The 72,089-nt window shown below is 46.5% G+C and overlaps 2 protein-coding genes across 2 annotated transcripts; one reads left to right on the forward strand and one right to left on the reverse strand.

Moving 5' to 3' along the window:
* The first annotated feature begins 23,260 nt into the window (after positions 1-23,260).
* LOC138664599 (PGC-1 and ERR-induced regulator in muscle protein 1-like) lies at positions 23,261-26,885 on the forward strand. The gene is made up of 3 exons (XM_069751430.1): positions 23,261-24,215; positions 26,670-26,746; positions 26,818-26,885. Exons 1-2 carry the CDS (start codon positions 23,640-23,642, stop codon positions 26,676-26,678), a joined length of 585 nt encoding a protein of 194 aa, XP_069607531.1. The 5' UTR covers positions 23,261-23,639; the 3' UTR covers positions 26,679-26,746; positions 26,818-26,885.
* A 2,878-nt stretch (positions 26,886-29,763) lies between these two features.
* On the reverse strand, positions 29,764-31,677 carry LOC138664604 (uncharacterized). The gene is made up of 2 exons (XM_069751444.1): positions 30,993-31,677; positions 29,764-30,672 (listed from the first exon to the last, which is right to left on the reverse strand). Exons 1-2 carry the CDS (start codon positions 31,346-31,348, stop codon positions 29,790-29,792), a joined length of 1,239 nt encoding a protein of 412 aa, XP_069607545.1. The 5' UTR covers positions 31,349-31,677; the 3' UTR covers positions 29,764-29,789.
* Between the last annotated feature and the right edge of the window lie 40,412 nt (positions 31,678-72,089).

Below are 72,089 nucleotides of genomic sequence, written 5' to 3' on the forward strand. Positions count from 1 at the left end.
CCCTAACCCTAGCCCTAACCCTAACCCTACCCCTAACCCTAACCCTAGCCCTAACCCTAACCCTAACCCTAACCCTACCCCTAACCCTAACCCTATTCTAACATTAGTGGAAAAAAAAAATTTTCTTTATTTTTTTATTGTCCCTACCTATGGGGGTGACAAAGGGGGGGGTCATGTATTATTTTTTTTATTTTGATCACTGAGATATAATCTATCTCAGTGATCAAAATGCACTTTGGAACGAATCTGCCGGCCGGCAGATTCGGCGGGCGCACTGCGCATGCGCCCGCCATTTTGGAAGATGGCGGCGCCCAGGGAGAAGACGGACGGGACCCCGGCTGAATCGGTAAGTATGATGGGGTGGGGGGGACCACAGGGGGGGATCGGAGCACGGGGGGGGGATCGGAGCACGGGGGGGGGAATCGGAGCGCGGCAGGCGTGGAACGGAGCACGGGGGGCGTGGAACGGAGCACGGGGGGCTGGAACGGAGCATGGGGGTGGAACGGAGCACGGGGGGGTGGATCTGAATGCACGGGGGGGTGATTGGAGCACGGGGGGGTGATTGGAGCACGGGGGGAGCGGACAAGAGCACGGGGGGGAGCGGAGCACTGGATGGAGGGGAGCCGGAGCAGTGTACCGGCCAGATCGGGGGGCTGGGGGGGCGATCGGTGGGGTGGGGTGGGGGCACACTAGTATTTCCAGCCATGGCCGATGATATTGCAGCATCGGCTATGGCTGGATTGTAATATTTCACCCGTTATAATGGGTGAAATATTACAAATCGCTCTGATTGGCAGTTTCACTTTCAACAGCCAATCAGAGCGATCGTAGCCACGAGGGGGTGAAGCCACCCCCCCTGGGCTAAACTACCACTCCCCCTGTCCCTGCAGATCGGGTGAAATGGGAGTTAACCCTTTCACCCGATCTGCAGGGACGCGATCTTTCTGTGACACAGCATATGCGTCACAGGTCGGATTGGCACCGACTTTCATGACGCATACGCTGTGTCACAGGTCGGGAAGGGGTTAAACGTGCTCTGGATTGAGGATCCTGAAGTCTTCAGTAAAGAAGTAAAGAGACTGCAACCCTGTGTCCTCGGTATTGACTGCACCTCACACCATCACCATCCACCTTACTGGGAAGCCCTGGGGACATACTTCACCTGTGGGAAGGTATACCATCCAGCTGCCATTCCATCACCCCAGCGGACCCCACAGCAGCGTCGGTCACCCTGACCGAACACCACAGGTGGCGTCACGAACCCCTGACAGACTGCACCACCTTTATTGGACGCCCCTTAGCAGGGTCACGGACCGGGTCTAGCCACCGTGACAGCCTCAGAACCGAACCAGAGAGGCCCGTGTTGTGAATTCTGCTTTTGGGCTCCCTCCGGTGCAGATGTCCCTGGCCTGCAGTCCTGGACAGCTGTATCTGCTGATTGCAATTCTGACTGGGGTATTTAGGTTTGCAGGACTCATTAGTTTTTGCCAGTTGTCAATGTTTCTTGGGAAGTGTTGGTTCTCTGTCTGGCTTCTCCTGCTTAGCTGCCAATTCAGCAAAAATAAGTGTCTGTTTCTTTTTCTATGGCACACAAGCTGTGTGCTTGTTTTTTGATTGTATTCCTGCTCTGAGTGTAGGAGTCTCTGGAGTTGCAGATATACGTTCCACGTCTTTAGTTAGAAGGAGGAATTTTTTGTATGATCTGCTGTGGATATTTTTGGAAGGGTTTTAATACTGACCGCACAGTACACTGTTCTATCCTTTCCTATTTTAGCTAGAGTGGCCTCTTGTGCTAAATCCTGTTTTCTGCCTGTGTTTGTCTTTCCTCTCCTACTCACAGCCAGTATTTGTGGGGGGCTGCCTATCCTTTGGGGTTCTGCTCTGAGGCAAGGTAGTATTCCTATTTCCATCTATAGGGGTATCTAGTCCTCCGGCTGTGACAAGGTGTCTAGGGTTTGTTAGGTACACCCCACGGCTACTTCTAGTTGCGGTGTTAAGATCAGGATTTGCGGTCAGTATAGTTACCACCTACTCCAGTGAAAGTTTTCATGCTGCTCCAAGGTCACCGGATCATAACAGTACAACTGGCCCATAATGAGTTAAATGCATCTCAGAAGAAGGGAAGAAAGGTGTTGAGCCATTTTTTTTTCTTCAGTCTGCTTTATCTTCTCTTCCCTCTTTATCTCTGGGTGGCTGAGGAGCCTAGTGCTAGCATGAATGTTCAGGAATTAGCTTCTCGTGTAGACCAGCTTGCTGCTAGGGTACAGGGTATTTCTGATTATATTGTTCAGACTCCTGATTTAGAACCGAAGATTCCTACTCCTGATTTGTTTTTTGGTGACAGGTCCAAATTTTTGAGTTTTAAAAACAACTGTAAACTGTTTTTTGCTTTGAGACCTCGATCCTCCGGTGATTCCATTCAGCAGGTTAAAATGGTCATCTCCCTGCTGCATGGCGACCCGCAGGATTGGGCGTTTTCCCTGGAATCTAAGAATCCGGCTTTGCTTAATTTTTCAGGCTTTAGGATTATTATATGATGAACCTAATTCTGTGGATCAAGCTGAGAAGACCTTGTTGGCCCTGTCTCAGGGTCAAGAGGCGGCAGAATTGTATGAGTGATTCTATGTCTCTTGCCATTCAGATTGACCGACGCTTGCGGGAGCGCAGAACTGTGCGCGCTGTGGCGTTGTCCTCAGAGCAGATTCCTGAGCCAATGCAGTGTGATAGGATTCTGTCTAGAATGGAACGACAAGGATTCAGACGTCAGAATAAGTTGTGTTATTATTGTGGCGACGCTTCTCATGTCATTTCAGTCTGCCCTAAGTGGACAAAGAGGATCGCTAGTTCATTTACCATCAGTACTGTAGAACCTAAATTTCTGTTATGTGTTTCCTTGATCTGCTCATTGTCATCATTTTCTGTCATGGCGTTTGTGGATTCAGGTGCCGCCTTGAACTTAATGGATTTTGAGTTTGCCAGGCGTTGTGGTTTTCCCTTGCAGCCTTTGCAGAACCCTATTCTATTAAGGGGCATTGATGCTACACCCTTGGCTAAAAATAAGCCCCAGTTTTGGACACAGGTGACCATGCGCATGGCGCCAGCCCATCAGGAAGATTGTCGATTTCTGGTGTTGCATAATTTGCATGATGCTATCGTGCTGGGTTTTTCGTGGTTGCAGGTACATAATCCTGTGTTGGATTGGAAGTCCATGTCTGTAACTAGTTGGGGTTGTCAGGGGGTTCACAATGATGTTCCTTTGATGTCAATCTCCTCTTCTTCCTCTTCTGAAATTCCAGAGTTTTAGTCTGATTTTCAGGATGTATTCGATGAGCCCAAGTCCAGTTTCCTTCCACCGCACAGGGACTGCAATTATGCTATTGACTTGATTCCAGGCTGTAAGTGTTAGGAGTCGAGTTTCCTCTGCTGCATAGGGGGAATCTCGATCCGTCTCCGCTGCGGTCTCCCATTCTCCTCCAGCCGCAGTGGAGTCTGCTCAGCAGGGACGTCGATCCCAGCGTCTCGCTCAGTCTGACTCTGTCTGAAGAGTTACTGCTGCTTTTCCTGCTTCTGCCATTGAAGCCAGTGCTGGACAGCGGCGAATGGACGTTTCTGGATCTAAGTCCTTATTTGCACACACTGAGCATGCCCAGGGCAAGATCTCCTGTTGGAGATCGAAGGTCACATGCTCAGGTACTGCAGCACATCCCATTGGTCCTTTTGGCAGGTCCTGAAAGGGCAAAACTTCTGTAGCTGTTTCCTGTGCTGCAGCTATATAAACTGCGCATGACCGCACGGCCATGCGCTAGTATTGTCTTGTAAATATGTGTGTGTGTTGTGAGTGAAAGTCGCTCTTTAAATAATCCTCCCTATTGAATGTCTGTTCGCGGAAGGTGTATATTTGCTATCTAGCGCCCGACTTATCCAACAGCACGTAACACACATTACAGCTACCAGTTGCTGTGTCCGCCTGTACGGCGCCGTGCGCTTGCTCTGCGCTTTCCTGACCCAAGCCTGGGTGGTTAGTGGCGTCCGTCTGTGCGGCAACGCACGCACTCTTGTGCCTCTATATTCTTATTTAGTTTCCTTACACACCCAGTTGCGGTGTTGTGCCAGCAAGTGTCTAATCGGACTTCAATCCTAGTTGGGGTTGAGTTCGCTGACTACTTGCTCGCGCTCTATGTGTGGTACCGCGGTCCTGTGATGCAACAGGATCGCTTCCTTCACGCAGGGTGTAGTTAACCCGTGCGTGTATACTTGTAGTACCGCCATATAGTCCGTCTTACTAGCAGCAGGGTTTTTACCTGCACGGTGGACCTCGGACTGTGAACGCACCTTGTTCCATTTCATATTGTACTTGGTGCGTTCCGCCAGTCCTAACATAATACTAGCGCCAAGGTCTGGCTAGTAAATAGCGGACGATCAGCATTTACAGCGGTACATCCAGCAGCTGGAGGGAAGGTTGGCGGCTCTAGAGCGTTCAACCTCAGCTGTGGATGTCACTGCTGTCGCTGTTCAGGCTGCTAGCGTGGCTGCAGCTACCTTGTCCACTGCCACCCCTGTTCCGACTCTATCTCGCCTCCCGCTACCAGAGAAATATTCTGGTGACAGTAAGTCTTGTAGGGGTTTCGTGAGTCAGTGCTCTATACATCTCTAGCTTCTGGCCTCTCGTTTCCCTACAGAGCGGGCAAAGGTGGGGTTTATCGTGTCCCTCCTGTCGGACAGGGCGTTGCAGTGGGCTACGCTGCTGTGGGAGCGTGGCGATCATGTGGTGCAGAGTGATCCGTTATTCCTGAGCACTCTGAAACAGGTCTTTTTAGGACCTCGTGTCACCCATGATACGGCGCTCCAACTGTTGGCATTGACTCAGGGCTCGTCCTTGGTCAGCCATTTTGCCGTACACTTCCGCACCCTAGCATCTGAGCTGGAGTGGTCGGATAAAGCCCTCATTCCTATATTTTGGAGGGGGCTGGCTGACCACGTTAAGGACGCCCTGGCCACTAGGGAGATTCCCGCCACACTGGAGGAATTAATAACAGTATCCACTCGTATAGACCTCCGTTTTCACGAGCGGAGGTTAGAGCGAGCCCAGTGTAGGCAGAGGTTTCGGCTGGCTCCCACCTTCGCCAAACCTTTGGAATCTCCAGTCCAGGCCCCTGAGTCCCATGAGCCTATGGTAGTGTCACGAGCGGGATCTAAGTCCCGGACCACTCGTGGACTCCAGGTTTGTCATGTGTGCCAGCCGTCAGGACATCTTGCCACCAGATGTCCCCAGCGGTCGAGGAAACGTCAGCGTCTAGTGGTAGTAGGTGGAGGTACACTAGACACGGCGACGTTTGCCTCCAAATTGTCCTTTAAGGGGACAATAACATTAGGCTCATCCTCCCACTCGGTAGAGCTCTGCATGAATTCTGGGACGGAGGGCAATTTTATGTCTTCTGCCTTCGCCCAACGTCACGCAATACCCCTGGTTATGCTACCTCAACCAGTAACGGTACGAGTGGTGAATGGGTCGACACTGCCCTCACAGATAACACATCAGACCATCCCTTTTACCCTGTCCGTGTCGCCATCCCATCAGGAGATTATATCTCTGCTCATCATTCCTGAGGGAATTGATGAGGTCCTGTTGGGGATACCTTGGCTACGGTACCACTCTCCTCACATCGAGTGGTCCTCAGGCAGAATTCTGGGATGGGGTGAATCTTGTGGGGGTAGGTGTCACCGAGAGTGCGTTCAGGTTGCTACTACAGAGGTACCCGCAGATCTATCCTCTCTCCCCAAGCAATATTGGTCTTATGCAGACGTGTTCTCCAAAAAGGCGGCGGAGACCCTTCCGCCCCATCGCCCCTATGACTGTCCTATTGATCTCTTGCCTGGTGCTGAGCCTCCCCGGGGTCGAGTCTATCCACTATCTCTCCCGGAGACGGAGGCAATGTCTCAGTACATTCAAGAGAATCTGGCAAGAGGGTTCATCAGGAAGTCGGTGTCACCTGCTAGGGCAGGGTTCTTTTTCGTGCAGAAGAAGAATGGGGAACTACGTCCATGCATAGACTACAGGGGTGTTAACGCTATCACCGTTAAGAACAAGTATCCTTTGCCCTTGATATCTGAGCTTTTCGATAGGCTTCGGGGAGCAAGGGTGTTTACTAAACACCCTTGCACGGTGGCGCAGTGGTTAGCACTACAGCCTTGCAGCGCTGGGGTCCTGGGTTCTAATCCCACCCAGGACAACATCTGCAAAGAGTTTGTATGTTCTCTCCGTGTTTGCGTGGGTTTCCTCCGGGCACTCCGGTTTCCTCCCAAATTCCAAAGACATACTGATAGGAATTCTAGATTGTGAGCCCAATCGGGGACAGTGATGATAATGTGTGCAAAACTGTAAAGCGCTGCAGAATATGTTAGCGCTATATAAAAATAAAGACTATTATTATTATTATTATTATTAGATCTGCGGGGTGCTTACAACCTGATTTGCATCCGTGAGGGGGACGAATGGAAAACGGCGTTTAACACCAGAGATGGGCACTATGAGTATCTGGTAATGCCCTTCGGGCTCTGTAATGCCCCAGCCGTTTTCCAAGACTTTGTCAACGACATCTTCCGGGATATGCTTTCCACCTCAGTTGTAGTCTATCTGGATGATATTCTCATCTTTTCTCCAGATATTGACTCCCACCGGAGAGATGTTGGCAGAGTCTTCGACCTCCTACGGGCAAACTCTCTTTATGCAAAGTTGGAGAAGTGTATGTTTGAGCAGGAGTCTTTACCTTTCCTGGGCTATATCATCTCCGTCCAGGGATTGGCTATGGATCCTGCCAAACTGCAGGCTGTGATGGACTGGCAAGAGCCCCATTCTCTTAAAGCGGTGCAGCGCTTTATGGGGTTTATAAACTATTACCGCCAGTTCATTCCCCACTTCTCAACTCTGGTAGCTCCCTTGGTAGCCCTCACCAAGAAGGGAGCGAATCCCAAATTGTGGTCGGAAGAGGTCTCCAAGGCCTTCACTTCTATTAAGTCCCACTTTGCTAGCGCTCCCATCTTACATCGTCCCGATGTGGATAAGCCATTCCTAATGGAGGTGGATGCCTCGTCCGTTGGTGCTGGAGCAGTCCTCTATCAAAAGGATGCTCAAGGTCGGAAGCATCCATGCTTCTTCTTCTCTAAGACCTTCATCCAGCGGAGAGAAACTACTCCATCGGGGACAGGGAGTTGCTAGCAATGAAGTTGGCCTTTTCAGAGTGGAGACACCTTCTGGAAGGTGCGCGGTTTCCCTTCCAAGTTTACACGGACCACAAAAATTTGGTCTATTTGCAGACAGCCCAGCGGCTAAATTCTCGCCAGGCCAGATGGTCCCTGTTCTTCTCCCGGTTCCACTTTTCCCTTCATTATCTCGCCGGGGAGAAGAATATCCGTGCTGACGCTCTCTCTCGCTCCCTTATGTCAGCTGAGGAGGAGGAAGAGGAGCCTCGGCTTATTGTCCCTTCCGAGAGCCTGAGAACCGTAGCGCCGGTTTCGCTAGAGTCTGTGCCTCCGGGCAAGACTTTTGTGCCCATTAATTTGCGACTGGAGGTTCTCTCTTGGGCTCATTCGTCCAGGGTGGGTGGACACTTTGGGACAAAGAGGACATCTGAGCTACTGGCGAGGACGTACTGGTGGCCGCATATGGTCCGAGATGTCAGAGATTATGTTCTGGCGTGTGTCTCATGCGCCAAAAATACGTCTCCTCGACAACGGCCATCTGGGTTACTCTATCCCTTGCCGGTGGCAGACAGGCCCTGGGAGATGGTCGGGATGGACTTTGTAGTGGGTTTGCCCAAGTCTCGCGGCTGTACCGTCATTTGGGTTATTACCGATCATTTCTCAAAAATGGTGCATTTGGTGCCGCTCCCACGGTTACCTTCTGCACAGGCCTTGGCAGCGTTGTTCATAAGACACATCTTCCGCCTACACGGCATGCCAGACAAAATTGTCAGTGACCAGGGTCCCCAGTTTGCGTCTCGGTTCTGGAGAGAGCTTTGTTGTCTTCTCAGCATTGAGTTAAATCTCTCTTCCGCATATCATCCCGAGACGAATGGGTTGGTAGAGAGGGCCAACCAGACCTTGGTCACATACCTGCGACATTTTGTTTCAGCCAGGCAGGATGACTGGGCATCCTTGCTATCATGGGCAGAGTTTGCACTGAACAACGCCGTAGCCGACTCCACTGGACAAACCCCATTCCTCCTCAACTATGGTCAGCATCCACGGATACCTGTGCCTATGCCCGTGTCTTCCGCCGACTCCAGGGTGGCAGACTGGGCTGTGGAGGCACGGGATATTTGGGACCGCACTCAGGATGACATTCGGGCCTCTAAGGAGAGAATGAGGTCCTCCGCCGATGCTCATCGGCGCCCTGCTCCGACCTTTGCTCCTGGCGATTTGGTGTGGCTCTCCGCCCGTAACATCAGGCTGCGAGTTGAGTCCACTAAATTTGCTCCTCGCTACTTGGGCCCATTCAAGGTCCTCGAGCAGGTTAATCCTGTGGTCTATCGTTTGGCCCTTCCGCTACGCCTGGGTATCACCGACACCTTTCATGTTTCCCTCTTGAAACCCGTGTATATGTCCCGGTTCTCCGAGTCATCTGCTGGGACATCGGGTTCGTCTACGGACGATTATGAGGTGAACGCTATTTTGGGGTGCAAGGCAGTACGTGGCAAAAAATTTTATTTGGTAGACTGGAAGGGTTATGGCCCTGAGGACAGGTCCTGGGAGCCTGTTGAGCACATTCGGGCTCCGCAGCTCATTGCTGCCTTCGAACGTAGCAGGGCACAAGGAGGGGGGGCATGTTAGGAGTCGAGTTTCCTCTGCTGCACGGGGGGAATCTCGATCCGTCTCCGCTGCGGTCTCCCATTCTCCTCCAGCCGCAGTGGAGTCTGCTCAGCAGGGACGTCGATCCCAGCATCTCGCTCAGTCTGACTCTGTGCGAAGAGTTACTGCTGCTTTTCCTGCTTCTGCCATTGAAGCCAGTGCTGGACAGCGGCGAGTGGACGTTTCTGGATCTAAGTCCTTATTTGCACACACTGAGCATGCCCAGGGCAAGATCTCCTGTTGGAGATCGAGGGTCACATGCTCAGGTACTGCAGCACATCCCATTGGTCCTTTTGGCAGGTCCTGAAAGGGCAAAACTTCTGTAGCTGTTTCCTGTGCTGCAGCTATATAAACTGCGCATGACCGCACGGCCATGCGCTAGTATTGTCTTGTAAATATGTGTGTGTGTTGTGAGTGAAAGTCGCTCTTTAAATAACCCTCCCTATTGAATGTCTGTTCGCGGAAGGTGTATGTTTGCTATCTAGCGCCCGACTTATCCAACAGCACGTAACACACATTACAGCTACCAGTTGCTGTGTCCACCTGTACGGCGCCATGCGCTTGCTCTGCGCTTTCCTGACCCAAGCCTGGGTGGTTAGTGGCGTCCGTCTGTTCGGCACCGCATGCACTCTTGTGCCTCTATATTCTTATTTAGTTTCCTTACACACCCAGTTGCGGTGTTGTGCCAGCAAGTGTCTAATCGGACTTCAATCCTAGTTGGGGTTGAGTTCGCTGACTACTTGCTCGCGCTCTATGTGTGGTACCGCGGTCCTGTGACGCAACAGGATCGCTTCCTTCACGCAGGGTGTAGTAGTTAACCCGTGTGTGTATACTTGTAGTACCGCCATATAGTCCGTCTTACTAGCAGCAGGGTTTTTACCTGCACGGTGGACCTCGGACTGCGAACGCACCTTGTTTCATTTCATATTGTACTTGGTGCGTTCCGCCAGTCCTAACAGTAAGTTTCCTAAGGGTCGACTTTTCAACCTGTCTGTGCCTGAACATATCGCCATGCGGAGCTATATTAAGGAGTCTTTGGAGAAAGGGCATATTCGGCCATCTTCTTCACCGTTGGGAGCGGGGTTCTTTTTTGTTGCTAAAAAAGATGGTTCCTTGAGACCCTGTATTGATTATCGCCTCTTGAATAAAATCACGGTCATGTTTCAATACCCTTTACCTTTGCTTACCGATTTGTTTTCTAGGATTAAGGGAGCTAGTTGGTTTACGAAGATTGACCTTCGGGGGGCATATAATCTTGTTCATATTAAACAGGGTGATGAATGGAAAACTGCATTTAACACGCCCGAAGGCCATTTTGAATACCTTATGATGCCATTCGGGCTCACTAATGCTCCATCTGTTTTTCAGTCCTTCATGCATCATATTTTCCGGATTCATATTGATAAGTTCTTGATTGTATATTTGGACAATATTTTGATTTTTTCCGATGATTGGGAGTCTCATGTGGAACAGGTCAGGATAGTATTTCAGATCCTTTGTGACAATGCCCTGTTTGTGAAAGGGTCTAAGTGTCTCTTTGGGGTGCAGAAGGTTTCTTTTTTGGGCTTTATTTTTTCTCCCTCGTCTATAGAGATGGATCCGGTTAAGGTTCAGGCCATTCATGATTGGATTCAGCCCACATCCGTGAAGAGCTTTCCGAAATTTTGGGGTTTTGCAAATTTTTATCGCCGTTTCATTGCTAATTTTTCCAGCGTGGTTAAACCCTTGACCGATTTGACGGAGAAAGGCGCTGATGTGGCGAATTAGTCCTCTGCGGCTGTCTCTGTCTTTCAGGAGCTTAAACGTCGATTTACTTCTGCTCCGATGTTGCGCCAACCGGATGTTTCTCTTCCATTTCAGGTTGAGGTTGACGCTTCTGAGATTGGGGCAGGGGCCGTTTTCTCTCAGAGGGATCCTGTTGGTTCCTTAATGAAACCGTGTGCCTTCTTTTCCCATAAGTTTTCGCCTGCTGAACACAATTATGATGTCGGCAATCAGGAGTTGTTGGCTATGAAGTGGGCGTTTGAGGAGTGGCGACATTGGCTTGAGGGAGCTAAGCACTGTATTGTGGTCTTGACCGATCATAAGAATTTGATTTACCTCGAGTCTGCCAAACGGCTGAATCCTAGACAGGCTCGATGGTCCTTGTTTTTTTCCCATTTTGATTTCGTGGTCTCGTACCTTCTGGGTTCTAAGAACATTAAGGCTGATGCCCTTTCTAGGAGTTTTTTGCCTGATTCTCCTGAGGTATTAGAACTGGTCGGTATTCTGAAAGAAGGGGTGGTCCTTTCTGCCATTTCCCCTGATTTACGATGGGTTCTTCAGGAATTTCAGGCTGACAAACCTGACCGCTGTCCTGTGGGGAAACTGTTTGTTCCTGACAGATTGTCTAGTAGAGTGATTTCTGAGGTTCACTGTTCCGTGTTGGCTGGTCATCCTGGCATTTTTGGTACCAGAGACTTGGTTGGTAGGTCCTTTTGGTGGCCTTCTTTGCCGCGTGATGTGTGTTCTTTTGTGCAGTCCTGTGGGACTTGTGCGCGGGCCAAGCCTTGTTGTTCCCGTGCTAGTGGGTTGCTTTTGCCATTGCCGGTACTTGAGAGGCCCTGGACGCATATTTCTATGGATTTTATTTCCGATCTTCCAGTTTCCCAGAGGATGTCGGTTATCTGGGTTGTTTGTGACCGGTTCTCTAAGATGGTTCATTTGGTGCCTTTGCCTAAATTGCCTTCCTCTTCGGATTTGGTTCCATTGTTTTTTCAGCATGTGGTCCGTTTGCATGGTATTCTGGAGAACATTGTGTCCGACAGAGGTTCCCAGTTTGTTTCTAGGTTTTGGCGGGCCTTTTGTGCTAGGCTGGGCATTGATTTGTCTTTTTCTTCTGCGTTTCAACCTCAGACAAATGGTCAGACCGAGCGAACTAATCAGACTTTGGAGACTTATTTGAGATGCTTTGTGTCTGCTGATCAGGATGATTGGGTGGCTTTCTTGTCATTGGCCGAGTTTGCCCTTAATAATCGGGCTAGTTCGGCTACTTTGGTTTCGCCTTTCTTTTGTAATTTTTGGTTTTCATCCTCGTTTTTCTTCTGGGCAGGTTGAGCCTTCTGACTGTCCTGGTGTGGATTCTGTGGTTGACAGGTTGCAGCAGATTTGGGCTCATGTTGTGGACAATTTGGTGTTGTCTCAGGAGGAGGCTGAACGTTTTGCTAACCGTCGTCGGTGTGTTGGTTCCCGGCTTCGGGTTGGGGATCTGGTCTGGTTGTCTTCCCGTCATGTTCCTATGAAGGTTTCTTCTCCTAAGTTGAAGCCTTGGTTTATTGGTCCTTATAGGATTTCTGAGATTATTAATCCGGTGTCTTTTCGACTGGCGCTTCCGGCCTCTTTTGCGATCCATAATGTCTTCCATAGATCTTTATTGCGGAAATACAGTTAGGGCCAGAAATATTTGGACAGTGACACAAGTTTTGTTATTTTAGCTGTTTACAAAAACATGTTCAGAAATACAATTATATATATAATATGGGCTGAAAGTGCACACTCCCAGCTGCAATATGATAGTTTCCACATCCAAATCGGAGAAAGGGTTTAGGAATCATAGCTCTGTAATGCATAGCGTCCTCTTTTTCAAGGAACCAAAAGTAATTGGACAATGGACTCTAAGGGCTGCAATTAACTCTGAAGGCGTCTCCCTCGTTAACCTGTAATCAATGAAGTAGTTAAAAGGTCAGGGGTGGATTCCAGGTGTGTAGTTTTGCAACTCTCAATTGAGGTGAAGCAGAACATCCTGAGGCTGAAAAAAAATAAAAAATCCATCAGAGAGATAGCAGACATGCTTGGAGTAGCAAAATCAACAGTTGGGTACATTCTGAGAAAAAAGGAATTGACTGGTGAGCTTGGGAACTCAAAAAGGCCTGGGCATCCACGGATGACAACAGTGGTGGATGATCGCCGCATACTTAATTTGGTGAAGAAGAACCCGTTCACAACATCAACTGAAGTCCAGAACACTCTCAGTGAAGTAGGTGTATCTGTCTCTAAGTCAACAGTAAAGAGAAGACTCCATGACAGTAAATACAAAGGGTTCACATCTAGATGCAAACCATTCATCAATACCAAAAATAGACAGGGCAGAGTTAAATTTGCAGAAAAACACCTCAAGAAGCCAGCTCAGTTCTGGAAAAGTATTCTATGGACAGATGAGACAAAGATCAACCTGTACCAGAATGATGGGAAGAAAAAAGTTTGGAGAAGAAAGGGAACGGCACATGATCCAAGGCACACCACATCCTCTCTAAAACATGGTGGAGGCAACGTGATGGCATGGGCATGCATGGCTTTGAATGGCACTGGGTCACTTGTGTTTATTGATGACATAAGAGCAGACAAGAGTAGCCGGATGAATTCTGAAGTGTACCGGGATATACTTTCAGCCCAGATTCAGCCAAATGCTGCAAAGTTAATTGGACGGCGCTTCATAGTACAGATGGACAATGACCCCAAGCATACATCCAAAGCTACCCAGGAGTTCATGACTGCCAAAAAGTGGAACATTCTGCAATGGCCAAGTCAATCTCCAGATCTAAACCCAATTGAGCATGCATTTCACTTGCTCAAATCCAGACTTAAGACGGAAAGACCCACAAACAAGCAAGACCTGAAGGCTGCGGCTGTAAAGGCCTGGCAAACCATTAAGAAGGAGGAAACCCAGCGTTTGGTGATGTCCATGGGTTCCAGACTTAAGGCAGTGATTGCCTCCAAAGGATTTGCAACAAAATATTGAAAATAAAAATATTTTGTTTGGGTTATGTTTATTTGTCCAATTACTTTTGACCTCCTAAAATGTGGAGTGTTTGTAAATAAATGTGTACAATTCCTACATTTTCTATCAGATATTTTTGTTCAACCCTTCAAATTAAACGTTACAATCTGCACTTGAATTCTGTTGTAGAGGTTTCATTTCAAATCCAATGTGGTGGCATGCAGAGCCCAACTCGCGAAAATTGTGTCACTGTCCAAATATTTCTGGCCCTAACTGTATGTGGTGCCCGTTGTTCCCTCTGATGATCCTCCGGCCCCTGTGTTGGTTGATGGGTAGTTGGAATTTGTTGTTGAGAAGATTTTGGATTCCCGTTTTTCGAGGCGGAAGCTTCAGTACCTTGTCAAATGGAAGGGTTATGGCCAGGAGGATAATTCTTGGGTTTTTGCCTCTGATGTCCATACCGCTGATTTGGTTCGTGCCTTTCATCTGGCTCATCCTGATCGGCCTGGGGGCTCTGGTGAGCGTTCGGTGACCCCTCTTCAAGGGGGGGGGGTACTGTTGTGAATTCTGCTTTTGGGCTCCCTCCGGTGGTTGTAGGTGGTAATGCAGTTGTCCCTGGCCTGCAGTCCTGGACAGGTGTATCTGCTGATTGCAATTCTGACTGGGATATTTAGGTTTGCAGGACTCATTAGTCCTTGCCAGTTGTCAATGTTTCTTGGGAAGTGTTGGTTCTCTGTCTGGCTTCTCTTGCTTAGCTGCCAATTCAGCAAAGATAAGTGTCTGTTTCTTTTTCTATGGCACACAAGCTGTGTGCTTGTTTTTTGATTGTATTCCTGCTCTGAGTGTAGGAGTCTCTGAAGTTGCAGATATACGTTCCACGTCTTTAGTTAGATGGAGGAATTTTTTGGATGATCTGCTGTGGATATTTTTGGAAGGGTTTTAATACTGACCGCATAGTAGACTGTTCTATGCTTTCCTATTTTAGCTAGAGTGGCCTCTTGTGCTAAATCCTGTTTTCTGCCTGTGTTTGTCTTTCCTCTCCTACTCACAGCCAATATTTGTGGGGGGCTGCCTATCCTTTGGGGTTCTGCTCTGAGGCAAGGTAGTATTCCTATTTCCATCTATAGGGGTATCTAGTCCTCTGGCTGTGACAAGGTGTCTAGGGTTTGTTAGGTACACCCCACGGCTACTTCTAGTTGCGGTGTTAAGATCAGGATTTGCGGTCAGTATAGTTACCACCTACTCCAGCGAAAGTTTTCATGTTGCTCCAAGGTCACCGGATCATAACAGGCCCGGTTCCGAGAACTCGTGGCCCTGTGTCTGGGGGCGATCCAGTCTCCCATCCCCCACCTGCCTTACATACCCACTTACTCACTACTCTGGGCCATGCTGTGAGTTCTGTCTTCTGCCGGCTCCATGCTGGGTGCCTCTTGTCTCCTGCTTGCTCTCTGAATACTTTTTAGTTGTGAGCATAAGAGGGTGGCGCTGGCACTCCCTTGCTCTTTTAACGACTGTGTGCACCTTCCCAATGTGTCCCCTGCCAATTGCCAAGAGGCATTAGGTACTTAATGCATTCCCACCCCTAGGGGGATGCCTGAGCAACTTACCTCATCAGTTAGTGCCTTGCTGCTGAGGTGCCAGGTCCTGTTTTGCTATTTTTCTTGTGTCAGTCACCTAGAGGGGCTTCGTACCCTGGCCTGTGCCTCTTGTTTCCGCCACCCAGTGGGGCTTTGTACCCTGGTCTTGTTTGTTTGTGAGTCCTTGTTTCTGTGCCTTTTCTTGTTCCTGAGCCTGTCATAACCTAGTTCTATACCTGTGTCCGTTTGTATCCCTGTCTGTAGCTTTTTCTATTCCGCTGTGTGTTTCTTTATGTTCACTCGTTCGGCTCTTAGCTCCGCCTCCTACGTTTCTGCTCTTTGCTCCATCTCCTGTGGTTCTGCTCTTTGCTTCGCCTCCTATGCTTCTCTTTGCTTTGCCTCCTACGCTTCTGCTCTTTGCACCGCCTCCTGTGGTTCTGCCCTTTGCTCCACCTCCTGTGGATCTGCTCTTAGCTCTGCCTCTTATGCTTCTGCTCTTTGCTCCACCTCTTGTGGTTCTACCCTTTGCTCTGCCTCCTGTGGCTTTGCTCAGCCTCTTGCGGCTCTGCTCTTGGCTCTGCCTCCATCGGTTGTGCTCTTGGCTCTGCCTCTAGCGGTTGTGCTCTTGGCTCTGCCTCCAGTGGTTGTGCTCTTGTCTCTGCCTCCTGCGGTTCTGGTTTTTGCTCCACCTCCTGCAGTTCTGGTCTTTGATCCACCTTTTGCAGTTCTACTTTTCATCTGCTCCTTGCGGTTCATCTAACTGCATTGCAACCAGCATCTCTGCTCTGCTCTCAGCTCCACAACCTTGCAGTCCTGCCCTATTTCTGTTCTGCAACTTGTGGGTCAGGTCCCTACCAGTTCCCATATACCCTCCAGTCTGAACAGGTCCCTCTGTTCCCATATACCCACCAGTCTTAACAGGTCCCTAACTGTTCCAAATACCTATCCGTATTCCTGTCCCTACCAAGTCAATACCTGTCCTGCCAGTATCTCCGCCATGCCCTCCTGCTAGTGTGTCAGCCTTGCCAGCCTGCCTGTGTCTCAGCCGTGCCCACCTGCTTGTGTCTCAGCCGTGCCCGCCTGCCTGTGTCTTAGCTGTGCCTGCCCGTCTCAGCCTTGCCCAGCTGCCTGTGTCTCAGCCGTACCCATCTGCCAGTCGAGCCCATTGCCTGCTCCTGTCCTAGTGCTCCATCCCTCAGTGGCATCAGCAGCCACAGCCAGACACCACCCTGGAATGGAACCTGGTAGCTACCTGCCACACAAGCTTGACTTCACCATCAGAAGCTCCAGTGAACACCAAGGTAGCTGCTTAGTCATGCCCCTTACAGGGTAATCTGGTTTGTGGTACAGTGGGGCCACAATCCCCTCACTCATGCCACTCAGTCAGGGCATGAGTGTGACAGTTTTCTCAGGCCATGGTCCCCGCTGAGTCCCATGTCCTTTCGCTCTCAGAGCAAGATGACCTTTTTTTGGCCAGCATGAGCAACTTGATAATTTCCTTACCAGGTCTGAAATCTAGTCTTTCATTGCACCACCCACACTCATAATCTCTAATGAGCTATTTAATCATCTTGAGGCTTATGCTCCTAAAGCTGAACCCGCTCCAGCAGATCCGCCATATTACGATGGGGAGCCAAAGCAGTGTCATGTGTTCTTGGAGCAGTACTCGCACTATTTCAAATAGCATGCTCCCAATTTTGCCACAGATCAGATAAAAGTAAGATAATTAATGACCTACCTAGCATGAGATGCTTTGAAGTGGTTCAACCTCCTCTGGGAAGCAGAGGATCCCATCACCTTGAATCTGATGGCCTTCCTAGTGGCCTTCTGTAAGATCTTTGATAAGCCTAGTACATAATGTTCTGAAAAGTCTTCCCCCAAGCTCACAGAGACGGACCAGACAAAAGAAACCTGTGGGTAAACCATCACTTCCGTCCATGACCATCCAAGACTCAACTGTTCCAGAACCTGACAAATCAGCCACCCGAGCAAGATCCAAGAGGTCTGATAAGAATGGGCTAGCAAACCTGCAGCCTGAATCTAGTCCCGAAAATGAAATACGGTATCGCTGCGGTTGTAAAGAACATCCTGACGGTCTCTGCCCTGTGAAGCCTATACTCCAAAACCGTGGGCCAGTAGGAGAGGCTGCCCTTGGCGAGAGTAGCTCCTCTGCATTAAAGTCAATAACTGTGTCTCTGCCTTCAGGAAACTTTGGTGTGTTTAAGCTGCCAGCCATTTGGACTACAGTTCCAGAATCCGGTGAGGGCATTGTCTGGTTATGGCCGAGCCCTACTTAAGTGCAGCTAGTCTTTCAGGGACAATTTCAGCTCCAAGTTGGAGAATTGTACACGAAGAAGTTCATCTTTCATATGCTATCTGGTATGTCCATGGGTCATTCTGAGCCAAGAACTTTCACCCGTTCAGGTCTGGAGACCCAGCAGGCTGCTCCTATTGAAACAACCAAGTTGCAAGAGGTGTCTTGTTCCCATGCATCAGAGTCAGTCAGCAGTGTCGTCTTCTTCTTCTGGTCTGCTAGTCGTCAAGTCAAGAGGTAAGGACGTCCGCAATCAAGGGGAAGCAGTGGCATTCCCTCCACACAGTCCCAGTGACTATGCCAGTGATCTGTCCCCAGGAACATCCCTGCCTCTTGGATGTTTTCTTCTGGATAATGGGCAGAAGATGGGTATGTGGGTACCTTCAGCTTCCTTATGGCCGGTTGGTTAAGATACCAAAATGGAAGTTTACTCATCTCAGCTTTCCTCTGACCCGGAGGAAGAGATCCAGTTTTCTCAGGATAACGGGCTGAGGATGGATCCTGTGTGGGTATCCTCGGCTTCCAGGTGGCCAGTTGATGAAGATGTCAAGACGGAAGCTTCTAACTCTCTGCTTCCCATTAATCTGAAGGAAGAGGTCCAGGTCTTTGTATCTTCTGTGGAGGTAGCTGACCTCATCGGGCACGGAGAGTCGTGGAATTCTGAGATTCCTGAGGACACACCTACTTCATGTTACCTGTGGGATGTCATGATGACTTGGACTGTGTGTGGACCTCTTCTTCTTCTGCAGGTCATACTAGCAGGCTTGAAGAAGAGGGAGTGTAAAGGGGGGTACTGTAACAACACTGCCAGCATCACTGCATGGTTTCCTATCCCCCACCTGCCTTACACACCAATTTACTCACTACTCTGGGTCATGCTGTGAGTTCAGTCTTCTGCCGGCTCCATGCTGGGTGCCTGTTGTCTCCTGCCTGCTCTCTGCATACTTCCCGGCTGTGTGCATAGGAGGGCAGCGCCAGCACTCCCTGGCTCTTATAGAGACTGTGTGCACCTTCCCAAGGTGTCCCCTGCCAATTGCCAAGATGCATCAGGTACTTTAAGCATTCTCACCCCTAGGGGATGCCTGAGCAACTTACTTCATCAGTTAGTGCCTTGCTGCTGAGGTGCCAGGTCCTGTTTTGCTATTTTTCTTGCGCCAGCCACCAAGAGGCACTTCGTACCCTGGACTGTACCCGTGTCTCTTGTTTCAGCCACCCAGTGGGGCTTTGTACCCTTGTCTAAGTCCTTGTTTCTGTGCCTTGTCTTGTTCCTGACCCGGTCTCATCCTAGTTCTATACTTGTGTCTGTTTGTATCCCTGTCTGTAGCTTTTCCTATTCCTCCTTGGGTTTCTTTGTGTTCAGTCAATCTGTTCTTAGCTCTGCCTCCTATGTTTCTGCTCTTTGCTCCATCTCCTGTGGTTCTGCTCTTTGCTCCACCTCCTGTGGTTCGGCTCTTAGCTCCACCTCCTATGCTGCTGCTCTTTGCTCCACCTGCTGTGGTTCTGCCTTTTGCTCCGCCTCCAGTGGCTCTGCTCTTAGCTCCGCCTCCTACACTTCTCTTTGCTCCACCTCCTGTGGTTCTGCCCTTTGCTCCACCTCCTGTGGCTCTGCTCTTTGCTCTGCTCCTGCACTCTGCTCTTTGCTCTGCCTCTTGCAGCTCTGCTCTTGGCTCCACCTTCAGCAGTTCTGCTCTTGGCTCCGCCTCCAGCAATTCGGCTCTTGGCTACACCTCCAGCGGTTCTGCTCTTGGCTCCACCTCAAGCACTTCTGCTCTTGACTCCTCCTTCAGCGGTTCTGCACTTGGCTCCACCTCCAGTGGTTCTACTCTTTGCTCCACTTCCTGTGGTTCTGGTCTTTGCTCTGCCTCCTGCGGTTCTGGTCTTTGCTCTGCCTCCTGCGGTTCTGGTCTTTGCTCCACCTCTTGCGGTTCTACCTTGCATCTCTCCTTGCGGTTCAGATCGCTGCACTGCAACCAGTACCTCTGCTCTTGGCTCTGCAACCTTGCTGTCCTGCTCTACTTCTGTTCTGCAACCTGTGGGTCAGGTCCCTATTTGTTCCCATATAACCACCAGTCTGAACAGCTCCCTACCTGTTTATACATACCTGTTCATATTCCTGTCTCAGCCGTGTCTGCCTGTCCTGGCAGAATGCTAGCTGTGCCCACCTGCCAGTGTCTCAGCCGTGCCCACCTGCAAGTGTCTCAGCTGTGCCCATCTGCCAGTTGAGCCTGTTGCCTGCTCCTGTCCTAGTGCTCCATCTCTCAGTTGGATCAGCAGCCACAGAAAGACACCACCCTGGAGTGGTACCTGGCAGCTACCTATTGTGCAAGCCTGACCTCACCATCCGAGGCTCCAGTGAACACCAAGGTAGCTGCTTAGTCGTGCCCCTTCCAGGGTATTCTGGTTTGTGGTACAGTGGGGCGACAATCCCTCGCTCATACCACCCAGTCAGGGCGTGAGCATGACACCCCTCAGCTTATGCCCCCCAATCTGCAGAGTCTGTTAGTTTATTTCCCCATATGCAGAGCCCCTCTGTTTATTCCCCCTTCTGCATAGCCAGTTAGTTTATTATCCCCATCTACACAGCTCCTCAATTTATTCTCCCATCAGTGCAGCCCCTCATCTTATTGTATTACCCTCCATCAGCACATCTCCTCAGCTCATTTTATTCCCCTCCATTAGCACAGCCCCTCCACTCATTTTATTCCCCCATCAGCAGAGACCCTTCACTCATTTTATACCCTCATCTGCACATCCCCTCCCCTAATTTTAAGCCCTCCCTGCACAGTAATATAAGAAATAAAAAAAAGTCATACTCACTTAATCCCAACTCCCGTTCCACCATCTCATCTGTGCAGCAGTGAACTCTACATGTCACAATGACGTGACTACCCCGAGCAATCCAACATCCCTTGCGTTCGCCTTCTCCAACAAGGCGCAGGTTGAAAGTTGTCTGCGTCTTAATAGAGATTCCAGAAGAGCAGGGGAAATCACAGCTCCACTGCTCTTGTGCCAGTAGCACACACAGCAATTGCATTTGCATTTCATAAATGCAAATGCAATTAAGTGCAGGGAGGGAGCAGCAGCCTAAGCACAGGACAGAGAGTGGGGTGAGCGCTGTCAAAGTCATCATGGCATCTAGACAACATGGAGATAAAAAAGAGACAACTCCATAAGATGTAATCTGTAAGGTACCTGGATGTAAATGTTTGGGATACTGAATAATTCTCATCACATTAATCAAAATAACAAAATAGTAAAACAAACCCCTTTTATCACCCCCTTAGTTAGGCAAAATTAATAAAATAAAAAATGTATTTACTTCCATTTTTCCATTAGGGCTAGGATTGGGCTAGGGTTAGGGTTGGAGCTAGGGTTACGTTTGGGCTAGGAATAGGGATGGGGCTAGGGTTCGGTTTGGGCTAGTGTTAGGGTTGGGCTAGGGTTGGGGCTAGGGTTAAGGTTGGGGTTATGGTTGGGGCTAGAGCTAGGGTTAGGTTTGGGCTAGGGTTAGGTTCGGGGCTAGGGTTTGGGTTGGGCTAGTGTTAGGTTTGGGCTAGGGTTAGGGTTGGGGCTTGGGTTAGGGTTAAGGTTGGGGTTAGGGTTGGGGCTAGAGCTAGGATTGGGTTTGGGCTAGGAATAGGGTTGGAGCTAGCATTTGGGTTGGGCTAGTGTTAGGGTTGGGGCTAGGGTTAGGGTTGGGGTTAGGGCTGGGCTTGGGGATATGGTTGGGGTCAGGTTTGTATTGTGGTTAGGGTTGTGGTTAGTGTTATGGTTGTGGTTATGGTCGGGTTTACGGTTAGTGGTGTGTTAAGGTTAGGGTTGTGGTTAGTGTTATGGTTAGGGTTGGGATTAGAATTGGGGGTTCCACTGTTTAGGTACATCAGGGGTCTCCAAACACAACATGGCTCCCACCATTGATTCCAGCCAATTTTGCATCAAAAAGTCAAATGGAGCTCACTCCCTTCTGAGTCCTGCCATGCGCCCAAACAGTGGCTTTCCCCCACATATGGGTATTGACGTACTCAGGAGAAATTGTACAACACATTTTGTGGTCCATTTTCCCCTGATACCCTTGTGAAAATAAAAAACAATTGGTTCTAAAGTAAATTTTTGTAAAAAAAGTAAAATGTTCATTTTTTCCTTCCACATTGCTTTAGTTTTCGGAAAGCACCTGAAAGGTTAATAAACTTCTTGAATGTGTTTTTGTGCACCTTGAGGGGTGCAGTTTTTAGAATAGTGTCGCTTTTGGGTATTTTCTGTTATATTAACCCCCTAAACTCACTTCAAATGTGAGTTGTTCCCTAAAAAAATAGTTTTGCAAATTTTGTTGGAAAAATGAGAAATCGTTAGTCAAATTTTAACCTTTACAATTTTACAATGTCCTAACAAAAAAAATTATGTTTCCAAAATTGTGCTAATGCAAAGTTGACTTGTGGAAAATATTTTTATTATCTCTTTAGTGTGACACCACTCTCTGATTTAAGGGTACAAAAATTAAAAGTTTGAAAATTGAAAATTTTCAAGAGTTTTGCCAAATTTCCATGTTTTACATACTGTAAATAAACACAAGTTATATCAAAGATATGTAAATTCCAATAACATGAAGTACAATATGTCATCAAAAAACAAGCTCAGAATCAGTGGGATACGTTGAAGCATTCCAGAGCTATAACCTCATAAAGTGACAGTGGTCAGAATTGTGAAAATTGACTTGGTCATTAAGTACCAAATTGGTTCTGTCATTAAGGGGTTAAGATAAAATCACAGGAGCTTACACGCAGACTAACGCTACTTTCACACTAGCGTTGTGCACTGCACGCCACTATGCGTTGTTTTGTAGAAAAAATGCATCCTGCAAAAGTGCTTGCAGGATGCGTTTTTCCACCATTGACTTGCATTAGCGTCGCATTGCGACGCTTTGCCACACGTCGCAACCGTCATGCGACGGTTGCGCCATGTTGTGGCGGACCGTCGGCAGCAAATAATGTTACATGTAACGTTTTTTACAGCGTTGTGTCCGCCATTTTCGACCGCGCATGCGCGGCCGGAACTCCGCCTCCACCTCCCCGCAACTCACAATGGGCAGCGGATGCGCTGGAAAAATGCATCCGCTGCCCCCGTTGTGCGGCTCATTCACTGCTAGCATCGGTACGTCGGCGCGACGCACTGCGTCGGGCCGAGTATGACGCTAGTGTGAAAGTAGCCTAACTGCAAACAAAACCCAGCAGAGCTGAAGCCAGTCAATGAAATTGCTGGGTAAGTGGGGTTTTGGCTGCTGAACACCATCACTTTGCCACTATTTAGAGATATTCTGAGACTGAAAGTGGCTCTCATTCACAGAACGTAGCTGGCTCTTTGTACCAGATTGTTCATGAATAACTTATCACTAATCTATGCAGCTTTAGTCATGTGCAGGTCCTAGAAGCTTTCTCCCCTGTCCTACACTAATTAGACTGATCAGTGTCGGGCTGAAAAAGAGATAGCCATGCCATTGAATAGTTGTCTTAGTTATCGTAAAGAACACTGTATCAGCATTCTACTGATCATAGGAAGCTGCCTCCAAAATATAAGACACATTTTTTCAATCAAATATTTTCTTGTAAAAAAAAAGAAGGTATTTATTTGTCGGTGGAGCCAACGTTTTCATGGAGACTTCCCCTTCTTCCAAGTGACATAAGTTTTATATTTTTTGACCAACATAGCCATGTGAGGGCACGTTGCTTGCAAAACAAGTTGTAATTTTGACTGATACGATTATAAGGCTACTTTCACACTAGCGTTAACTGCAATACGTTAAAATGCGTCGTTTTGCAGAAAAAACGTATGCAGCAAAATATTTTGCTGCATACGTTTTTTCCCCATAGACTTGTATTGGCGACGTATTGCGACGGATTTGCATTCGTCGGTATACGTCTTTCGACGGATGCGTCGAAAAGAGGCGACACGTCGTCTGGAAAAAAGAAGATTGTAACGTTTTTTGTCTCCGCCAATAAAACGTGTCTCGGCGCATTCGTCGGCATGCGTCTTTTGCTAGAATGAAAGTCTATGAGCGACGGATGCGTCGAGACACGTCGTACGACGCAATGCAGCGCTGCAATACGTTTTTTTCTACTGAGCATGCTCAGAAACAGGTGTTTTTATCTAAATGGCCAGACATCCCCAAATCTATATAAACCTGGTCTGGGCCTTCAACCCCCACATATGCCAGCAAGACTCAGAGAGAAGAAGAAGCCTCCAGCCAGCCGGACACCAAGAGCCCAGCCTGGACACCAAGAGCCCAGCCGGACCCCAAGAGCCCAGCCTGGACCCCAAGAGCCCTGCCGGACACCAAGAGCCCAGCCGGACCCCAAGAGCCCAGCCTGGACCCCAAGAGCCCTGCCGGACACCAAGAGCCCAGCCTGGACACCAAGAGCCCAGCCGGACCCCAAGAGCCCAGCCTGGACCCCAAGAGCCCTGCCGGACACCAAGAGCCCAGCCGGACCCCAAGAGCCCAGCCTGGACCCCAAGAGCCCTGCCGGACACCAAGAGCCCAGCCTGGACACCAAGAGCCCAGCCGGACCCCAAGAGCCCAGCCTGGACCCCAAGAGCCCTGCCGGACACCAAGAGCCCAGCCGGACCCCAAGAGCCCAGCCTGGACCCCAAGAGCCCTGCCGGACACCAAGAGCCCAGCCGGACACCAAGAGCCCAGCCTGGCAGCAAGGACCAGACACACTACAACAGTGTGAGTATATTGCCATTTGTGTGTGTGTGTGTGTGCGCATTTGTGTATGACGTACTGACTATAGCAAGAGCTTATAAAACCTGAATCCAACCTGAGGCCTGCCGTCATCCTGCAACAGCCATTGCCATGCTACAGTCCAGATCCACCGTGAGGCCTGCCACTGTGAAGATATCAAGCTCCAGCCGGAGGACTGATGGCCGTGTGTGTGTGTGTGTGGGTGTGTGTGTTTATTTTTGTACTGCTGTGTGCTTTTGTATGTATGTGTTCACGTGCCTGCACCTTATTATGCCTTCGTCAATATTGCGACTGTTCATGTGTTATGCTTGCGTTATGACTCGGCTTGCAGGTATGTTTGTGTGCGTCTTGTTGGTTGCATGTGCATTTGTCAATGCCATATTGGTTAATATTGATTTTTGATGTATTTACTAATTAAGGTACCGTCACACTGAGTGACGCTGCAGCAATACCGACAATAATCCGGATCACTGCAGCGTCGCTGTTTGGTCGCTGGAGAGCTGTTACACAGACAGCTCTCCAGCAACCAACGATGCCAGTAACCAGGGTAAACATGGGGTTACTAAGTGCATAGCCGCGCTTAGTAACCCGATGTTTACCATGGTTACCAGTGTAAAAGTAAAAAAAAAAAAAGGTAAAAAAAAAAATATCCGCTGTCTGTCCCCGTGCTGTGCTTCTCTGCATTGTGAGCGCCAGCCAGCCGTAAAGCAGAGCAGAGCGGTGACGTCACCACTCTGCTTTCCGGCCGCTGTGCTTATACAGGGCAGAGAAGCAGAACGCCGAGGGACAGACAGCGGAACATAAGTATGAAGTGTTTGTGTTTTTTCTTACTTTTACACTGTTAACCAGGGTAAACATCGGGTTAATAAGTGCAGAGCCGCGCTTAGTAACCTGATGTTTACCCTAGTTACCAGTGAACAAATCGCTTAATTGGCGTCACACACGGCGATTCAGCGATGTCTACATAAAGTCCAGCAACGAAATAAAGTTCTGGACTTTCTGCAGCGACCAATGACATCACAGCAGGATTCTGATCGCCGCTGTGTGTCAAACTGAACGATATCGCTAACCAGGACGCTGCAACGTCACGGTTTGCTAGCGATATCGTTCAGTGTGACGGTACCTTTAAGGTACCGTCACACTTAGCGACGCTGCAGCGATACCGACAACGATCCGGATCGCTGCAGCGTCGCTGTTTGGTCGCTGGAGAGCTGTCACAAAGACCGCTCTCCAGCGACCAACGATCCAGAGGTCCCCGGTAAACCAGGGTAAACATCGGGTAACTAAGCGCAGGGCCGCGCTTAGTAACCCGATGTTTACCCTGGTTACCAGCGTAAAAAAACAAACAGTACATACTTACATTCAGCTGTCTGTCCCCTGCCGTCTGGTTACTGCACTGAATGCTGGCCGTAAAGTGAAAGCAGAGCACAGCCACAGCGGTGAGTCATCGCTGTGTGACTCACCGCTGTGCTGTGCTTTCACTTTCACTTTCCGGCCAGCAGTCAGTGCAGTAACCAGACGGCAGGGGACAGACAGCTGAATGTAAGTATGTACTGTTTGTTTTTTTACGCTGGTAACCAGGGTAAACATCGGGTTACTAAGCGCGGCCCTGCGCTTAGTTACCCGATGTTTACCCTGGTTACCAGCAAAGACATCGCTGAATCGGTGTCACACACGCCGATTCAGCGATGTCTGCGGGGAGTCCAGCGACCAAATAAAGTTCTGGACTTTATTCCCCGACCAGCGACATCACAGCAGGGGCCTGATCGCTGCTGCGTGTCACACTGGACGATATCGCTAGTGAGGACGCTGCAACGTCACAGATCGCTAGCGATATCGTCTAGTGTGACAGTACCTTTAGTATAGTGTTTTGTGCACCTTTTTTTTTTTTTTGTTTATTAAAATGGATGTATTATTGCAAAGTCTAATGGTCTGCAGCTTGAGGTTATATTTTTTTTTTTTAAATTTACTTAACCATTCCCATTCGATGTACTTGTATTTTAAAATAAAGAGCATTTCTGCTCCATTGTGATTTAAAAAAAAAAAAAAAGAAATAAATTATATATTAATAAAATGTTTCTTAAAAAATTGTCCGTAGTATAATTTCTTAAAGGTAAATTTAAATCAGGTGTATGTACCAATGGTTACACATGCAATACAGAGTTGTTTGAGTGGTCATTTTTTAATAAAGGTTATCCTTTGAAACTTTATTTCGGGGAGGTAATTGTTTTTTTTTTAAAACATAAAAATATTTTTAAAGGTGTCTCACAGTTTACCTTTTTTTGTTTTTGGGACATGGAAAAGAATGGTATAACGTGCACCAGTTTTTGGGTTTGGGTGTTCACATATTTTTCTCATTTTAACATGGTGTTTAGTGGTAAACATTACCTATTTCTGCTTTGGTCTAACTTTCAATCCATTATACTTATTATATTGCAGATAGAGTAGGGACCACACTGACCGGCATAAGCCACCTGGACCACAGCCACCTGGCCCACATCCAGAAAATCTGAAAAGTAAGTTTTGAAGACCCCAAATCTGCTACTTCAATGTGTAGAGCAGATTGCAAGTGTCTTTTAACTTACAGACCTACCAGGACCACAGCCACCTGGACCACAGCCACCTGGACCACAGCCACCTGGCCCACATCCAGAAAATCTGAAAAGTAAGTTTTGAAGACCCCAAATCTGCTACTTCAATGTGTAGAGCAGATTGCAAGTGTCTTTTAACTTACAGACCTACCAGGACCACAGCCACCTGGACCACAGCCACCTGGACCACAGCCACCTGGACCACAGCCACCTGGCCCACATCCAGAAAATCTGAAAAGTAAGTTTTGAAGACTCCAAATCTGCTACTTCAATGTGTAGAGCAGATTGCAAGTGTCTTTTAACTTACAGACCTACCAGGACCACAGCCACCTGGACCACAGCCACCTGGACCACAGCCACCTGGACCACAGCCACCTTGACCACAGCCACCTGGACCACAGCCACCTGGACTATATTGCAGATAGAGTAGGGACCACACTGACCGGCATAAGCCACCTGGACCACAGCCACCTGGCCCACATCCAGAAAATCTGAAAAGTAAGTTTTGAAGACTCCAAATCTGCTACTTCAATGTGTAGAGCAGATTGCAAGTGTCTTTTAACTTACAGACCTACCAGGACCACAGCCACCTGGACCACAGCCACACAATGTCCTCTTCCGGCAGCCCTCCTCCACAGCAACAGCAGGTATCGGTAAGTAAAAAAAATTTTTTTTTTTTTTTTTTAAATTTACATCATTTTGAGTCACTACATGCATTTATTATGTTTAAACAGGAATCAGAATCCGATGAGGAGCTGTCGGAAGGGACCGAGACGGGTGGAGACATCGAAGTGGAGGAGGAACCAAGTGTAAGTAGTGGTGAAACACTTGCTTCACACATCACACTGCACCGTACACAAAACAGAATTTCATATATAACGTAACACAGAAAACATATACATACATTAAAGCTAATTTTTTTATCCTTTATTTCAGTCTCCTGCTGCTGCTGCTGCTGCTGCTGCTGCTGGTGCTGCTGAACGTCCAGCACAGCATGAAGGTTCTCCCAGGCGCTCCCAGAGTCGGCGGACTCGACGCCGCGGTCGGCCTACAGTGAGTCGGTTTTTTGTGGGGCTTCAATTGTTAATTTTTTGCTTTCAGTCTACTAATTTTTAATTCTTTTTTTTTTTTTTGTTCTAACAGGCTTCACAGTGTGCTCCCGAATACGATTCAGATATCGATATTGAAGCCCTCATCGAGGAGGTTCGTGAACGGGAGCCACTGTGGAACATGGCTGACCGCAGGCATGCTGATACCAGTGTCACCCGTCGGCTCTGGTTGGAAGTATGCCGGAACATCTTTGCGAGGTGGGAGGACCTTCTTCCACAGCAGCAGAGCAAACTATGTAAGTATTCACTTTTCAGTGATGTTTTGAGCTGAATGTAATGTCTTGCATTTACGAATATTTTTTTTTTTTTCTTCATTCCTGTCTTCACAGGTACCAAGGTTAGGAAGCGGTGGCGGTCATTGAGGGATCGCTTTAAGAGGGAGTTTAACGAGGAGATGCAGGCCCCGAGTGGCTCAGCAGCAAGGAAGAAGAGGAGGTACAGATATGGCCCGAACCTCTCCTTCCTGAGGGAAACCATGCTGAGTAGAGTGTAAGTATTCAACATCACAGTAAGAACCTGTCTAATCACAAAACTTTTGTTTCAGTCCGGCCTTTTTCATATCAATATATTAACTTATTTTTTTTTCTTTCACAGCACCTACTCCAGCCACCGTGCGCCTGCATCTACCTCTGCACCCTCTGAAGCGATCCCTCCTGAGTCCGCCACCGGGGACCACGTCGGTAGGCCCCACACCTCTCACCCCTCTGTCCCCTCCACTTCATCCGCCTCTACCAGTGGAGTGCAGCCTTCCTTACTCGCATCTGATGGTCAACAGATAGCGTTCCCTTTACCCCACCCCTCTGACCCTGCCACCTCTACACCACCGGTAGGTTCATGGCGGCAGCGTCAGAGGGGTCAGGAAAGGAGCTATGCTCCTGAGTTCTTGCATCTAAATGCAGGCTTCCAAAATTCATTTAAAATTTTGGGAGAACAAGTGACTGCTGGTTTCAGCATGATGCAATCACGCATGAGTGAAAACCACCATGAAATCAGCAGTCGCTTGGATAGACTGCATTTAGATGTAAGTCAAGCTCCAGCCAATCTTTTTTTTCATTCCATGCTCAGGAGCATGGAAAAGCTTTCTTTTGATCAGCAGATGCGGGTAATGAATAGCTGCCATAACGCTCTGCTGAAGGTAATTAACGAACCCCAATCTACCCCCACACCTCCCCACACATCCCAGTCCCAATTTCAACACCATGCCCCACAATATCACCGCCAGTCCCAATATCCACATCACTCTCAATATCAACATCACTACCAATACCCAACCCGGCCCACAACCCAAATGTATTCACCCGTGTTTTCTTCATCTTTGCCCAACTTTACTTCCCCAGTAAGTTTTCCACCTACCCCAACACAACACCCCTCTGGTCAGCCTCCTGTTTTCCCCCCCCCTTCCACTACAGACGCAACAGGTAGGGTTTCCCCAATCCCACCTACCGACGTGGTCCAACCTTCCAGCCCCTCCTCCCATAGTTACTCCACCCAACAATACCAGGACCTGTGAACCTGGAATGTACTTGTACATAGTTTTTTTTTGCCAAAAAAAAAAAGGTTCTTTAAATTACCAAAAAAAAAAATAGTGTGGGAAAATTACCCACAAAAAATATATTTTTTGAAATAAACATAATTCTGGTTTACAATCTACTGTGTGTGTGTGTTCATTAATTAAGGTAAATATGAAAGGTTAAGTGAAAAGAAACACCAGACGTTTTCAAGGTTTAACAAAATGGTTTTATATTATATTAGCAAGCAAACCACACACACTCTTTTTTTTTTTTTTTTTTTTTTTTTTTTTTGTGGCAGTTGCTACCAAAAAATTTTGGAAAAAAAAAAGAAAAAAAATTTAAAAAAAGTCACACAATTATGTCTTGCCATGGAATCCGCCCAACAGGTGACAAAAAATATTCAGCAAACTGTTCCCTCATCCTAGTAACAGAACCGGTGGAGCGAACAGAGGCACTTCGGTAATCCCACAAGGATGTCTCCAATTGTTCGTCATCCAAGGTAACGGGCTCCTTTGAAATAACAAAATTATGGAGCACCACACATGCCTTGACAACATCGTCTACAGTTTTTGTATCCAGTTTTATTGCCGTCAGCAGAACTCTCCACTTTGCTGTCAAAATACCGAAAGAGCACTCTACCACTCTTCTTGCTCTGGTAAGACGGTAATTAAATACCCGCTTGGTGCGGTGTAATTCACGGCTGCTGTATGGTTTCAGTAGGTGCGGCGACAGTTGAAAGGCTTCATCACCTACACACACATAGGGCAAGGCTGGTTCACTGGTTCCTGGGAGCGGTCTTGCTGGCGGGAAATTGTATGTATCTCCATACAGGCAGCGACCCATCGGAGAGTTTTTAAACACTTGGGAGTCGTTGGACCGGCCATACGCTCCTATATCCACAGCAAGGAATCGGCAGTTGGCGTCAGCAATAGCCATGAGTACAATGGAGAAGTATTTTTTATAGTTATAGTACTCTGATCCTGTTCCTGCCGGTTTTGCAATCCTAATGTGTTTGCCGTCCACAGCACCAACACAATTTGGAAAATTACGCATTCGCTCAAATTGTTCGGAACTTCTCATCCAGATTTCCATTGTTGGTTGTGGGATATACTCCAGCTGTAAAGTGTCCCAAATCGCACGACATGTGTCCTTCACAATTCCGCCAATAGTGGAAATCCCCAGCCGGAATTGGAAATGGAGTGAAGTCAAAGACTCACCCGTAGCTAGGAAGCTGCAGGGAAAAATAAAAAAAAATGTAAAAAAAAATTGCACAGACCATCAACCAAGAAAAACAAGTGGAATGGCCTCAAATAAACCAACAAATTACATGCTACAGTAAATGCGGCGCAATGTGTCAGCGCAGTATTCTCTGCAGCATGTAATAACATTCAATATGACCAATGACACAAGAAAAAAAAACAAGTGGAATGGCCTCACATAAACCAACAAATGACATGCTACAGTAAATGCGGCGCAATGTGTCAGCGCAGTATTCTCTGCAGCATGTACTCACATTCAATATGAGCAATGACATAAAGAAAAAATGCTTACCGCAGTGTCACCATGAGCCGCTCCGCCGGTGTGATGGCAAGCCTCATCCTTGTGTCCTGCCTTTGGATGACATCCTCTATTTTTCCAACCAAATAATCGAAATGTTCCATCCTCATCCGTACATAACTAAAGAATTTTTGGGGGTTGCACCGCAACTCCAGATAGAGAGTGGACTGGACACCCCTGGTCATCCGCAGCTCATTGATTGGATGTATCCAGAATCGTCGCCTTCTCCGTTGCATCATCCGTCTTTCTGCTGCCGCCTCCTTCTCCCGCACTATGATATCCAGGCGATTCGTCTCAAATATAACTTCAGTAACCAAACTCGAAATCCTCCCAATTACACCATCCATCATTGCCACTAAACTAAAACCCTCAAAGATGTGCTGTAAATACAGTCAGTATATAGATTTCCCTAGTTTCCAGTAGCCAATCAAATTTTGGTGCCTCCCATTTTAAAAACGGATCCGTCGTAAAAACGTATGCAACGGATGGAAAAAACGTATGCAACGTATGCAACGCATCCAGCATTTCAACGGAACCGTTTATCGGATTTGCGACGGTTTTGCGACGGATCCGTCGAAATGCTGTATTCGTTGCATACGTTTTGCAGTTTTTTGACGCATCCGTTTTTTCGGGAAAAAGACGTTTTTGGGACGGATTGCAGTTAACGCTAGTGTGAAAGTAGCCTAAGCAGCATACAATGTACTAAAAAACTGAAAACAAACTTGTTATTTTTTAAGTTTTCAATTTATGTTTTTTATTGTGCAGTAAAATAGCCTGGCAATATGATTATTCAGATAAGTTTACATACAGAGCTTCCAAACTTTATTTTATATCTTTGTGGTTAAAGAAGTTCAGTACTTCTGCTGGTTGTCCTCATATGACCTCGAGGCTGGGAAAATATTCTGAGAAGTTCCCACGCTCAAGTTCATATGAGGACAACCAGCAGAGGGCGCATCACTGCGAATGAAGCTAACTACAGGTCATTGACCTACATTCCATTCATTCGCTGGGGTTTTACAGGCAGGAGCACAGCTGCATTATAGCAGAGCTCCTGCCTGTAAAATAATTTAACCCCTTCAGATGGATTTACATCGTGGGACGTGACAGATCATCGAAAGGTATGAGATATTGTTGTTTTTTATTTTTCCTTTGTTACAGAGCGAGGGTCTTCAGGTGGATTACCAGGATAATAAAATATTCCAACTACCTGTGTTTTTATTTCATTACAAGACTTTGTAATAATGTGTGTGTGTTTTTTGTTTAACCATTTCATACAATTGGATTAATAATGGATAGGTGTCATAATTGATGCCTCTCCATTATTAATCTGGCTTAATGTCACCTTACAATAGCAAGGTGACATTAACCCTTCATTACCCCATATCCCACCGCTAGGGTTGAGCGAAACCCGATCCGACCCCTGTGCGGGGTCGGCCATGCGGTACGCGACTTTCGCGCCAAAGTCGCGTTTCAATGACGCGAAAAGCACCATTTCTCAGCCAATGAAGGTAAACGCAGAGTGTGGGCAGCGTGATGACATAGGTCCTGGTCCCCACCATCTTAGAGAAGGGAATTGCAGTGATTGGCTTGCTGTCTGCGGCGTCACAGGGGCTATAAAGGGGAGTTCCCGCCGACCGCCATGTTACTGCTGCTGATCTGAGCTTAGGGAGAGGTTGCTGCCGCTTCGTCAGAAGCAGGGATAGCGTTAGGCAGGGTCCATTAACCACCAAACCGCTTGTGCTGTAGCGATTTCCACTGCCCAACACCACCTTCGGTGTGCAGGGACAGTGGAAGCTACATTTTTTTTTTTTTCCCCCTCAGCGCTGTAGCTCATTGGGCTGCCCTAGAAGGCTCCCTGATAGCTGCATTGCTGTGTGTACGCCGCTGTGCAAACCAACTGCTTTTTTCAAAGCACAAATCCTCTTGTTCCTTCCTTTCTGCACAGCTATCTTTTTGGTTTGTACACACTTTTTATTTAATTTGTGCATCAGTCCACTCCTTATTGCTGCCTGCCATACCTGGCTGAGATTACTGCAGGGAGATAGTAATTGAAGGACACTCCCTGTTTTTTTTTTTTTTTTTGTGGGAGATTAAGATTGACATTTCTGCTAGAGTGCCATCCCTGTCTGTGTCATCTCTCACTCAGTGGGCCATAGAAAGCCTATTTATTTTTTTGCTTGATTTGGGTTATAAAATCTACCTGAAAAAATCACTACATCAATCAGTGGGAGAAAAATATTGGCCTCAGGGCTTGTGTGCCACTCTTGACTCCTGTGTGCATCATCACTCACTCAGTGGGCCATAGAAAGCCTATTTATTTTTTTGCTTGATTTTGGTTCTAAAATCTACCTGAAAAAATCACTACATCAATCAGTGGGAGAAAAATATTGGCCTCAGGGCTTGTGTGCCACTCCTGACTCCTGTGTGCATCATCACTCACTCAGTGGGCCATAGAAAGCCTATTTATTTTTTTGCTTTATTTGGGTTCTAAATTCTACCTGAAAAAATCAATAAATCAATCAGTGGGAGATTAATATTGGCCTCTGGGCTTGTGTGCCAGTCCTGAGCGTGCCATCTCTCTCACAAATAGTGGGCCATAGAAAGCCTATTTATTTATTTTTTTTTGGTTTTATAAATTCTCCCTTAAAAAAAAGGGAGATTAATATTGGCCTTTGGGCTTGTGTGCCAGTCCTAAGCGAGCCATCTCTCTCTGTCTCTCAGATAGTGGGCCATAGAAAGCCTATTTATTATTTTTTTTATTGGGTTTATAAATTTTCCCTGGAACAAAAAAAAAAAAGTGGGAGATAAATATTGGCCTCTGGGCTTGTGTGCCACTCCTGACTCCTGTGTGCGTCATCTCTCACTCAGTGGGCCATAGAAAGCCTTTTTTTGTTTTATTTGTTTTCTAAATTCTCCCTGAAAAAATCATTTTATTTTATTTGGTTTCTAAATTCTTCCTGAAAAAATCATTTTATTCTATTTTTTTTTTCCTAAAGTCTCCCTGAAAAAACAAAACAAAAACAAATCAGTGGGAGATTAATATTGCCCTTTCTGCTTGTGTGCCAGTCTTGACTCCTGGGTGTGCCATCTCTCTCTCTCTCTCCAATTGTGGGCCATAGAAAGCCTATTATTTTTTTAGCTTGATTTGGGTTCCAAAATCTACCTGAAAAAATCACTACATCAATCAGTGGGAGATAAATATTGGCCTCTGGGCTTGTGTGCCACTCCTGACTCCTGTGTGCGTCATCTCTCACTCAGTGGGCCATAGAAAGCCTTTTTTTGTTTTATTTGTTTTCTAAATTCTCCCTGAAAAAATCATTTTATTTTATTTGGTTTCTAAATTCTTCCTGAAAAAATCATTTTATTCTATTTTTTTTTTCCTAAAGTCTCCCTGAAAAAAACAAAAACAAAAACAAATCAGTGGGAGATTAATATTGCCCTTTCTGCTTGTGTGCCAGTCTTGACTCCTGGGTGTGCCATCTCTCTCTCTCTCTCCAATTGTGGGCCATAGAAAGCCTATTATTTTTTTTAGCTTGATTTGGGTTCCAAAATCTACCTGAAAAAATCACTACATCAATCAGTGGGAGATAAATATTGGCCTCTGGGCTTGTGTGCCACTCCTGACTCCTGTGTGCGTCATCTCTCACTCAGTGGGCCATAGAAAACCTTTTTTTGTTTTATTTGTTTTCTAAATTCTCCCTGAAAAAATCATTTTATTTTATTTGGTTTCTAAATTCTTCCTGAAAAAATCATTTTATTCTATTTTTTTTTTTCCTAAAGTCTCCCTGAAAAAAAAAAAAAAAAATCAAATCAGTGGGAGATTAATATTTACATTTGTGCTTCAGTGACAGTCCTGCGTGTGTGGCATCTCTCTCATTTGTTGCCACCAACAACAGAGTGTGTAACATTGTGCCTGATTTTCGTTGTGGTCTCACTCACCTGTAAAGGGGTAGCTAAATCATACTGAAGTTATAGCTCACCGTGTAATTTGTGTGACAGCAACAAATACCGTTAGTTTGTTTACGTTTTTAAAACAATGAGGAAGTATGGTGGAAGAGGTCGTGGCCGGGGGCGTTCATTGTCAGCTGGTAATGAGGGTAGTGGTAGTGGTGGAGCATCAGCTGGTCGTGGGAAAAAAAATATTGCACCTAAGTCTGGAGCTGTGGAGCCAGGTTCGTCGTCTGGCTACACAAGGCCTCGAACACTCCCTTTTCTGGGAGTAGGAAAACCGCTTTTAAAGCCGGAGCAGCAAGAGCAAGTTTTGGCTTATCTTGCTGACTCAGCCTCTAGCTCTTTTGCCTCCTCTCGTGAAACTGGTAAATGTCAAAGCAGCGCGTCGTTAGTGGATGTTCACGGTCAGGGACAAGTCGCTTCCTTGTCCTCTTCAGCAAAAACAACAACAGAGAAGAATGCAGCAGGCGACACAACGGGTTACTCCATGGAGCTCTTTACACATACCGTCCCTGGCTTAGAAAGTGAAGCAGTTAACAGTCCATGCCCATTACAAGTTGAATCTGACATGGAGTGCACTGATGCACAGCCACAGCCAGACTACTATGCTGGTCCTTTGACTCAGACCACAACATTGCCCTCGCAGGGTGCTGATCAAGAATCAGACCCTGATGAGACTATGTTGCCCCATCACGAACGCTATACCACCGACCGACACGGTGACACAGATGAAGTTGCACACGAGCTACAAGAAGAGGTAATAGATGACCCAGTTCTTGACCCCGATTGGCAGCCATTGGGGGAACAGGGTGCAGGCGGCAGCAGTTCTGAAGCGGAGGAGGAGGGGCCGCAGCAGGCATCAACATCGCAACAGGTTCCATCTGCCGGGCCCGTATCTTGCCCAAAACGCGTGGCAAAGCTAAAACCTGTTGGAGGACAGCGTGGCCATCCGGTTAAAGCTCAGTCTGCAATGCCTGAAAAGGTATCCGATTCTAGAAAGAGTGCAGTCTGGCATTTTTTTAAACAACATCCAATTGATCAGCGCAAAGTCATCTGTCAAAAATGTTCAACTACCTTAAGCAGAGGACAGAATCTGAAAAGTCTCAATACAAGTTGCATGCATAGACATTTAACCACCATGCATTTGCAAGCCTGGACTAACTACCAAACGTCCCTTAAGGTTGTAGCACCCTCGGCCAATGAAGCTAGTCAGCAACGCAACATCCCTTCCGGCAGTGTAGGGTGTTATGTTTGCTAATGACAGGTGTTATGAAGGCAATCCAGAAACACAGTGTGCTTAGCGATCAGAGCGCACACAGTGATCTGACAAATACCCAAAAATACAAGAACGAGCTCTGAGACGTGGAAACTCTGTAGACTGCACACCTGATCCTATCCTAAACACAACTAAAAGCGGCTGTGGATTGCGCCTAACAACTACCTAGGCAACTCGGCACAGCCTAAGAAACTAGCTAGCCTGAAGATAGAAAAATAGGCCTGACTTGCCCCAGAGAAATTCCCCAAAGGAAAAGGCAGCCCCCCACATATAATGACTGTGAGTAAGATGAAAAGACAAAACGTAGGGATGAAATAGATTCAGCAAAGTGGGGCCCGATATTCTAGGACAGAGTGAGGACAGTAAAGCGAACTTTGCAGTCTACAAAAAACCCTAAAGCAAAACCACGCAAAGGGGGCAAAAAAAAAACCACCGTGCCGAACTAACGGCACGGCGGTACACCCTTTGCGTCTCAGAGCTTCCAGCAAAACAAAATACAAGCTGGACAGAAAAAAAGCAACAAAAAAGCAAAAGGCACTTAGCTATACAGAGCAGCAGGTCACAGGAACAATCAGGAGAAGCTCAGATCCAACACTGAAACATAGACAAGGAGCAAGGATAGCAGCATCAGGCGGAGTTAAGTAATAAAGCAGTTAACGAGCTCACCAGAACACCTGAGGGAGGAAGCTCAGAAGCTGCAGTACCACTTGTGACCACAGGAGTGAATTCAGCCACAGAATTCACAACAGTACCCCCCCCTTGAGGAGGGGTCACCGAACCCTCACCAGAGCCCCCAGGCCGACCAGGATGAGCCGCATGAAAGGCACGAACAAGATCGGAAGCATGAACATCAGAGGCAAAAACCCAGGAATTATCTTCCTGAGCATAACCCTTCCATTTAACCAGATACTGGAGTTTCCGTCTAGAAACACGAGAATCCAAAATCTTCTCCACAATATACTCCAATTCCCCCTTCACCAAAACCGGGGCAGGAGGCTCAACAGATGGAACCATAGGTGCCACGTATCTCCGCAACAACGACCTATGGAATACATTATGTATGGAAAAGGAGTCTGGGAGGGTCAAACGAAAAGACACAGGATTGAGAACCTCAGAAATCCTATACTGACCAATAAAACGAGGTTTAAATTTAGGAGAGGAAACCTTCATAGGAATATGACGAGAAGATAACCAAACCAGATCCCCAACACGAAGTCGGGGACCCACACGGCGTCTGCGATTAGCGAAAAGTTGAGCTTTCTCCTGGGACAAGATCAAATTGTCCACTACCTGAGTCCAGATCTGCTGCAACCTATCCACCACAGAATCCACACCAGGACAGTCCGAAGACTCAACCTGTCCTGAAGAGAAACAAGGATGGAACCCAGAATTGCAAAAAAATGGAGAAACCAAGGTAGCCGAGCTGGCGAACTCAGTCAACGGCAAAAAGGACACCCAATCATCCTGGTCTGCAGAAACAAAACATCTCAGATATGTTTCCAAGGTCTGATTGGTTCGTTCGGTCTGGCCATTAGTCTGAGGATGGAAAGCCGAGGAAAAGGATAGGTCAATGCCCATCCTACCACAAAAGGCTCGCCAAAACCTTGAAACAAACTGGGAACCTCTGTCAGAAACAATATTCTCAGGAATGCCATGCAACCGAACCACATGCTGAAAGAACAAAGGTACCAAATCAGAGGAGGAAGGCAATTTAGCCAAGGGCACCAGATGGACCATTTTAGAAAAGCGATCACAGACCACCCAAATGACTGACATCTTTTGAGAAACGGGAAGGTCAGAAATGAAATCCATCGAAATATGTGTCCAAGGCCTCTTTGGGACCGGCAAGGGCAAAAGCAACCCACTGGCACGAGAACAGCAGGGCTTAGCCCTAGCACAAATCCCACAGGACTGCACAAAAGTACGTACATCCCGTGACAGAGATGGCCACCAGAAGGATCTAGCCACTAACTCTCTGGTACCAAAGATTCCAGGATGACCAGCCAACACCGAACAATGAAGTTCAGAGATAAGTTTATTAGTCCACCTATCAGGGACGAACAGTTTCTCTGCTGGACAACGATCAGGTTTATTCGCCTGAAATTTTTGCAGCACCCGCCGCAAATCAGGGGAGATGGCAGACACAATGACTCCTTCCTTGAGGATACCCGCTGGCTCAGATAAACCCGGAGAGTCGGGCACAAAACTCCTAGACAGAGCATCCGCCTTCACATTTTTAGAGCCCGGAAGGTACGAAATCACAAAGTCGAAGCGGGCAAAAAATAACGACCAACGGGCCTGTCTAGGATTCAAGCGCTTGGCAGACTCGAGATAAGTCAAGTTCTTATGATCAGTCAATACCACCACGCGATGCTTAGCTCCTTCAAGCCAATGACGCCACTCCTCGAATGCCCACTTCATGGCCAGCAACTCTCGATTGCCCACATCATAATTACGCTCAGCGGGCGAAAACTTCCTGGAAAAGAAAGCACATGGTTTCATCACTGAGCAATCAGAACCTCTCTGTGACAAAACCGCCCCTGCTCCAATCTCAGAAGCATCAACCTCGACCTGGAACGGAAGAGAAACATCTGGCTGACACAACACAGGGGCAGAACAAAAACGACGCTTCAACTCCTGAAAAGCTTCCACAGCAGCAGAAGACCAATTAACCAAATCAGCACCCTTCTTGGTCAAATCGGTCAATGGTTTGGCAATGCTAGAAAAATTACAGATGAAGCGACGATAAAAATTAGCAAAGCCCAGGAACTTTTGCAGACTTTTCAGAGATGTCGGCTGAATCCAATCCTGGATGGCTTGGACCTTAACTGGATCCATCTCGATAGTTGAAGGGGTAAAGATGAACCCTAAAAATGAAACTTTCTGCACACCGAAGAGACACTTTGATCCCTTCACAAACAAAGAGTTAGCACGCAGGACCTGAAAAACCATTCTGACCTGCTTCACATGAGACTCCCAATCATCTGAGAAGATCAAAATGTCATCCAAGTAAACAATCAGGAATTTATCCAGATACTCACGGAAGATGTCATGCATAAAAGACTGAAACACAGATGGAGCATTGGCAAGTCCGAACGGCATCACTAGATACTCAAAATGACCCTCGGGCGTATTGAATGCAGTTTTCCATTCATCTCCTTGCCTGATTCTCACCAGATTATACGCACCACGAAGATCTATCTTAGTGAACCAACTAGCCCCCTTAATCCGAGCAAACAAGTCAGATAACAATGGCAAGGGATACTGAAATTTAACAGTGATCTTATTAAGAAGGCGGTAATCAATACACGGTCTCAGCGAACCATCCTTCTTGGCTACAAAGAAGAACCCTGCTCCCAGTGGTGATGACGATGGGCGAATATGTCCCTTCTCCAGGGATTCCTTCACATAACTGCGCATAGCGGCGTGTTCGGGCACGGATAAATTAAATAATCGACCTTTAGGGAATTTACTACCAGGAATCAAATTGATAGCACAATCACAATCCCTATGCGGAGGTAGAGCATCGGACTTGGGCTCTTCAAATACATCCTGATAATCAGACAAGAACTCTGGGACCTCAGAAGGGGTGGATGACGAAATCGACAAAAATGGAACATCACCATGTACCCCCTGACAACCCCAGCTGGATACCGACATGGAATTCCAATCCAATACTGGATTATGGGTTTGTAGCCATGGCAACCCCAACACGACCACATCATGCAGATTATGCAACACCAGAAAGCGAATAACTTCCTGATGTGCAGGAGCCATGCACATGGTCAGCTGGGCCCAGTATTGAGGTTTATTCTTGGCCAAAGGTGTAGCATCAATTCCTCTCAATGGAATAGGACACCGCAAAGGCTCCAAGAAAAACCCACAACGTTTAGCATAATCCAAATCCATCAGATTCAGGGCAGCGCCCGAATCCACAAACGCCATGACAGAAAACGACGACAAAGAGCATATCAAGGTAATGGACAGAAGGAATTTGGACTGTACAGTACCAATGACGGCAGACCTAGCGGACCGCTTAGTGCGCTTAGGACAATCAGAAATAGCATGAGTGGAATCACCACAGTAGAAACACAGACCATTCAGACGTCTGTATTCCTGCCGTTCAACTCTAGTCATAGTCCTATCGCACTGCATAGGCTCAGGTTTAACCTCAGGCAGTACCGCCAAATGGTGCACAGATTTACGCTCGCGCAAGCGTCGACCGATCTGAATGGCCAAAGACAAAGACTCATTCAAACCAGCAGGCATAGGAAATCCCACCATGACATCCTTAAGAGCCTCAGAGAGACCCTTTCTGAACAAAGCTGCCAGCGCAGATTCATTCCACTGAGTGAGTACTGACCATTTCCTAAATTTCTGACAATATACTTCTATATCATCCTGACCCTGGCACAAAGCCTGCAAATTTTTCTCAGCCTGATCCACTGAATTAGGCTCATCGTACAGCAATCCGAGCGCCAGGAAAAACGCATCGACACTACTCAATGCAGGGTCTCCTGGCGCAAGAGAAAATGCCCAGTCTTGAGGGTCGCCGCGCAAAAAAGAAATAATAATCAAAACCTGTTGAATAGGATTACCAGAAGAATGAGGTTTCAAGGCCAGAAATAGCTTACAATTATTTTTGAAACTTAGAAACTTAGTTCTATCTCCAAAAAACAAATCAGGAATAGGAATTCTTGGTTCTAACATAGATTTCTGATCAATAGTATCTTGAATTTTTTGTACATTTATAACGAGATTATCCATTGAAGAGCACAGACCCTGAATATCCATGTCCACACCTGTGTCCAGAATCACCCAAATGTCTAGGGGAAAAAAAAAAAGTGAACACAGAGCAGAAAAAAAAAAAAAAAAAAAAAAATGATGTCAGAACTTTTTCTTTCCCTCTATTGAGAATCATTAGTTTGGCTCCTTGTACTGTTATGTTTGCTAATGACAGGTGTTATGAAGGCAATCCAGAAACACAGTGTGCTTTGCGATCAGAGCGCACACAGTGATCTGACAAATACCCAAAAATACAAGAACGAGCTCTGAGACGTGGAAACTCTGTAGACTGCACACCTGATCCTATCCTAAACACAACTAAAAGCGGCTGTGGATTGCGCCTAACAACTACCTAGGCAACTCGGCACAGCCTAAGAAACTAGCTAGCCTGAAGATAGAAAAATAGGCCTGACTTGCCCCAGAGAAATTCCCCAAAGGAAAAGGCAGCCCCCCACATATAATGACTGTGAGTAAGATGAAAAGACAAAACGTAGGGATGAAATAGATTCAGCAAAGTGGGGCCCGATATTCTAGGACAGAGCGAGGACAGTAAAGCGAACTTTGCAGTCTACAAAAAACCCTAAAGCAAAACCACGCAAAGGGGGCAAAAAAAAACCCACCGTGCCGAACTAACGGCACGGCGGTACACCCTTTGCGTCTCAGAGCTTCCAGCAAAACAAAAGACAAGCTGGACAGAAAAAAAGCAACAAAAAAGCAAAAGGCACTTAGCTATACAGAGCAGCAGGTCACAGGAACAATCAGGAGAAGCTCAGATCCAACACTGAAACATAGACAAGGAGCAAGGATAGCAGCATCAGGCGGAGTTAAGTAATGAAGCAGTTAACGAGCTCACCAGAACACCTGATGGAGGAAGCTCAGAAGCTGCAGTACCACTTGTGACCACAGGAGTGAATTCAGCCACAGAATTCACAACAGTAGGGCCACCATTTTCCGCACCACCTGCAGTATCTGTGCAGGTTTCTTTGCCAGGCCAAAGCCGTCAGGGTCAGGGAATCACCAGTTTCGTAGTAGGAAACACTGCATCTAGGGCACCGGTGGCAACAATACCATCTCCCACCGTCTCTCAGTCTGCCATGTCCACCGGCACCCCCGCTAGTTCCACGATCTCCAGCTCTCCAGTCCAGCTCACCCTACATGAGACTATGGTTAGAAAAAGGAAGTACTTAGCCTCGCATCCGCGTACACAGGGTTTGAACGCACACATAGCTAGACTAATCTCGTTAGAGATGATGCCCTACCGGTTAGTTGAAAGCGAAGCTTTCAAAGCCCTGATGGACTACGCTGTACCACGCTACGAGCTACCCAGTTGACACTTTTTTTCCAGAAAAGCCATCCCAGCCCTCCACCAGCATGTTAAAGAGCGCATCGTCCATGCACTCAGGCAATCTGTGAGCACAAAGGTGCACTTGACAACAGATGCATGGACCAGTAGGCATGGCCAGGGACGTTACGTGTCCATCACGGCACACTGGGTAAATGTGGTGGATGCAGGGTCCACAGGGGACAGCAAGTTTGGGACAGTTCTGCCTAGCCCACGGTCTAGGAAACAATTGGCTGTAGCCGTTCGCACCCCCTCCTCCTCCTCTTCGTCCTCCTGCAGAAGCGAGAGCTCGTCCACAGACCGCAGTCGCACAACCACTCCATCCGCAGCTGCCACTGTTGCACACCAGGTCTCCCATTATGGGGCAGCTACTGGCAAACGTCAGCAGGCTGTATTGGCTATGAAGTGTTTGGGCGACAACAGACACACCGCGGAAGTTCTGTCCGAGTTCTTGCAGAAAGAAACGCAGTCGTGGCTGGGCACTGTAGATCTTGAGGCAGGCAAGGTAGTGAGTGATAACGGAAGGAATTTCATGGCTGCCATCTCCCTTTCCCAACTGAAACACATTCCTTGCCTGGCTCACACCTTAAACCTGGTGGTGCAGTGCTTCCTGAAAAGTTATCCGGGGTTATCCGACCTGCTCCTCAAAGTGCGTGGACTTTGCTCACATATCCGCCGTTCGCCCGTACACTCCAGCCGTATGCAGACCTATCAGCGTTCTTTGAACCTTCCCCAGCATCGCCTAATCATAGACGTTGCAACAAGGTGGAACTCAACACTGCACATGCTTCAGAGACTGTGTGAACAGAGGCGGGCTGTTATGTTTTTGTGGGAGGATACACATACACGGGCAGGCAGTAGGATGGCAGACATGGAGTTGTCAGGTGTGCAGTGGTCGAAGATTCAAGACATGTGTCAAGTCCTTCAGTGTTTTGAGGAATGCACACGGCTGGTTAGTGCAGACAACGCCATAATAAGCATGAGTATCCCCCTAATGCGTCTGCTGATGCAAAGTTTGACGCACATAAAGGATCAGGCGTCTGCAGCTGAGGAAGAGGAAAGCCTTGATGGCAGTCAGCCATTGTCTGGCCAGGGCAGTGTACAGGACGAGGTAGCGGGCGAAGAGGAGGAGGAGGACGAGGAGGATGATGGGGATGATTATATTTTTAATGAGGAAGCTTTTCCGGGGCCACTGGAAATTGGTGGCGCGGCAAGGCCGGGTTCTGGTTTTTTGAGGGACACAAGTGACGTGGATTTGCCTGAAACTGCCCCTCAACCAAGCACAACCGCAGATTTGAGAACTGGAACTTTGGCCCACATGGCGGATTATGCCTTACGTATCCTCAATAGGGACACACGCATAACTAAAATGATGAATGATGACGATTACTGGTTGGCCTGCCTCCTTGATCCTCGCTATAAAGGCAAATTGCAAAATATAATGCCACATGAGAACTTGGAACTAATATTAGCAACCAAACAATCAACTCTTGTTGACCGTTTGCTTCTGGCATTCCCTGCACACAGCGCCCGTGATCGTTCTCACACGAGCTGCAGGGGCCAGCAGACCAGAGGAGTTAGAGGGGCAGAAATCAGAAGTGGCGTTGGCCAGAGGGGTTTTCTGACCAGGTTGTGGAGTGATTTTGCTATGACCGCAGACAGGACAGGTACTGCAGCATCAATTCAAAGTGACAGGAGACAACATTTGTCCAGTATGGTTACAAACTATTTTTCATCCCTTATCGATGTTCTCCCTCAACCGTCATTCCCATTTGATTACTGGGCATCAAAATTAGACACCTGGCCAGAATTGGCAGAATATGCATTGCAGGAGCTTGCTTGCCCGGCAGCTAGTGTCCTATCAGAAAGAGTATTCAGTGCTGCAGGTTCAATACTAACAGAAAAAAGGACTCGTCTGGCTACCCAAAATGTAGATGATCTAACCTTCATTAAAATGAACCACAACTGGATTTCGAAATCTTTTGCCCCACCTTGCCCGGCTGACACCTAGCTTTCCTATGAAAAGGTCTTGCCTGTGGACTATTCTGAATGCCTTTTCCAATCTCGTAATTTTCTGCACCTGATTGTCCAGCATACGACATGTTTACACCTCACTAAATGGCCAAACTCCCCACACAGGGCCGTGGTATCGACACTTGGCGACAGCACCCGTGAGACTGCAGTTTGTCTGAAGAGGTGGGTGAGCCCGCTTTTGGTCGACGGCACTGCCACTGGGTCCCTCCTAGTACAATAAAGTGTCTCTGGCGGTGGTGGTGCGCACCCAACGTCAGACACACCGTTGTAATATGAGGGGCCCTGGGCCTGTACCGCCGGCCACAAGACAGTTTCCCCCCACCCCAGCTCAAACAGTGCTCTACCACTTGCAAAATTATCTCACAGCTCCACCAATGTTTAGTCTATGCGCTGACATCCTTCAATGCCTGCCACTGACAATACCATTGTATTGACATTTTTGTTATGTTAGGCCTTCGATGCCTGTCTGTGGTCACTCCTTCCACTAGGCCTCCACTGACCACACCACTGCTGCCCGTGTACCCCTGTAACCAATTTAAAATTGCCTACAGCCATGTGTTATTATTTTAGGCCTTCGATGCCTGTCTGCGGTCACTCCTTCCACTAGGCCTCCACTGACCACACCACTGCTGCCCGTGTACCCCTGTAACCAATTTAAAATTGCCTACAGCCATGTGTTATTATTTTAGGCCTTCGATGCCTGTCTGCGGTGACTCCTTCCACTAGGCCTCCACTGACCACACCACTGCTGCCCGTGTACCCCTGTAACCAATTTAAAATTGCCTACAGCCATGTGTTATTATTTTAGGCCTTCGATGCCTGTCTGCGGTGACTCCTTCCACTAGGCCTCCACTGACCACACCACTGCTGCCCGTGTACCCCTGGAACCAATTTAAAATTGCCTACAGCCATGTGTTATTATTTTAGGCCTTCGATGCCTGTCTGCGGTCACTCCTTCCACTAGGCCTCCACTGACCACACCACTGCTGCCCGTGTACCCCTGTAACCAATTTAAAATTGCCTACAGCCATGTGTTATTATTTTAGGCCTTCGATGCCTGTCTGCGGTCACTCCTTCCACTAGGCCTCCACTGACCACACCACTGCTGCCCGTGTACCCCTGGAACCAATTTAAAATTGCCTACAGCCATGTGTTATTATTTTAGGCCTTCGATGCCTGTCTGCGGTCACTCCTTCCACTAGGCCTCCACTGACCACACCACTGCTGCCCGTGTACCCCTGTAACCAATTTAAAATTGCCTACAGCCATGTGTTATTATTTTAGGCCTTCGATGCCTGTCTGCGGTGACTCCTTCCACTAGGCCTCCACTGACCACACCACTGCTGCCCGTGTACCCCTGGAACCAATTTAAAATTGCCTACAGCCATGTGTTATTATTTTAGGCCTTCGATGCCTGTCTGCGGTGACTCCTTCCACTAGGCCTCCACTGACCACACCACTGCTGCCCGTGTACCCCTGGAACCAATTTAAAATTGCCTACAGCCATGTGTTATTATTTTAGGCCTTCGATGCCTGTCTGCGGTGACTCCTTCCACTAGGCCTCCACTGACCACACCACTGCTGCCCGTGTACCCCTGTAACCAATTTAAAATTGCCTACAGCCATGTGTTATTATTTTAGGCCTTCGATGCCTGTCTGCGGTGACTCCTTCCACTAGGCCTCCACTGACCACACCACTGCTGCCCGTGTACCCCTGGAACCAATTTAAAATTGCCTACAGCCATGTGTTATTATTTTAGGCCTTCGATGCCTGTCTGCGGTCACTCCTTCCACTAGGCCTCCACTGACCACACCACTGCTGCCCGTGTACCCCTGGAACCAATTTAAAATTGCCTACAGCCATGTGTTATTATTTTAGGCCTTCGATGCCTGTCTGTGGTCACTCCTTCCACTAGGCCTCCACTGACCACACCACTGCTGCCCGTGTACCCCTGGAACCAATTTAAAATTGCCTACAGCCATGTGTTATTATTTTAGGCCTTCGATGCCTGTCTGTGGTCACTCCTTCCACTAGGCCTCCACTGACCACAACACTGCTGCCCGTGTACCCCTGGAACCAATTTAAAATTGCCTACAGCCATGTGTTATTATTTTAGGCCTTCGATGCCTGTCTGCGGTCACTCCTTCCACTAGGCCTCCACTGACCACACCACTGCTGCCCGTGTACCCCTGGAACCAATTTAAAATTGCCTACAGCCATGTGTTATTATTTTAGGCCTTCGATGCCTGTCTGCGGTTACTCCTTCCACTAGGCCTCCACTGACCACACCACTGCTGCCCGTGTACCCCTGTAACCAATTTAAAATTGCCTACAGCCATGTGTTATTATTTTAGGCCTTCGATGCCTGTCTGCGGTCACTCCTTCCACTAGGCCTCCACTGACCACACCACTGCTGCCCGTGTACCCCTGTACCCAATTTAAAATTGCCTACAGCCATGTGTTATTATTTTAGGCCTTCGATGCCTGTCTGCGGTTACTCCTTCCACTAGGCCTCCACTGACCACACCACTGCTGCCCGTGTACCCCTGGAACCAATTTAAAATTGCCTACAGCCATGTGTTATTATTTTAGGCCTTCGATGCCTGTCTGCGGTCACTCCTTCCACTAGGCCTCCACTGACCACACCACTGCTGCCCGTGTACCCCTGGAACCAATTTAAAATTGCCTACAGCCATGTGTTATTATTTTAGGCCTTCGATGCCTGTCTGCGGTTACTCCTTCCACTAGGCCTCCACTGACCACACCACTGCTGCCCGTGTACCCCTGTAACCAATTTAAAATTGCCTACAGCCATGTGTTATTATTTTAGGCCTTCGATGCCTGTCTGCGGTGACTCCTTCCACTAGGCCTCCACTGACCACACCACTGCTGCCCGTGTACCCCTGGAACCAATTTAAAATTGCCTACAGCCATGTGTTATTATTTTAGGCCTTCGATGCCTGTCTGCGGTCACTCCTTCCACTAGGCCTCCACTGACCACACCACTGCTGCCCGTGTACCCCTGGAACCAATTTAAAATTGCCTACAGCCATGTGTTATTATTTTAGGCCTTCGATGCCTGTCTGCGGTCACTCCTTCCACTAGGCCTCCACTGACCACACCACTGCTGCCCGTGTACCCCTGTAACCAATTTAAAATTGCCTACAGCCATGTGTTATTATTTTAGGCCTTCGATGCCTGTCTGTGGTCACTCCTTCCACTAGGCCTCCACTGACCACACCACTGCTGCCCGTGTACCCCTGGAACCAATTTAAAATTGCCTACAGCCATGTGTTATTATTTTAGGCCTTCGATGCCTGTCTGCGGTCACTCCTTCCACTAGGCCTCCACTGACCACACCACTGCTGCCCGTGTACTCCTGTAACCAATTTAAAATTGCCTACAGCCATGTGTTATTATTTTAGGCCTTCGATGCCTGTCTGCGGTCACTCCTTCCACTAGGCCTCCACTGACCACACCACTGCTGCCCGTGTACCCCTGTAACCAATTTAAAATTGCCTACAGCCATGTGTTATTATTTTAGGCCTTCGATGCCTGTCTGCGGTTACTCCTTCCACTAGGCCTCCACTGACCACACCACTGCTGCCCGTGTACCCCTGTAACCAATTTAAAATTGCCTACAGCCATGTGTTATTATTTTAGGCCTTCGATGCCTGTCTGCGGTCACTCCTTCCACTAGGCCTCCACTGACCACACCACTGCTGCCCGTGTACCCCTGTAACCAATTTAAAATTGCCTACAGCCATGTGTTATTATGTTAGGCCTTCGATGCCTGTCTGCGGTCACTCCTTCCACTAGGCCTCCACTGACCACACCACTGCTGCCCGTGTACCCCTGGAACCAATTTAAAATTGCCTACAGCCATGTGTTATTATTTTAGGCCTTCGATGCCTGTCTGCGGTGACTCCTTCCACTAGGCCTCCACTGACCACACCACTGCTGCCCGTGTACCCCTGGAACCAATTTAAAATTGCCTACAGCCATGTGTTATTATTTTAGGCCTTCGATGCCTGTCTGCGGTGACTCCTTCCACTAGGCCTCCACTGACCACACCACTGCTGCCCGTGTACCCCTGGAACCAATTTAACTCTCCGTCACATATAATATTCGGACTAACGAGTTCACATACAATGTGCCTGTCAGGCGCCTGCTGGAAAAATACCTATAATATCTAATGTTTGCAATTTCAGTGCTCTAAAAGTGATCAGTGACCTTCATGGGGATGTAATAAAAGAGACTACACATAATCAGTTGCAAAAAAAAACATTTACTTAACATAAAACTAATAACTATGAAATACAAACTTTTCAAAACTCCCGCCAAATAGTCCCCAGTTCGACTCTCTCAAAAAAATGTACAAAGAAAATTTTTGAACACAAACTTAATTTTAAGGTACCTTAAGTACTATTAAAAACATATTCAATCAGAAGTAGATGCTGAGGTTTCCCCAGAAAAGTCACACTTGCAGAGCAAATAGCAAGAATTACACACCATTTTTGCATGTGTCAGGCAAATTGCTTTATGACATTTGAGACATTCATAATTTGAAAGCCTTCTGGTTCCGCTTTCCGTTTGGCAGGTGGTGCATCTCCTTCTTTTGTGAGGTGGTGCAGATGGTGACTTTTCACCATCATCTTCTGGGCGGAACCTTTTGAGCTGAACTTGAAGGCGAGAGGGGATACCGATTGTTTTCACGCTTCTCCTGCGTAGCTCTCCAAGTACTAGTTCATGGGCCAATTTTTTCAGATACAATCGTCTACGGAGTGGTTCAAGCTTGTTTTCAAGATAAATTACTTGTGAATTTATACCACCCAAATTCAACATAGCAAAAAATATGACCATTGGCCAGCGTTTGATGTTTCTGCTGACGTTGAAAGTGGAGCACATCTGATCTGCTGTATCCACACCCCCTTTGGTGGCATTGTAAAATGTAATTATCTCCGTTTTTTTTTTTCTGCCCCAGTCCCAGGATCGATGGCAGCATCATCTGTTGTGAATTCTGTGGCTGAATTCACTCCTGTGGTCACAAGTGGTACTGCAGCTTCTGAGCTTCCTCCCTCAGGTGTTCTGCAGAGCTCGTTAGCTGCTTCGTTATTTAACTCCACCTGATTCTGTTTTCCTTGCTCCTTGTCAATGTTCCAGTATTGGATCTGAGCTCCTGGATCTTTCCTGTGGCCTGCTGCTCTGCTTAGATAAGTGCTTCTTTGCTTTTTGTTGCTATTTTTTCTGTCCAGCTTGTCTTTTGGTTTTGCTGGAAGCTCTGAGACGCAAAGGGTGTACCGCCGTGCCGTTAGTTCGGCACGGTGGGTCTTTTGGCCCCTTTGCGTGGTTTTTGCTTTAGGGTTTTTTGTAGACTGCAAAGTTCTCTTTGCTATCCTCGCTCTATCTAGAATATCGGGCCTCACTTTGCTGAATCTATTTCATCCCTACGTTTTGTCTTTTCATCTTACTCACCGTCATTATATGTGGGGGGCTGCCTTTTCCTTTGGGGTATTTCTCTGAGGCAAGCCAGGCTTGTTTTTCTATCTTCAGGCTAGTCAGTTTCTCAGGCTGTGCCGAGTTGCATAGGTAGCGTCAGGCGCAATCCACAGCCACCTTTAGTTGTGTTTAGGATAGGTTCAGGTTTGCAGTCTACAGAGATTCCACGTCTCAGAGCTCGTTCTATTGTTTTTGGGTTATTGTCAGATCACTGTATGTGCTCTGATCGCTGGTACACAGTGTCCCTGGATTGCACTCATAACAATCATCATGAAGTGTTGGTAGAAGAAGTACGATTTTTTTGGCATGTGGTACATAGGAAACTAAAGCCTTTCCATTATGGAATGCAAACATACTGCTGTACTGTTGTCTCTCTTTCACACTTACAAACTGTGGCGGCAATTCCCTTTTGTTTTTTCTTACAGTTCCCACATATGACAGCTTCTGAATTTTCAGATAATCAATCAGATCACAACTTGTAAACCAATTGTCAGCTGTAATATTGCGACCCGATCCAAATAAGGGTTCAGCCAGTCTTTTTACAACATCAATGGGTTTGTTGCTCACACAGTAAGGACCTTCTGGTTGTTTTCCTGCATAAACTTCCAGGTTGTAAGTGTAGGTCTTACTGGCATCAACAAGGGCATAAATTTTTATTCCATATTTGTTTGGCTTTGATGGAATATATTGACGAAAGGCACATCTACCACGAAAACCAGGGAGCATTTCGTCAATAGTGAGATTCTCTCCAGGGTAATAACTTTGTTTACAGTTTACAACAAATCTTTGAAATATATCACGAATTGGAGCAAGTCGGTCATGTGTTTTGCATTCGGTTCGGGTAGTTCTGTCGTCAAACCGAAGGCAACGAATTAGAATCTTGAATCTGTTTATGGACATAACAAGGCTAAATTTTTCAACTCCATCCCCATTTTTACCCCAAAGTTCCTCCAAACTTTGTCTATTTGTCCTATAAGCTCCTGCAAGGTACAGTAATCCAAAAAAAGCACGCAGTTCTATTTCATCTGTGGGCTTGATGGTTCTGTTGCAGATGTACTTGTCCTTTATAATGTCTATATATTGGTTGGTATATGTGACAATAGAGTCCAGAATGTCATCTGTAAATATACTGTTCCAGCATTCAACTGCAGTTTTTGCATTACGTGCAGTTCCTATTACTGCAGGAAGGTGAGTAATAATGTTTATAGGTTCCCTACGTTTTTTCTGGAATGGCTTCTTGTTCCATTTAGTATTTTTATCTTTTCCAATATAATATGATCCAACTTCTTCATCCTTACCACTGTCACCATCTTGCTCTGTTTCAGAATCCAGGACACATTCTTCCACCTCATCATGAGAATCAATCTCACTTTCCTCTTCTAAATCCTCATTCAGTGTGAGGTCTCTATCATCTAACAGCATGTTTGTTACTTCCTCAACATCAAGTTGTTTGGATAAATTGTACATTTTCCTCTCCATTTCAGCAGATAATCTGAAGCAAGAGAAGGAATATGTTAGGGAACTACTGTATATGCCTGAGCAGCACACTTTCTTTTATAAAATCTCCCTTATTTCTATGAAATATCCTCACATTTTGTGCTATACATTCATAAAACAAGCTAAATAAACTATTGTGATGAATAAAAACATAAAATACCAACCTTACCGAATGTGACGTATTCACATTCAATGAGCCTGAGAGATCTGTGCAGCTATATCCTCTCCCCTGAAGCTCTGAAATCCAACTGTGATATCAGGTTTCACAGACCTTCAAGAGACAGGAGACTACCTGGAGGGAGGGGGTTTCCTCACAATCTGGTGAGGAAGGAGAAATGAAAGTAAAAGAGAAGCGCCTGTCAGATCAGTTGTATGTGACGGAGGGTTAAAATTGCCTACAGCCATGTGTTATTATTTTAGGCCTTCGATGCCTGTCTGCGGTGACTCCTTCCACTAGGCCTCCACTGACCACACCACTGCTGCCCGTGTACCCCTGGAACCAATTTAAAATTGCCTACAGCCATGTGTTATTATTTTAGGCCTTCGATGCCTGTCTGTGGTCACTCCTTCCACTAGGCCTCCACTGACCACACCACTGCTGCCCGTGTACCCCTGGAACCAATTTAAAATTGCCTACAGCCATGTGTTATTATTTTAGGCCTTCGATGCCTGTCTGCGGTCACTCCTTCCACTAGGCCTCCACTGACCACACCACTGCTGCCCGTGTACCCCTGGAACCAATTTAAAATTGCCTACAGCCATGTGTTATTATTTTAGGCCTTCGATGCCTGTCTGCGGTGACTCCTTCCACTAGGCCTCCACTGACCACACCACTGCTGCCCGTGTACCCCTGGAACCAATTTAAAATTGCCTACAGCCATGTGTTATTATTTTAGGCCTTCGATGCCTGTCTGCGGTCACTCCTTCCACTAGGCCTCCACTGACCACACCACTGCTGCCCGTGTACCCCTGTAACCAATTTAAAATTGCCTACAGCCATGTGTTATTATTTTAGGCCTTCGATGCCTGTCTGCGGTGACTCCTTCCACTAGGCCTCCACTGACCACACCACTGCTGCCCGTGTACCCCTGGAACCAATTTAAAATTGCCTACAGCCATGTGTTATTATTTTAGGCCTTCGATGCCTGTCTGTGGTCACTCCTTCCACTAGGCCTCCACTGACCACACCACTGCTGCCCGTGTACCCCTGGAACCAATTTAAAATTGCCTACAGCCATGTGTTATTATTTTAGGCCTTCGATGCCTGTCTGCGGTCACTCCTTCCACTAGGCCTCCACTGACCACACCACTGCTGCCCGTGTACCCCTGGAACCAATTTAAAATTGCCTACAGCCATGTGTTATTATTTTAGGCCTTCGATGCCTGTCTGCGGTTACTCCTTCCACTAGGCCTCCACTGACCACACCACTGCTGCCCGTGTACCCCTGTAACCAATTTAAAATTGCCTACAGCCATGTGTTATTATTTTAGGCCTTCGATGCCTGTCTGCGGTCACTCCTTCCACTAGGCCTCCACTGACCACACCACTGCTGCCCGTGTACCCCTGTACCCAATTTAAAATTGCCTACAGCCATGTGTTATTATTTTAGGCCTTCGATGCCTGTCTGCGGTGACTCCTTCCACTAGGCCTCCACTGACCACACCACTGCTGCCCGTGTACCCCTGGAACCAATTTAAAATTGCCTACAGCCATGTGTTATTATTTTAGGCCTTCGATGCCTGTCTGCGGTCACTCCTTCCACTAGGCCTCCACTGACCACACCACTGCTGCCCGTGTACCCCTGGAACCAATTTAAAATTGCCTACAGCCATGTGTTATTATTTTAGGCCTTCGATGCCTGTCTGCGGTTACTCCTTCCACTAGGCCTCCACTGACCACACCACTGCTGCCCGTGTACCCCTGTAACCAATTTAAAATTGCCTACAGCCATGTGTTATTATTTTAGGCCTTCGATGCCTGTCTGCGGTGACTCCTTCCACTAGGCCTCCACTGACCACACCACTGCTGCCCGTGTACCCCTGGAACCAATTTAAAATTGCCTACAGCCATGTGTTATTATTTTAGGCCTTCGATGCCTGTCTGCGGTCACTCCTTCCACTAGGCCTCCACTGACCACACCACTGCTGCCCGTGTACCCCTGGAACCAATTTAAAATTGCCTACAGCCATGTGTTATTATTTTAGGCCTTCGATGCCTGTCTGCGGTCACTCCTTCCACTAGGCCTCCACTGACCACACCACTGCTGCCCGTGTACCCCTGTAACCAATTTTAAATTGCCTACAGCCATGTGTTATTATTTTAGGCCTTCGATGCCTGTCTGCGGTCACTCCTTCCACTAGGCCTCCACTGACCACACCACTGCTGCCCGTGTACCCCTGGAACCAATTTAAAATTGCCTACAGCCATGTGTTATTATTTTAGGCCTTCGATGCCTGTCTGCGGTCACTCCTTCCACTAGGCCTCCACTGACCACACCACTGCTGCCCGTGTACTCCTGTAACCAATTTAAAATTGCCTACAGCCATGTGTTATTATTTTAGGCCTTCGATGCCTGTCTGCGGTCACTCCTTCCACTAGGCCTCCACTGACCACACCACTGCTGCCCGTGTACCCCTGGAACCAATTTAAAATTGCCTACAGCCATGTGTTATTATTTTAGGCCTTCGATGCCTGTCTGTGGTCACTCCTTCCACTAGGCCTCCACTGACCACACCACTGCTGCCCGTGTACCCCTGGAACCAATTTAAAATTGCCTACAGCCATGTGTTATTATTTTAGGCCTTCGATGCCTGTCTGCGGTCACTCCTTCCACTAGGCCTCCACTGACCACACCACTGCTGCCCGTGTACCCCTGGAACCAATTTAAAATTGCCTACAGCCATGTGTTATTATTTTAGGCCTTCGATGCCTGTCTGCGGTTACTCCTTCCACTAGGCCTCCACTGACCACACCACTGCTGCCCGTGTACCCCTGTAACCAATTTAAAATTGCCTACAGCCATGTGTTATTATTTTAGGCCTTCGATGCCTGTCTGCGGTCACTCCTTCCACTAGGCCTCCACTGACCACACCACTGCTGCCCGTGTACCCCTGTACCCAATTTAAAATTGCCTACAGCCATGTGTTATTATTTTAGGCCTTCGATGCCTGTCTGCGGTGACTCCTTCCACTAGGCCTCCACTGACCACACCACTGCTGCCCGTGTACCCCTGGAACCAATTTAAAATTGCCTACAGCCATGTGTTATTATTTTAGGCCTTCGATGCCTGTCTGCGGTCACTCCTTCCACTAGGCCTCCACTGACCACACCACTGCTGCCCGTGTACCCCTGGAACCAATTTAAAATTGCCTACAGCCAAGTGTTATTATTTTAGGCCTTCGATGCCTGTCTGCGGTTACTCCTTCCACTAGGCCTCCACTGACCACACCACTGCTGCCCGTGTACCCCTGTAACCAATTTAAAATTGCCTACAGCCATGTGTTATTATTTTAGGCCTTCGATGCCTGTCTGCGGTGACTCCTTCCACTAGGCCTCCACTGACCACACCACTGCTGCCCGTGTACCCCTGGAACCAATTTAAAATTGCCTACAGCCATGTGTTATTATTTTAGGCCTTCGATGCCTGTCTGCGGTCACTCCTTCCACTAGGCCTCCACTGACCACACCACTGCTGCCCGTGTACCCCTGGAACCAATTTAAAATTGCCTACAGCCATGTGTTATTATTTTAGGCCTTCGATGCCTGTCTGCGGTCACTCCTTCCACTAGGCCTCCACTGACCACACCACTGCTGCCCGTGTACCCCTGTAACCAATTTTAAATTGCCTACAGCCATGTGTTATTATTTTAGGCCTTCGATGCCTGTCTGCGGTCACTCCTTCCACTAGGCCTCCACTGACCACACCACTGCTGCCCGTGTACCCCTGGAACCAATTTAAAATTGCCTACAGCCATGTGTTATTATTTTAGGCCTTCGATGCCTGTCTGCGGTCACTCCTTCCACTAGGCCTCCACTGACCACACCACTGCTGCCCGTGTACTCCTGTAACCAATTTAAAATTGCCTACAGCCATGTGTTATTATTTTAGGCCTTCGATGCCTGTCTGCGGTCACTCCTTCCACTAGGCCTCCACTGACCACACCACTGCTGCCCGTGTACCCCTGGAACCAACATCAGAAAATATAAAAATAAGTATTTTGCTTATAAAAAAGAAAATACTGGAGAGATATCAAATGCAGACATTTTAACATTAAAAACAAACACATACAACAAAAATCTGGTACAGTACTAAAAATGGCCACCAGCTACAATAACTTTCTCCTGCAAGTAGTTAACTGAAAGGTTTTTTCAATTTTAAACACAGATATGGCATCCACCGAGTGTTGTCCTGTCGCGTCTTCTTTATATTATTGCCAAGAAGATGCAAAACAATGAAAATAATAAAATCATTATTTACCAAAAAAATAGAGTAAGTCAAAACCACATTGCAAATAAACATTCATTACAAATAAAGAAGCAGGGCGCGTCCGAGGGTGAGTATATACCTAATAAGAATATAATCACCCTCGGACGCGCCCTGCTTCTTTCCGACAGCCTTCCTTCCTAAGAATCAGCCCTTCCGTGGTGTAGAGAGAGGGTTTGTTACACTCCAAGGTATTCCCCAGGTTGCCTTTCCTGAGCTTCGATCTTCCGGCTCTCGTTTAGTAGTTGTTGGAAACTACGCTGCATTGGGCCTACAAATTGGGTATGGGGTGTAGAGAGATGGTGTGTTCCACTCCAAGGTGTTCCCCAGGTTGCCTTTCCTGAGCTTCGATCTTCCAGCTCTCGTTTAGTAGTTGTTGGAAACTACGCTGCATTGGGCCTACAAATTGGGTATGGGGTGTAGAGAGATGGTGTGTTCCACTCCAAGGTGTTCCCCAGGTTTCCTCTCCATTGCTTCGATCTTCCGGCTCTCGTTTAGTAGTTGTTGGAAACTACGCTGCATTAGGCCTTCAAATTGGGTATGGGGTGTAGAGAGATGGTGTGTTACACTCCAAGGTGTTCCCCAGGTTTCCTCTCCATTGCTTCGATCTTCCAGCTCTCGTTTAGTAGTTGTTGGAAACTACGCTGCATTAGGCCTACAAATTGGGTATGGGGTGTAGAGAGATGGTGTGTTACACTCCAAGGTGTTCCCCAGGTTTCCTCTCCATTGCTTCGATCTTCCGGCTCTCGTTTAGTAGTTGTTGGAAACTACGCTGCATTGGGCCTACAAATTGGGTATAGGGTGTAGAGAGATGGTGTGTTCCACTCCAAGGTGTTCTCCAGGTTGCCTTTCCTGAGCTTCGATCTTCCGGCTCTCGTTTAGTAGTTGTTGGAAACTACGCTGCATTAGGCCTACAAATTGGGTATGGGGTGTAGAGAGATGGTGTGTTACACTCCAAGGTGTTCCCCAGGTTTCCTCTCCATTGCTTCGATCTTCCGGCTCTCGTTTAGTAGTTGTTGGAAACTACGCTGCATTAGGCCTACAAATTGGGTATGGGGTGTAGAGAGATGGTGTGTTCCACTGTAGAGAGATGGTGTGTTCCACTCCAAGGTGTTCCCCAGGTTTCCTCGCCAATGCTTCGATCATCATGCTCTCGTTTAGTAGTTGTTGGAAACTACGCTGCATTAGGCCTACAAATTGGGTATGGGGTGTAGAGAGATGGTGTGTTCCACTCCAAGGTGTTCTCCAGGTTGCCTTTCCTGAACTTCTATCTTCAGGCTCTCATTAAATTGTGGTTAAACGGAACAACTGCATTTGGCGTACTCGTTGGTTTGGAGCCTACTATCGGTGTCTGCCGCTCCTTGCTGTTCTCCTGGTTTCCTGTCCTGAAATTCCATTTTCAGGCGCTCGTTAAGTAGTTGTTAATGTTAGACTGCATTTGGCCTACTAGTTGGGTTGGGGCCTACTATCGGTGTCTGCCACTCCTTGCTGTTCTCCTCCACTGAACAAAGCTGTGCCGCCTGTTTACTACTGTTGCCAATTTTGAACTGCATTTCGACTACTTACTGATTTGGGCCTACTCTCTGTGTCAGCCTCTCATTCCAGTTGTCCTCCACTGCAATGCCCCCTGATTAGTCCTGTGTTACCAATTTTGAACTGCATTTAGCCCACTTTATTCTTTGGGCCTATATCTGTGTTTCCTCCTCATCCTGCCCATTGCCCAGCCAGTGATAGATGAGTCTGCTGGTAAATTGACCCATAACGCAACATTTCCCATGCACGCTACACTGCAAGATTGTGACCCTGCTGAAAGTCAGGTCCCCCTTCCCGCATACCATACCACCTTACACGGGGACAAACAGGAAGGTGCAGATGAAAGTGCAGGTTCCTTCATCAGGTGGGGGGAGGAATACTAGTTGGCGACGTCACTGGCACAGGGCCTCTCATGGTACGCAAAAGTGTTGCTGCCGGTGGGAGGCGCCCCCGCCGTGCAAACACACCGCTGTACTTTGAGGGGCCCTGTGCCAGTGCCAATGCCAACGAGTGGGCCCCCCCTGCTTGCTCAGGTTCACAGCACTTGCAAAGTTGAAATACTTACCTCTCCCTGCTCCACTGCCGTGACGTGGTCCAGATTTCCTGGGCCCACTAATTACTTGAACCAGCCCTACCCACCACAACTTTAGCCAAATGACCCCCAATTTCAAATGCCTTCCAATTATTATAAGGTAAATTACACTTGACAAGCTTCATTAAGAAGAATGGATGGTTTTGACATTAAAATGGGCACTCTAGGTGTTTTCCTGGCCCCCACTCACTGCCGACTATGCTGCCCCATTGACTTGCATTGGGTTTCGTGTTTCGGTCGATCCCGACTTTACGTCATAATCGGCCGATTTCACTCGACCCGACTTTTGAGATAGTCGGGTTTCGCGAAACCCGGCTCGACTCTAAAAATTTCAAGGTCGCTCAACTCTACCCACCGCTACACGGGAATGGGAAGAGAGTGGCCAAGTGCCATAATAGGCGCAGCTTCCAGATGTGCCTTTTCTGGGGTGGCTGGAGGCAGATGTTTTTAGCCCGGGGGGGGGGGGCAATAACTCTGGACCTCTCCAGGCTATTAATATCTGCCCTCAGTCACTGGCTTTACTACTCTGGCGGAGAAAATTGCACGGGAGCCCACGCCAATTTTTTCCGCCATTTAACCCTTTAATTTAATAGCTAGAGCGCCCCAATTTTGGACATACACACCACTAACATTAGTAGTGTGGAATATGCAAAAAAAAATGGGGATATGAGATGGTTTACTGTATGTAAATCATGTCTCATATCATGTCGGGTTTAGGAAGGAGATAGCAAAAGTCGGCAATTGAATTACCGGCTTTAAAGCTATCTAGCGCTGTATGAAATATTAATATATATACATATATGTGTCTCAATGACATATATATATATATACCTATTCTATGTGTACACATTTTTTCTACCTATTCTATTGTAAGCTGTCAGTGTGATTTTACTGTACACCGCACTGAATTGCCGGCATTTCTCTCTAACACCGCTGCGTATTTCTCGCAAGTCACACTGCTGGTCCGTGTGTAATCCGTATTTTTCTCGCCCCCATAGACTTTCATTGGCGTTTTTTTTGCGCAATACGGTGACAAACGCAGCATGATGCGATTTTCTACGGCCGTAGAAGACCGTATAATACGGATCCGTTAAATACGGCTGATAGGCGCTGGGCCATAGAGAATCATTGGGCCGTGTGCTATGCGTATTTTACGGATGTATTTTCTGCGCTCATACGTCCGTAAAACTCGCCAGTGTGACGCCGGCCTTAGAAGGACTTGAACCTGTGAGTGACTTATTGTTTATATCATATATTATGATGCTAAATGGTTGAGCAGAAGAAATTAGAGCTACAGCATCTCTAGTTGCTGCTGCTATAGGCAGGTGAAGTCTGTAGAACGCAATTAGCATATGCCATGTATGCCAGCTATGACCTAGTACAGATTTCCATTTTTATTCACACCAATTTCTGGCATAATTTCCGAGGTAGATTGTGCCCTCTCCCACTAAATGCCACCCACATTTTAGGAAAATGGTAAGAGCAGCTTACCATGTTCCTACACGGCAAATTTCCATATTTCCATATTTCCTTTTTCCTTTTTTTTTCTTCCCTTTTTCAAGAGTGCTATTTCCTTTTTTTATTTTTCTGTCCACATAAAGTTATGTGAGCTTGTGTTTTTGCAGGATGAGTTGTACTTTTGAAAGACAACATTTATTTCACCACATAATGTACTGGAAAATGGGAAAAATATTTCAAGTGTGGTGAAATCTAAACACCTCCACAATTGTGCCAATTTTTGTAGAGAAATTGTTTTTACAGCATACATTGAGAGGTAAAAATGACCTGGCATTATAGTTTTCCTCATCAGTACAAATGCGGCGATGCCAAACTTGTCCAAAACCTAAATTTTGGTGTTTTTATATGTTTTTTATGTTTATGTTATTACCAATAGGGTTAATTATTTTAATATTCTGATAGATTGGACTTTTCTATGTGTAGCAATACCACATATGTGTATTTTTTTAAGTGATTATCTTTATTTTTAATAAGGGAAAAGGTTGATGAATTGAGCTTTTATGTTTTTTAAAACTTTGTTTTACTTTCTACTGTATTTATTAGTTCTCTCAGCTTGTATTATACACAGGATTGCTGCATATAGTAAAAATCACGGGGGAGGAGAGAGGTGTGGGAGCTGCAGAAGTGATGAAAAAATCCAGCCAAATGTGGTTGAGTCCAACCAACAATTCACAGGTGGGTACCAATCCCACTGGAGAACACAGCAATAACAACAAAGAAAAAGGATTGAAGGAGGCACTCCAAACCTGATGATAAAATGATCAAAAACCTTTATTTAAGGCATTTCAGCCATATTTAAAAACATGAAAAAACACCTGACGCCTTTCAGGAGCTTTAGCTGTGCCTTTAGTCATATGATATGTGCAATAAAATGAATGAAACCTTAAATATATGCAAAGGACCAATCAATGATGTACAAATAATTACAGTATATACTCGAGTATAAGCCGAGATTTTCAGCCCAAATTTTTGGGCTGAAAGTGCCCCTCTCGGCTTATATTCGAGTCACGGTGGGTGGCAGGGTCAGCGGGTGAGGGGGAGAGGGCCTGAGGCATACTCACCTAGTCCCGGCGATCCTGACGCTCCCCCTGCCATCCCACGGTCTTCGGGTGCCGCAGCTCTTCCCCTCTTCAGCGGTCACATGGGACCGCTCATTAGAAAAATTAATATGGACTCCACTCCCATAGGGGTGGAGCCGCATATTCATTTCTCTAATCAGCGGTAACGGTGACCGCTGATAGAGGAAGAGGCTGCGGCACCGAAGACCAGCTGTCCGGGGGAAGGAGTGGGACGCCGGGAGCAGGTAAGTATCGAATATTCACCTATCCCCATTCCACACGCCGGGCGCCGCTCCATCTTCCCGGCGTCTCTCCGCACTGACTGTTCAGGTCAGAGGGCACGATGATATGGTGTGTGCGCCGCCCTCTGCCTGAACAGTCAGTGCGGAGAGACGCCGGGACGAGACGCCGGGAGCTGCAAGCAAGAGAGGTGAGTATGGCAATGGCAGAGCTTTCTATGGCACAGCTATGGGACAAAAATGAACGGTGCAGAGCACTATATGGCACAGCTATGGGACAATAATGAACGGTGCAGAGCACTATATGGCACAGCTATGGGACAAAAATGAACGGTGCAGAGCACTATATGGCACAGCTATGGGACAAAAATGAACGGTGCAGAGCACTATATAGCACAGCTATGGGGCAATAATGAACGGTGCAGAGCACTATATGGCACAGCTATGGGGCAATAATGAACGGTGCAGAGCACTATATGGCACAGCTATGGGGCAATAATGAACGGTGCAGAGCACTATATGGCACAGCTATGGGACAAAAATGAACGGTGCAGAGCACTATATGGCACAGCTATGGGACAAAAATGAACGGTGCAGAGCACTATATAGCACAGCTATGGGGCAATAATGAACGGTGCAGAGCACTATATGGCACAGCTATGGGGCAATAATGAACGGTGCAGAGCACTATATGGCACAGCTATGGGGCAATAATGAACGGTGCAGAGCATTGTATATGGGGCACAGCTTTATATGGAGCATCTATGGGGCAATAATGAACTGTATGGAGCATTATATGGGGCTCCCGATTCAATATGGATATTCAAAAACACTTAACCTACTGACGTCTCAATTAATTTTACTTTTATTGGTATCTATTTTTATTTTTGACATTAACCGGTAGCTGCTGCATTTTCCACCCTAGGCTTATACACGAGTCAATAAGTTTTCCCAGTTTTTTGTGGCAAAATTAGGGGGGTCGGCTTATACTCGGGTCGGCTTATACTCGAGTATATACGGTACATTATTGTTACAGATGCAAAGTATTGGAAACAACAAAAACATCTAAAATATCATAAATTGTGGACCTGGAAAGCAAAAAATGCATTAATAAATGTAAAATAAATCATTCCTGGAATTCATCAGGAATGATTTATTTTACATTCATTAATGCATTTTTTGCTTTCCAGGTCCATCATTTTTGATTTTTCAGTAAAACTCACAGTCTTCTTTGAAGGCCAGTCATGGGCTGGATTTCAAAGAAGCTCCATAATGATAGGCACAGAGGTCTTTAACAGATCCCCCGCTGTCATGACAACCCACTATTGTCCCATAATTGCGTCACTTGAGTGCTGATGAGGACTGATGAGCGAATAGAATGATGTGCCCACATGTCATGATGTTTCACAGTGACATTTACCGGGTCAGCAATCGTGGACTCTGCTCTGCTCCATTCACAGCTGTCAGATGCAGGTTTTGGCTGTAATAAACATCCATTACCTGCCAGGGTTGGGCAGCCTATAAGCCCGCTCCTTACATTTGCACTTTACATCTCTGGACCAGATATCACCTCCCTACTAACCAGAATCCCTCAATGTCTGTCCACTATTTCATCCTTCTTCTCCGCTAGATTTCTGACACTTAACATGGACAAAACAGAATTCATCATCTTTCTCTCATCTCACGTGACCCCCGCAACGAACCTATCCATTACAGTAAATGGCTGCCCACTCTCCGCAGTCCCACAAGCTTGCTGCCTCGGGGTAATCCTTGACGCTGATCTCTCCTTCAAACTACATATCCAAGCCCTTTCCACTTCCTGCCGACTTCAACTCAAAAATATTTCACCCTGACGAAGGAGTGCGTGTCACTTTGAAACGCGTAGGTTAGATTTGATCCCACTGAGGCTCCATAGGCCAGTGACGTCACTCACTGCTTCACAGTGTCGGCCATTCTTTCACGTGTATCCAGGGACGCCTCCGGCCGGGACATCTCTGGCGCTACACGTTACCACCACAGCCCTCACCTGCAGTGCCCAAAACCGCCGATATCGATTGAGGTTGGCACCCGCACACTTACCTTCCCAACGGACGGAAGCAGCTTCCTGACAGAGGGGATCTCTAGATGCGCAGACCAGCCAGCTGAACCCGACGCAAGTAGTCCACCAGCTCCGGGATCTCCATACGGCTGCACTCAATAGGTAACATAACATCACTAGTCCCTATCTACTATTGCGGTCTAGCGATATAATATTACACGCTCAGCAGGACAATATAACTGATTGTATTACGCATGTGGAAGGTTAATGTATTTCTCCTTTCCTAAGTATATGTAAAATTGGCTAATTGGACAGTCATTAGTAGTTGTCACCTGCGATCATAGGGAGTTCCGGGTCGTTACTCCAGGATCGCGGACGGCACTTAACCCTAACCACTTGTAGCGCGGTACTCTCTATTTGTTTGTATTTCACGAATCCGTTCATTCCTCAACCAAGAATCTGCAAAAACCCTAGTCCATGCCCTCATCATCTCTCGCCTTGACTACTGCAACCTCCTGCTCTGTGGCCTCCCCTCGAACACTCTTGCACCCCTCCAATCTATTCTAAACTCTGCTGCCCGACCAATCCACCTGTCCCCCTGCTATTCCCCAGCTTCTCTCCTCTGTCAATCCCTTCACTGGCTCCCCATTGCCCAGAGACTCCAGTACAAAACCCTAACCATGACATACAAAGCCATCCACAACCTTTCTCCTCCATACATCTGTGACCTCGTCTCCTGGTACTTTCCTGCACGCAACCTCCAATCCTCACAAGATCTCCTTCTCTATTCCCCTTTTATCTCCTCTTCCCACAATCGCATACAAGATTTCTCTCGCGCATCATCCCTACTCTGGAACTCTCTACCACAACATATCAGACTCTCACCTACCATCGAAACCTTCAAAAAGAGCCTGAAGACCCACCTCTTCCAACAAGCCTATAACCTGCAGTAACCACCGATTGACCAAACCGCTGCACGACCAGCTCTACCCTCGCCTACTGTACTCTCACCCATCCCTTGTAGATTGTGAGCCTTAGCGGGCAGGGTCCTCTCTCCTCCTGTACCAGTTATGACTTGTATTGTTTAAGATTATTGTACTTGTTTTTATTATGTATACCCCTCCTTACATGTAAAGCGCCATGGAAAAAATGGCGCTATAACAATAAATAATAATAATAATAATAATAATACATCTATAGCAGATGTTGGAAAGGTAGTAAAATAAAAATGTTGCCATTTTTTTGGCACGTAACCAGTGTGAAAAAAAATATGTGACTTTTTACATATGAAAACTGGCATAAATAGCTTTCTAAATCTCCCTCAATATTTTTAATTAAAAAAAATAGTTTTTAAATTATTTTCAGAAAGGCCACTTAGAGTAAAAACATTCTATTTTTTACTAACACCGGTTTTCTCATATCTAAAATCATCAAATGTCTTTATTTTTAAGATAATTATTTTTATTGTGCATATGTTACATTGTTAACACCACCAATGGGTTAACCAGTTGAAGCTGTTACATTATTCTCCCAAAAAATGCAGCTTTGTCTGCGTTGCCCACACTAGCAAATGTCCTTCTGTTTTTGAACAGGCAATTTGATATGCCAAGTATTCGTATGCTAATAGTGGTACAGTGTTCCTCTTTTTCTCAAATAAATTGTAAAGATTGCTGCAGACAGTAAAACAGAGAAACGAAAAGCTTTTATTTTAGAGGCGATAAATTACTTCCCATTCAAATACAATAACACACATGCTGCTGACCATTTTATTTCTCTTCCAAAGAATCTTCTGTGTATTGTAAGAAGAACATATTTGCCCGGAATATGATGCCTTCTAATTTATATAAAAGCAAAGTCATATTAAGGTCATAAAATCTATTGGAAGAAATATGTAAATACACTTACTACATAGACTGATACAATAAGCATAAAATAGGGAATCGAAATACAGCTATGTAAATAACAATGTCTGGATTTTGGTGTATGATTCAAAACATACACAGATCACAATGTTTAGTTAAAATGTAGAAATAATAATTATTTATTATTAATTATGAGCAAAAGTTCTAAAAAATATTATTAATTTAACAGACTGGGAAATTTTTTTTTTTCATTTAGTCATTAGTAATTGAGCTTTAGGGCGCATTCAGAGGCCGTATAAATCATAGCCAGATCCAAACGCAGTGCATGGACTGGCCGGTGGCTCTCCAGACCAGAGTGTGACAGCTTCATGTATTATTATGCAGCTATCACACTCGGATGGGGAGAGTTTCCGGTTAGGCTACTTTCACACTAGGGTCGTGCGACGTCCGTCGCAATGCATCGTTTTGGAGAAAAAACGCATCCTGCAAAGTTGCCAACAGGATGCGTTTTTTCTCCATAGACTTGCATTAGCATTATGGCCACACGTCGCATCCGTGTGTTTTTTGTGCATCGCATCCACCATTTCCGACCGCGCATGCGCGACCGGATCTTCGCCCCCTCCTCCCCGGGCATTACAATTGGGCAGCGGATGCGTTGAAATGGCGACGGTCCCGTACCGATGCTAGTGTGAAAGTAGTCTTAGTCAAGCTGTGCACTGCATTCCGATCTTGCTCAGGTTTATATGGTTGTCTGGCTGAGGGATTGCCTACAGCGTTTGGATTCAAATGTATAACAACAGGTTCTCTTCCCAGATGTCTGCAAAAAATATTTGTACTCTAGGAATTCTCTCAGACTTCTCTCGTGCTGCGCCAGCTCTCTGGAATGCACTTCCCCAGACGATTAGACTGATACCTAGCCCCGACCTATTCAAGCGTGCTTTAAAAAACCATCTCTTCAAACAAGCCTACCACATCAACTACTCAGTAAACTAACTTTGTCCTGTTCCCTCCTTCCAAATATTATCTGCACCCTACTATTCATCTGTCTCCACACCCTCCATGCACACAACTGCACTTGATACTTGACTATTGCACTTAAACACACGGGCTGATGACCGGATTATGCAGCTTTATATGAAAATCCCTATTTATTATAATTGCCAGTCCTGAAATAACAAGCACTTTTCACCTATTGTGTCCCCCCATTTCCTTGTAGATTGTAAGCTTGCGAGCAGGGACCTCACCCCTAATGTCACTGTTTAAATTGTCTTAACTTGTACTGAATTTATTGTCTGTACATGTCCCCGCTTAATTGTAAAGTGCTGCGGAATTTGTTGGCGCTACATAAATAAAAATTATTATTATTTTATAGGAATCAAATATGATAATAGTTGAATGAGAGTAATATTTGCTATAGATGTTTCTAACATGTGAGACTACATTTCCAAAAATAACCTATACAATGGTGAAAGCATGATGAGAGTTGTTCCTCAAACTAGAATACAACAGGCCTCACAAGTTTATAACGGACTGTTGAGACAGAATACACAGTGACATTCAGTGACTTACTGATGCCTTCATCTCTGGTTTGAACTAGATATAAATCTGATTAAAAAAAACTCCACGGGGTCAATTATAACAACATAAGGCAAAGAAGCGGGCTATGGATCAGAAGATCAGAATTATACCTTCCCATAACCATGAGTGGGAAAAAATGAGGACTGTCTTCAAAAAGCATTAGTCTATTCTTCTGACTGAACCCTGTCTAGACCATTGCTTTGTGGATGCTCCCTCTATGACCTCCAGATATTCAAAGAACCTCAAGGATCTTCTACCCCTAATCCATTTGGATCTCGATACCCACTGTTGGGCTGTTTTCTCTGTGGCCACTGCCTGGCTTGCGCCAATGTCTCCCGCTCTAAGGCTGGAGTCACACTCAGCGTAGGGAAACACAGTCCGTATTTTACATGTGTAATACGCAGAAATATTCCCAAAATAGTGATCCGTATGTCATCCGTAGGCAGGGTGTGAACCAAATTTGTTTAGCTGGCGCATCACAATAATATAATAAATAAGTTACGGGGGTGCAAATATAGTGGCTGGTCAAGTAAATGATAAAGAATGCAAGAAGGAAGCCACTATAGCATTTGCACACCACCAACAATGAAGTGAAAAAACGTAAGCTTTATTGGTAACATGAATAAAAGCAATTTAAAACATATAAAAGTGACTCCCTCCGTAACCATACTCCTGAAACTACCACATGTAGCAAGAGAATTACCATGTAATGATGGAGCATACATAAAATACAACACAAATAGCTTATAATATGTATACAATATTGATAGTTATAAGCAAATGAGCCACCTGGTACTCAAAGAAGTACCCACAAATAGTGAGGCTGTACCTGCATTATATCAGCTACCTCACTCGATAAACAACCTAATGAGAGCTCAGCAATGCTGCAATCCACACCTGTCCCACGGCCCCCCAATATCAATATATGAAGGTGCCACAAGTGGGGCCAAACAATTGCCCCAAGAGAAGTTACAAGAAAATGTAATCTCCAGATCATATACGGACATCTCCTGTAATATGGTGATAAGGGACCATGATGAGACAGCCAGATAATGTTGAGGGCATAAGTGGCCCAAGTACTCCAGAAGAATGGAATTGAGCTGAGCACCCAAGGAGTAGGCTGAAACGGAGGGAGGGCCCAACGTGTGTCGCTGTTCCTAAGACAGCTTCGTCAGGGGAAGTGGCCATAGGATGATCGATAAAGCTTACAAATACCTGGTGTGCCGAGAATCATTCTAAGCTGGTGTGTGGCTGATCAAGATAGCGAGCGGAAGCGTCAGAAGTGACGCATGAGAGAGGACAAGGAGGCGTGCCTGTAGTAATGAACTGTGCAGGCGCCGGTCAAAAGGCCAGCGAACTACGTGAAGACCGAGGAATGAGGACCAAGAGAGAAAAGGCTGCTAGGGCGCATGCGCAGCTCCTGGGAGGAGGTGATATGGCAGCCATATATACATAACTGTCAAAACACCAGAAGGAGAAAAGGGCTACAGGGATGAAGGAGTGCCTATACCTGAATAGGCCAGAAAAGGACATAGGAGAGATAACTGAAACCGGGTTTTAAGAAAGATCTACCTAGATTGTATTTAAGGCAGTCGGGTAGCCTTCTAGGATCTGAAAGGAAACTTGATGATTAGACAAAATAAAAAACATTCAATGTACATGGATGTAAGATAATTAATGTATATATATATAGTATAAAACCCACATCATAGACATAAGATTACGCACATCCCCCAATATGCGCCAAGTCCCATACATCAAATCCCCCATATTGAAAATAGTCTTTATCCAAACTTGGCTGACGAGAGTCATGCACATCCAGGTAAAACAGAAACGATCCTATTTCTTCCACTGTTCATATCCAGGGCACTCATCATCTTGAAGGCCGGGAGGGAGATGGGGAGATACACCTTTACACGCCAGCATAAACGGACATAGAAGAATATGGTCCTGCGTGTTGTGATCCAGCAAGGTATGTGCACAATTATCACTAGACAAGGTCCTGCTATCTGTCCACGAAAAGAAAGTCATCCCTAGAAACCTGTAAAAAGGAGATCATCGTTAATCCCATTAGGTGCCTTAGAGTGAAGCAAATAAATCCAGCGGGATTCTACCTGTAACAGTTTCTTCTGCAGTGATCCACCCCTACCAGAAGCCCTTAGATGTTCCAATCCGACCACCCTTGTATTAGTGTAAGTCCCAGCATGATAAGTCAAGTAATGGAATGCCACAGTGGTAAGAGTCTTACCTTTCCGCCTATCAATATCCTCTGTGTTAATCGTGGAGAAATGTTTTTGGATCCTCCTGCATAGCTCCTGTGAGGTCTGGCCTACGTAAATACTGGGGCAAGGACAAATGATGGCGTATATAACATTAGATGTTTTACAATTAATGTAAGATTTTAATCTGTGCGGCACCTGATCAGTAGGATTAATAAAGGAATCACGAGTGGGATGCATGTATTGACATACAGTGCAATTCCTACATAGGAATGAGCCTCTGAGGACAATTCCACAATTGAGTCTACATGTGGGTCTGGTGTAGTGACACCTCGTAAGTATGTCCCTAAAGTTGGGAGCCCTTCTGGCGGTCACTAGAGGTTGTGGCTAACTACTTGTGCTGTTTGTAAGTCCGTGGTCAAAATTCTCCAATGGTTATTCAGGATATTCCTTACCTGAGTCCAGGACTCTTCAACCTGCATTAGCAGGCTCTTGCTTGTAAAATTATTTACCCCTTCAGATGGATTTACAGCGTGGGAAAAGACTGAACATCGGAAGGTATGGGATATTGTTGATTTTTTATTTTAACTTTGATTCAGGTGACAAGGGTCTTCAATTGGATTGAGAGTATAATAAACTATTACAACACCCTGTGTCTTTATTTCAATAAAATACTTTTTTCCTGTGTGTGTTTTATTAACCATTTACTACTATTGGATTAATAATGGATAGGTGTCTTATTGACGCCTCTCCATTAATAACCTGGCTTAATGTCACCTTACAATAGCAAGATGACATTAACCCTTTATTACCCCATATTCCACCACTACACAGGAGTGGGAAGAGAGAGGCAAAGTGTCAGAATAGGCGCATCTTACAGATGTGCCTTTTCTGGGGTGGCTGGGGGCAGATGTTTTAGCCAGCGGGGGTCCTATAACCATAGTCCCTCTCTAGGCTATTAATGTCTGCCCTCAGTCACTGGCTTTCCCACTCTGGCAGAGAAAATTGCGCGGGAGCCCACGCCAATTTTTTCCGTGATTTAACCCTTTATTTTAACAGCTAGAACCCCCAAATTTTGCACACAGACACTTGGAACATTATTAGTGAGGAATATGTTAAAAAATAAGGAATATGAAATGGTTTACTGTATGCAAACCATGTCTCATATCCTGTCGGGTTTGGGAAGGAGATAGCAAAAGCCGGCAATTGAATTACCGGCTTTTAAGCTATCCAGCGCTGTATTAAATTTAAATATATATATATATATGTGTGTCTCACTGACATATATATATATATATATACCCCTATACTATGATACTATGTGTAGACATTTATTTTAGCTACTCTATTCTAACCTGTCAGTGGGATTTTACTGTACACCGCACTGAATTGCCGGCTTTTCTATAGAACACTGCTGCGTATTTCTCGCAAGTCACACTGTGGTCCTTGTGTAATCCGTATTTTTCTCGCCCCCATTGACTTTCATTGGCAGATTTTTGGCGCAATACGCTGACAAACACAGCATGCTGCGATTTTCTACGCCCGTAAAATACGGCAGAGAAATAAACGGCAGATAAGAGCTGCCCCATAGAGAATCATTGGTCCGTATGCAGTGTGTACTTTTTGCGCCTCTCATACGTCCGTAAAACTCGCTAGTGTGACCCCGGCCTAACACTTTAGCTCTGCTGATGGTGGTCGTCAGTTCAACATTAATCAATATATATCTTGAGGCACCACGAATGTTATATATTATGCCACATGTAGTTGCCCCAGGATTTATGTTGGACTGATAGCCAGGGAGCTGAGAATTCACATTAGGCAGCATGTGAGAGACATGCCTTACCTCGCTGAGAATAAACGTCTCCATCTGAATGGGTACATGTGAAACCTCTTCTTAGACTAAAATTCTCTCTCTCTGTGGAGGGGTATTGGACCTGCTGTAATTAAAACACCTGAAGCTAGGAGGCGGAGTACACGATCAGAAGGCTAGAGAATACATTTCAAAAACCTGACCGGCACATCGAAACATAGACTAAGTGTGAACAGGTGCTGAACCTAGAGTCGCCAACTCGTATATAGTTAAGTAAATAAGGCAGCACACTGCAGCGCTAAAACATGTAAACTTGAAAACACGAAATTTGAACTGCATTACTGCACTAGAAATATGAAAAATGAGAGGTTTTTGAAATGTATTCTCTAGCCTTCTGATCGTGCACTCCGCCTCCGTAAGGCAAGTTTTAAGACCTGGTATAAGAGAGATGCCGTAAAGGGGCTACCAGGTACACATAAAATTGGCCATTTTTATGCGCTAAAAGCTCTCATTTTTCATATCTCTAGTGCAGTAATGCAGTTCAAATTTCGTGTTTTCAAGTTTACATGTTTTAGCGCTGCAGTGTGCTGCCTTATTTACTTAACTATATACGAGTTGGCGACTCTAGGTTCAGCACCTGTTCACACTTAGTCTATGTTTCGATGTGCCGGTCAGGTTTTTGAAATGTATTCTCTAGCCTTCTGATCGTGCACTCCGCCTCCTAGCTTCAGGTGTTTTAATTACAGCAGGTCCAATACCCCTCCACAGAGAGAGAGAATTTTAGTCTAAGAAGAGGTTTCACATGTACCCATTCAGATGGAGACGTTTATTCTCAGCGAGGTAAGGCAAGTTTTAGGACCTGGTATAAGAGAGATGCCGTAAAGGGGCTACCAGATACACATAAAATTGGCCATTTTTATGCGCTAAAAGCTCTCATTTTTCATATTTCTAGTGCAGTAATGCAGTTCAAATTTCGTGTTTTCAAGTTTACATGTTTTAGCGCTGCAGTGTGCTGCCTTATTTACTTAACTATATACGAGTTGGCGACTCTAGGTTCAGCACCTGTTCACACTTAGTCTATGTTTCGATGTGCCGGTCAGGTTTTTGAAATGAGTTCTTAGATAAGGATTGTTTTATTGGGGTCTGGTTCTGTTGTGATGACCCCTCATAGTCTGAGGGGCAAGTTCCTTAGTTGATGTAAAAAGACATAAATCCGTGCGACACATTCATTCCTGCAGTGAGAGTGTCAAAGGTCGTCATCAGTTTATATTCCCATACTCCTCTGTCTCTCTGAGATTTGAAGCTACCTTTTAACACAAGTAATTTCATGTCCGTAATGTTATGATTTGGGAGACAAAAAAGTATTGCCACTGGTAGATCCATTATTTTTTCTCTTATTGTGTGTTAGTGAGAATTCATTCTTGTTCTAAGCTTTTGCTCTGTCTCCCCCACATACAGACCCCTAGTTGGACTTTTAGTACAAATAATTAGGTATACCATATTAGAAGTGACGCAGCTGAAAGTACTTGGTATCTTGTAGTCCTGATGTGAATTCGGGATCTTTATCTTGTCCGTGGTCATTATAAATGGACAGGTTTTACATTTTTTCTGGTTGCAAGGAAAGGTACCTGCAGCTGTTGGAGAGGACAGGAAGCTCTTGACAATGATGCTTCTTAGATTTGGGGGCTGCCTAAAACACAGTAGTGGGGGGTCTGGAAAAATGGATTGTGAGCGGGCATCTTTTTGCAGTAAAGGTTGTAATTTCCATGCAGCTC

The sequence above is a fragment of the Ranitomeya imitator genome, chromosome 1 (assembly GCF_032444005.1).
Source record: "Ranitomeya imitator isolate aRanImi1 chromosome 1, aRanImi1.pri, whole genome shotgun sequence".
In the NCBI taxonomy this organism is placed as follows: domain Eukaryota; kingdom Metazoa; phylum Chordata; class Amphibia; order Anura; family Dendrobatidae; genus Ranitomeya; species Ranitomeya imitator.

Bases quoted from the DNA above. Each gene is read 5' to 3' on its own strand.
- LOC138664599 (XM_069751430.1), top strand. From the start codon at position 23,640: ATGGCCAGACATCCCCAAATCTATATAAACCTGGTCTGGGCCTTCAAC.
- LOC138664604 (XM_069751444.1), bottom strand. From the start codon at position 31,348: ATGATGGATGGTGTAATTGGGAGGATTTCGAGTTTGGTTACTGAAGTT. The intron at 30,673-30,992 runs GTAAGCATTTTT...TTTTCCCTGCAG, and splicing joins CGGCTCATGGTGACACTGCG to CTTCCTAGCTACGGGTGAGT.